The sequence below is a fragment of the Pinus tabuliformis genome, chromosome 6 (genome assembly GCF_031772625.1).
Source record: "Pinus tabuliformis cultivar Carrire ecotype Pingquan chromosome 6, CPIR1, whole genome shotgun sequence".
Taxonomy (NCBI): domain Eukaryota; kingdom Viridiplantae; phylum Streptophyta; class Pinopsida; order Pinales; family Pinaceae; genus Pinus; species Pinus tabuliformis.
Window position 1 is genome coordinate 1059440417 of NC_142292.1, and position 72089 is coordinate 1059512505.

Here is a 72089-nt window from a genome sequence, read left to right on the forward strand (position 1 = left end):
ATATAGATCAGCACTATCACAGGGCAGAGAGCCCTTGATCACTTGGTTATTTATGTCTATTACTGAGAATTGTAAATTTTGACTTTGTATATAGTTTTCATATTCAAGACATATATGTGGTTTTTTAAATGCCTTGCATGGCATATGTATAGGCTTATAACAGAGTGCTCTCACAGATTTTTTGGCAGATCACCTTGCATGGTGAATTTGAAAAGTATGTTAGGATATTTCGACACATAGGAAATAGTTAAGTACAACTTGGTCTAGTATAGAGTTAGGTATAGAGTTAGGTAAAGCGTGTTTCTTTACTATGTACATTTTGTAACTTACAATCCGATGGTCACGATATGTAGTGATCTGACGGTTCATTCTCTCCTCGGTATTACCGACACTTGATCCGTGGCTTAACACCCGATTGGTCCATGATCTCTATTTAAAGAGCATGGAGGGTCATTTGTAGGGTAATCCGTCTATGAGAGAAGCATATGTAAATTTTCATTCTTTTATTAATAAATTGCCTGAAGTGGCCGCGTTGGCTCAGGCCGTGCACTGTTTCCCTCTTTGAGGGTTTTAACCACGTCAAAATACTAGTGTATTACTCTGTGATCTGTTTGTGAGCAGTGTCCTTTGGTATTCTGTCTGAGGAACTTACCTTGTAAATTCCTACAGCCATCCAGATTGGGAAGCAGCTATGAATGAAGAATATCGTTCATTATTGGCAAATGATACATGGGATCTTGTTCCTCTACCAAAGGGACGAAAACTTGTTAGATGCAAATGGGTTTACAGAACCAAGTATGGACCAGATGGGAAAGTTGATAAACATAAAGCTCGTCTTGTTGCTAAGGGTTTTTCACAAGTTGAAGGCATTGACTACACTGAAACCTTCTCCCCTGTTGCCAAAATGAACTCTATCCACCTTGTTCTTTCCCTTGCTGCTTCTTTCAAATGGGAAGTCCATCAGATGGATGTTAAATCCGCCTTCTTGCATGGGGACTTGCATGAAGAAATCTATATGGAACAACCTATTGGCTTTATACAAACAGACTTTAGCCTTGTATGTCGGCTTAAGAAATCCCTTTATGGTCTCAAGCAAGCTCCTCGAGCTTGGTATGCCAAAATGGATAACTTTCTTTTAGAATCTGGCTTCTCTAGGTGTCATTCTGACAATACTGTCTACACTAAGAAAATGGGCAAGTCTCTTATCATTCTTGTTCTTTATGTTGATGATCTTATCCTGACTGGTAGTGATCCCAACCTTATAAACCATGTGAAGTCTAGCCTTAAAAGGAAGTTTGAAATGATAGACTTAGGACACTTACATTATTTTCTCGGTCTTCAAGTCTTGCAATCCAAGGAAGGTATTTCCCTTTCTCAGTCCAAGTATGCCTGTGATATTCTACGCCATTTTCACATGGAAGACTGTAAGCCAGCCCCTTCTCCCTTTCAGTCTGGAGTCAAACTTTCAGTCACTTCTACTTCTTCTGAAGTTGATGCTACCTTATACCGTCAACTTGTAGGAAAAATTTTGTATCTAACCCATACTCGTCCTGACCTTTCCTTTGTCGTTGGCCTTGTTGCTCGGTTTATGCAAAACCCACATGAAAGTCATTGGAAAGCAGCTAAAAGAATATTTCGTTATGTTCGAGATACAGTTCAGTTTGGGATTCATTACAGTGCCGAAGCAGCTCCTCTATTGGTTGGTTTCACTGATTCTGATTGGGCTGGTGACCCTGATGATCGAAAGTCTACTGCAGGTTATGTGTTCACTCTTGGTTCAGGACCTATTACATGGGCTTGCAAGAAACAAGGTGCCATTTCTCTTTCTTCAGCAGAAGCAGAGTATCGTGGTGCCGTAGAAGCTAGTAAGGAAGCCTTGTGGCTTCGTCAGATCCTGTCAGAGTTTGGCTTTCAGCAGCAGCATCCGACTACACTTTGGTGTGATAATCAAAGTGCCATTCAGCTATGCAAAGATCCAGTCCAACATCAGCGCAACAAACACATTAAACTGCACATGCACTTCATCAGAAAGCTCATTCACGACCATGTACATGTAGTGCAATATTGTTCAACAGATGATCAAGTTGCAAATATCTTTACAAAGGCTCTCACAGAGGCGAAGTTCACTAAACTTCGATTTATGGTTGGAGTTCAGGAAGTTGTCACTAAGGGGGGATAGGCTCTAGTGCCTCCTTCCTTCTCCTATTGTGTCATATTTGTAAACCCTTCAATCCTATCCCAAGTTGTTCTTAAGGGGGGATGTTAGGATATTCCGACACATAGGAAATAGTTAAGTATAACTTGGTCTAGTATAGAGTTAGGTAAAGTGTGTTTCTTTACCATGTATATTTTGTAACTTACAATCCGACGGTCACGATATGTAATGATCCGAAGGTTCATTCTCTCATCAATATTACCGACACTTGATCCGTGGCTTAACACCCGATTGGTCCATGATCTCTATTTAAAGAGCATGGAGGGTCATTTGTAGGGTAATCCGTCTATAAGAGAAGCATATGTAAATTTTCATTCTTTTATTAATAAATTGCCTGAAGTGGCCGCGTTGGCTCAGGCCGTGGACTGTTTCCCTTTTGAGGGTTTTGACCACGTCAAAACACTGGTGTATTGATCTTTGATCTGTTTGTGAGCGGTATCCTTTGGTGTTCTGTCTGAGGAACTTACCCTGTAAATTCCTACAAAATACATATATTTTTTGTGTATTTTTTTTTTAATCAAGTCCTCGAAGACTAGAAAAGATACAACATATGCAATCGCATCTACAGTGTGTAATTTTTCTATAATTAATAAAAAGTTACGATTTTTGCAATGAAAAAAAAAATAAAAAAAATAACCATCGATAGTTCAACTTTTACAACTGATCTATTGATTTTTAATCATAAGAATCACCCCATTTTTATCAAGACTCAAGTATGAATGCGTTGAAAATCAACCACAGACACGTTGGAATAAAGTCCCATTACCTTGCCACCAATAAACCACAGACGCAAAGCCCAACGGACAGCTTGCCACTAATAAAAACTATAAACCCAAAGCCCAATGGACCGCTGATTTATGTTTATTTGTATTCGGATTCTTGCTTTCTGAAATTGTTGATCATTATTACTATTTCTAAAACTTCTTATTATTATATTGAAAGCAGTCAGCGCCTTTTTCCACGAAGTTGGTGGGTGTTTTATCAGAAATACTTTCATATTATATTAAAAATATTGTTGAATTAAATTTCTATGATCTATATTAAGTTTTTTAGGATATTTTTTGGAGATCACATTATAATACTTTTGTCAACGTGTTTCAAACTGACAAGTGTGATTCGTGATGAAGACAAGTTGAAGAATCAGATCATCGCTGCATGATAAATAGAGAGAGCAGATCTTCCAATGGCTAAATTTGACTAGGAAACGGCCACATTGGACAAGGGAATTTGACTCAAAAACAATTAAATTTAACAGGCCAATCAGATTGATTTAAAGTTTTTGATCTTACAATTATATATATAATTAAATTCATAATATACATATATAATTATTTATTATTCCATAATATGATTTCAATTATCAAAGAAAACGTTTTATATGGTTTTTTAATATTAGATTAGTAATTAATGTTTGTTTGATTGGTTTTGGTAGTTATTTCAAACAATTACATTTTTTGGAAATAAATATAACAAAAACTAACTTACATATTAATTAACTAACCATTTATTTATATAATTATAATTAGGGAAATAGGCCTATTAATAACTAATTGATTCATACTCTTGATTATTAAATACAAACTTTACCTTTATTCAAACTTCAGTAATAAATATAACAAAATTTTGGTAATAATTATAACAAAAAATTACTTTTCATGTCCCTTTCTTTCGTTCAATTACATTGGCCTATCAAATTTAATTGTTTCTCAATCAAATTACCCAATCCAATGTAGCATTTTCCTAGTCAAATTTAGTCGTTGGAAGATTTGCTTTCCCTATTTAACATGCAGCCATGATCTAGTTGGTTCGAAACGCTTCGACAAAAGTATTATAATGTGATCTCCGCAAAAGAAATCTTCTTAAAAAATAAAAAATAAAAAATGTTTAGAAATTTTTAAGAAAATGTCTATTAATTTATTTTTAGTTAGTGTAAATTTATTTTAATTTTAGATTTAAAAGTAAAAAAATGATTATTTTTTTAAAATGTAAATTTTTTAAAATATTTGTATTTCAAAAAATAATCCTATAAATAAATCCAAAATTAATATAAACCTAAGTTAGTTTTTAATAATATTATTTATATTTATATAAATTCCACATTTAATTTTATTAAAACTTTAATTTTATATATATAAGGCATATACATATATATATTTTATTAAAACCCAAATTTTATATATGATGCATTTTATATATATGGTACATTTTTGTTGTAGATGTATTAAAGTTTTTAATTATATACATATATAAATACAAATCATTATTTTAATTTGTATGGTCAATAATTTACAAGTAATCGTGTATATTTTAATTTTTATATTTAAAAATATTTTTATTTTAATTATATATTTATTAATTAAATTTATAAAGTTTTTATATATTTATTAGTTATATGTTCTAAAATATCATGATTTAAATTATTATTATTAAATTATTTTAATGTGATATACACTGAAATAATAATAATAATAATGTTTATAATTTTATTAATAAAAATAAATTTATAATATAATAAATTGATATATTTATTATTTTTTACTTATTACTTTTTAATTTATTCAGCATTATATTTATTATTATTATTTAATGTTCTATTTTAAAAATATAATATTTCACATTAAAGTTTTTAAAATTTTTAAATCTAAATATAATCAAACAAAAAAAATATTGGGAATGCACACATTTATCTTACTAATCATGGATAAAAGGTTATGGGTCAAAAAAAAAAAATTACACATCTTATTGTAAAAAGGACCATTTTGCTAAATAAAATTTGCTTATATATGATTGAATGTTATAAATAATACTGAAAAACTTATTTGGAGGAACTTATTAGCATTGGAGTAATCTCAAATCCCTAGGAAATTGGTGGGTAGAGAGCACGAATCTAATTTTTTTAATTTATGAAAATTCAATTCAACCATTAATAAGCATTAAGACAAAGCATATGCTGAGCATATTCCCTTGAGAACCAATCTAAGCCCTCAATTAAAAAAAAATAACAAATAACAAATCCTCATCTAGCTTAAGTTGAAACAAGACAATTATTTTAAAATTTTATAAATCAATATAATTAGTTTTAGCCCTAGATTTATCAAATACAAATGGATCAAATTTCTTAAAATATAATTTTTTTAATCATTTAATACGAATGAATTAACAAATAAAATTAAATAATAATAAAAATTACACCTATCAAAATTTGATCATTTAAAACACTTAATAATTTCGAAATTAAAATAAATCTATAATAATATAACATATATTACAATAAATAATAAATATCACCAGCTTGATAGATCGAAAATTTAGATACATTGGTTTATAACATTATTAAAATATAGCATTTGAGAAATTAATTCTAATTTATGAAACTCACAATAATATAATATTGAGAAAATAAATCTTAATATTTAAAATTTTAGCAATAAGTAAAATATAATTTTTTTATAATCTACTTTATTAAGAATAGATTTACATGTATACAATGTCTATCTACTTTAATGGAAAGTAAATATTCTTTATGAACCTAATATTTAAGAATGAATATTTACTAAAAATAGTGTAACAATAATTTTGAAGTTCTAATTAAAAAATAAAATAAAATTTATAAAGTTGGACACCCTATTTACAAATTATTTATCCCTAAATAAGATTAAACGAAGAAATGAAATCCAAATCCACAAAAATAAATTAAATCATAATCAATCACATTCTAGCTATGATGATTGAATAGAGACTTACCTTTTAAATTAAATGAATACTATTTCCTTCAAAGAATGCATTGTTTTATTGGTTGCACCTAATCAAATTTACTTTGGTAATTTGAAAGATTCAATTTGATTAAATCCCTAAATAAGATAGGCAAAATAGAGAAATAGTGAATTAAATCCTCTTAAAATTCATTTTGCTTACATCACTAATTGGAGTACTCTTTAAATTAAAGTCATAAGATTTCTTTAAAATAAAGAATATTGTGAATGATTTTGTTTCTGTTAGAAATGTAAAAATCATAAATCAATGGCTCATTCAGTTCTGCAAATTTGTATGCTATCATTTCAATTCGTCTATTTCATATGAATACTATGGGTCAATTCCATGGATTATCAATCTCATGGGTGATATACATTACACCATCTCTATCATGGAAAGCAATTATTTAACAAGCTTATTATTATTATTTTTATTTTTATTTTTATTTTTCCTATTCAAAATGTTTTATTAATAATTATAATTATTATTTTTTCTATTTTTAATTTCAATTATTATTATTTCTATTTTTTAATTTTAATTATTTTTATTATCTATAGAGAGCAATTACTTATTTTTATTTTATTTTCCTCTCTACCATTCTCAACTAGGGAGCTTATTATTTTTATTTTTTTTCCCATTTAAAATGTTTTATTAGTAATTATAACTATTATTATCTCTATTTTTAATTTTAATTATTTTTATTTTTATTTTTTATGTAATTTGACCAAGTCAAAATGTTTAACAAGACAGACATTACAACATCTCTTCCATACTAGGTTGGAGAGCACCTCTAAGTGCAACAAGCACCTAATCCACAGTAACACCTACTCCATGCATCCCATAATTACACTCGAAATATTCATATAAATTGTTGCTTAGAGAAATTTGGATATTCATATAAATTGTTGAAGATTCTGAATGATGTAGTTTACACAAGGGTTTTGATAATGGTTTCTCTTTAGCAGTGTTGACAATGGTTGCTGCTAAATTTGTTCGTTTAGGAGATGTTTCCCTGCTTCTCTCAATGAATACAATAAATTATGGGAAAGATGTTTTAGTCAACAACGGATCCACATTCATAGTTGAAAATGCGAGGAGATCTTAGCAAACGGAGGAGGTCATGACATCAAAACCCTGTTTAGATGTTGTGATTTAAAAGACCCCTTCGAAGATACTGCTAATGGGTGTCGACATTACAGGGTTTATAACGAGATCACATAGACAGCATACAGTGAATCACAATACAAAATTTCATAACAGTAGCATCTGAATCTTGATCAGGTTCAAGAGTGGTTTTCTTTGAGTTCAGTGGGGTAATCTCGAATTATTGACCATCAAAAATGGGCTCTAAAATACTGGAATGGGAAAGGTTTTTCCTGGGTTTTAGAAAAAAATAGGGATTGTCCAAAGGAGAGTTTGGGTTTGAGGGAGGCACTATTCGAAGTTGGGTGGAGGAATTAGGAGTTTGGCACTGCAACAGTAAAAGGGTTGGAGGTTTAACATATACAATTGCTTGCATCATAAATGCATTCAAACATGACAACGAGACAATAAAATTTTAGAACCTATGGAAATAATTGATCCAGGGCAAGTGAAAATTGTCTCATCAGCCAAAGCTGAGAAGTGGGTTTGGGTCAATGCCAAACAAAATTGGGGCATTTTAAAACAAATACTAGCCCGTCTAAAATGGAAGCAAACAAGGAAAAACGGTCTCAAAGGGAAAGTACTCGAGCCCTTCGTAATAAGCAATATTCAAACAAATCCCCTTTGCAAGCATGTGGCAACAACAGGCCCAAAAAAGTCATTAATGAATTTGTCTTCTATAGTCCCACATCCACACCTCTCACTTGGTCATCTAATCTTTATGTGAAAGAATTGTTAAGTGCAAAAAAGAGGTTGGAGGTTTTAGAAGCTAAAGAGCAGGTAATAACAATTGAAAACCAAGCTTTACCAAAAAGCAATAAAGTTTTGAAGGAGCAAGTGGCATTGTTACAAGAAGCTCACCTGATAGGGAAGACAGAATGGAAACGCGTGAAGGTTGTTGTGCAAAACATGAAGAAATTTGTAGTGGAGAGTACAGAGGTGATGAATGTGAAACCATCCCAAGATAAAGGGAAAATGGTTGCCCAAATAGGCAACCATGAAGAGACAGCAAGAGGAGAAAGTAAAGGAGGTTCCACAAAAGTCTCCAAAACCTGGGCTCAAATTATTAGCAATTATGCTAATAGGGAAGGAGAAGCAAACCTCTGGGTTGGCAACATGCAAGATAGAGAAAGCAAGGAAAGTCAAGATAAAGCAGCAAACATAATTATTAAAGGGGTGAAAGACTATGGGAAAAATGAATGTACTCTTGAGCTTGCAAGAGATTTCTTGAAAGACAAATTGCTATGTCAAAGACAAATATGCCAAGCATGGAGAGTAGGTAAGTTTAACCGTGAGAGAGTGGGGCCCATAAAATTCATCATGCCTAGCTTACGTGATAAATAGATCATTATAAGCAAGAAGCAGCTCTTGAGGGGTTCTTGCTCTTTTCTAGAAGAAGATTTAATTATAAGACAACATGAGGAAAGGAGGGAGGGAATGTCAAAAGTTAGGGCAGCGAGAGATTAGAGAAAGAAAGCATGGATTTATAAAGGTAAAGTTGTGATAGCGCGATTTGGACCTCCTTCCAAAACAAGGCAGCAAGACGATGACAAAGAAGAGGCAACAAATTATTTAGCAAGAAATCGAAAAGCAAGGTCAATATGAACAAGCAGGGACAAAGACTCAACTATGACTCTTGCATGTCAAAACAAATAGCAATCAAGTCATACCCAAGTTTCCTTAAGATTAGTTTGTTGGAACTGCAAGGATTACCCATGGGTACGAGGACCTGGGTTAGGGCCTATTGCGGATGATAGAGACATAATTTGCCTTATAGAAACACATGAGCATGAAAGGTGCAAAACACCTTTGTTGCAGGGTACTGGAAGATGGCAGTGTGGAACAAGGCAGTGAGGAATGGCAAAGGACACGGGAGTGTCCTGGTATTAGTGAGAGAAATAAAAGGTTATTTCATTCAGCTAGAAAAATAAGACTCAAATAAACAATTCATTTGGTTTAAAATATCATAAAATGGAAATCACATTAAAATTGCAACATATTATTTTGTGTCGCAAGTTTCAAAAATCAATAAAAATAGAGGGCTTGACCACAAAGATATCTTTGCAGCCCTAAAAGCAAATATTGCAACATATTCTCAGCTAGGTGAAGTCCTTATAATGGGTGATTTCAATGCTAGGACTGCAAGTGAGCAAGCAAACATTCTTTGTTGTAATTTCACTTGCAATACTTACAATGGAGCAAGTGTAGTAGATTATGTAATTTGTTCGCATAGTTTGTGTGAGAAAATGGAAGAAGTTTTGATTGAAAATCAAATTTGAGACTTAAAATCAAATCACAAACCAATTTATTTAAGTTCCTCTTGGACCGACAAGACACAGTTAAGGTCAAAAACATTGTTTAAACAAAGTCTCCCAAGGCGCAAAATTCTTTTGGCTCCAGAAAATTGTAATACCTTCAACATAATGCTAGAGAGGCTCTTCGAGAAGGAGAAAATCTCATTTCACAGTGTTCATAGTCACGAATTAACACATTTAATTCAAAGCGCACTTGCAGAGTGCAAAAGAGCAAAAATTAAGAAGTCTCAAACAAATTGCTTTCAAATCAATGCTCGTTTGACGAGGAATGCAAAAAGGCAAGGAGAATGTGGAAAGAGTTAAACAAGGATAACATAAAGCCCAAAGCTTACACGCAGATATTAAGAAAGAAAAATGTTGATTTCATTATTTCTTGGAGAGAACTAATCTTCGTTTGGAAAAATGACCCCAAATTATTTTGGAAGGAGCTCCAACCAAAAAAGGTGCAAACTCAAAACAACATTACAGCGTCTAAATGATTCGACTATGCAAGACAACTTTACGAGCAAGTTCACAAGGTTGACCCTCCTCCCTTGGTCAACATTGATACAAAACTCTTCACAATGCAAGAGGTGGTGATGGGTATCAAGAAGTTGGGTGTTGGAAAAGCAAAAGACTTAGTTGAACTCCAAACAGAGCATCCAAAGTGGGGCTTAAAAATTCTTGCACCTCACATCACAAAAAATTTCAACATCATACAACAAGGGTTCTCCACAGATTGGACAACTACTCTAGCAAAAAACATTTTCAAGAGTGGTAATGTCAAGAATCCCTCCAATTATAGGACCATAATGATAAACCCCTTGTTTGCAAAGTTATTTGGAAACATGTTAGAAAATAAAATCAGCAAGTGGACAAAAGAAAGAGATAAACGTGCTAAAGGGCAAGCAGGTTTTAGACCTAAACATTCCACATTTGATCATGGTATAACTTTAAGGCACATCATTGAAAAAGTTTGGGAGAAAAACGAAGTATTTTGTTGCTTTGTTGATTTCAAAAAAGCCTTTGACACGGTTCCTACGGATAAGCTTTGTCACAGAATGGAGGAACTCGAGGTTCCCGGGCATTTGAGAGCAATTGTGCATACGTTGTATGAAGAGGTGAAAGTCAAAATTAACAATTCAGCAAGAAATTTTGAAAGTTTTAAAAGCGATATTGAGGTAAAGCAAGGTTGTCCATTGTCTCCTACCCTTCTTGGTTTATATATCGACAAGCTTGAAGAGTGTCTAAATTCACAAGGGGTGACAATATCCATTTGGGCAAGTTTGTTATAAGGCTTCTTTTGTACGCAGATGACCTTATTCTGATTGTCAAAATTGCGCTTGGTTTGCAAAAGCACTTACTTTCCCTTGAGCATTTTTGTAGAAAGGTGAAGATGCAAGTCAATATTAGTAAAACGAAAGTAGTGGGGTGACAATATCCATTTGGTTTGTTATAAGGCTTCTTTTGTACGCAGATGACCTTATTCTGATTGTTGAAATTGAACTTGGTTTGCAAGAGCATTTACTTTCCCTTGAGCATTTTTGTAGAAGGTTGAGGATGCAAGTCAATATTAGCAAAACAAAAGTAGTGGTTTTCTCTAACAAAAGAAAGCATAACTAGCATAAGTTTTACTTTGAATATAACATTCTGGAAAAAGTTGTGGATTACCAATACCTCGGAATTGACTTCAACAAAAATATAAGCTATGATGGGTGTAGAAATAAAAGAAATTTAAGAGGTTGGAAAGCATTTTATGCTTTTCAAAACAGGTGTATAGAGGCAGAGTTATGGCACTAGAAAAACACTTTAACTCTTTTTGGGCTTTTAGTGATTCAAGTGATTCTTTACAGTTGTGAATTGTGGGCCAGCGGTACATCCAAAATGTAGTGAAAACAAATTGAGAAAATTCGTAAGAGTTTGATTACAAACAAATTCAAAATTAAAAGTGCAATTCCTTGTGCTATCTTGTTAAGTGAAATAGGGGCTGCTCCTATTGAAGCAATTGCTATGGCACGAGCCATAAAGTACTTAAAAAAAAATGAGCAAATGGAAAAGAGGGCATATGGTCTAAGATTATGTTTAATGAAATATTGTGTAAAATAAATATGACTTAGATGTGGCAAAATAACAAATGGTTAGTAAATTAGGTATTTGCTTGAACATGTGTCCCACAAGCAATGAAGAGATAAAAACTTTTGTTATGGATAAGTTCCACAAATGTAGTTAGGAGCTAAGAAGAAAGAAGGAAGTATTATATTGAAGAGTTTAATCCCACTCATAATCATCAACAAAAAGCATACATAGAGGCCAATATTTCTTGGAGAGACAAAATTCTTATTGCTCAATTAAGAATTAATTCTCATCAACTCCGTTGTGAAACAGGGCGCTGGAAAAAGCCAAAAGAAACGTGGGAGGAAAGAGTGTATTTTTTGCTCTTCCGGAAAAGTGGAAATAGAAAAACATTTCATTTTAGAATGTGAGACCTTCAAAAACAAGAAGGAAAGTTATGCAGATATTTTGGCCGCTAGCTCTTGGGATAATCTATTCAGCGAAGGGTTTGTTGAGAAGCTGGGAGCATTTATTGTGAGACTTCACAAGAAAGGGTCAAATACAAGAACCAGATGAAGAAGCAATCTATCCCATAGGCTATTTTTAGTCTCATGGACGTTAAAATAATTTCATTTCATTTCATTTCAAGGATAATAATAAATTGCTTATTGTCCATCACATACTTGCCCTCAAATATTCATATAAATTGTTGCTTGGAGGAATTCCGAACCATTTTGGAAACAGTAATAGATTGCTTATTGCCTATCAAAACCAACCACCAATGGCTCATGTACAAGCTTATAAAAATTGTTGCTTGGAGGAATTCCGAACCATTTTGGAAACAATAATATATTGCTTATTGCCTGTCATAACCAACCACCAATGGCTCATGTACAAGCTTATAGTGACCAAAAGAAGACCAAGTGGCTGGTATACAACAATATTTCTTTGTTACCCATTTTCATAGATCTATACTGTAAGAACAGCCAACTGAAAAGGGGCATTCCTCGAGGCTCGGTGCAACGTCCTAAAGGCAGAGTTATATGAATAAATATCTGAGAAATGTGAACTCAAAACAAAACCAACATTCAGAGATTCTAGGCAACACCCTCACCGAAATCAGACTTGACCAAGTAATTATGAGATAAAAAAAATTAAAACTTGCTCATTTCTATTGGAATACCACATGAATTCTAGAAAATTTGGATCTTCGATCCAAGTGAGAACAGAATAAGAATAAATTCAAAGGTCAACTAATGGAAATATAATTCAGGAAGGTGAGCTCTGAGAAAGACCTTCCCGGCAACTCAAGGGGGTGCAGGCAATCAGGCATGTAGTGCAGGTGACAAATAACTAATTGGTGGGAAGTGGAATATACCCAACAACATCCAGGGATAATAAAGTGCAGATCCTCCACCACCAGACACGGATAATCACAACAATTCCAGCGGGGATGGTCACTCACTGTTTGGTCATAAAGTGTTGAAACCAGCGGGTGACCTTATTACTTGCAGGAGGCAAAGTGTACTTGCCCATTTACCTCTGCTGTTAATGGCAAACCCCCCTTACTCAGCAGATCAGGTCTAAAAACCAAAGCCAGCAACCCGCTCACTCCATATGGGATGGTTATCTTTTCGAAATGGTTGAAGAGAGCCCCACTCCTGTCAAGCACCTTCTCTGTGCTACAGAAAAAGTATTATGCATAGCTCAGGGAAGGTTAAAGCATATTGAAGTAAGGTCCCTAACTCGAAGGCAAACTGAGTTACCCAGACAAAATCTTATTTTATAGTCTCCAAATCAAGATGTTAAAAGCCACATTGAACAGTTTAAACTTTACACACTACAAATTCAGAACATAGCAACCAATCCATGGAAAGCAAAAAGAACAAAAGAGGACAGTCACTTTTGCTGTCCAATGATTTTTAAACAAAATATAGTATCAAATTGAAATCATCTTATAAGGGAGTGCAAATCAGCTGACTCTTTACTAGTGCGAGAGCTCAATTAACATAAACATTAAAAGATCTCATGGAATTAGAAGAGGAATGACACCAAACTGGACACCAGCAAAATGCACATTCAGAATCCAATCAAAAAGAACGCAACTTTGAAGAGATATGTACTAATACTTTAAATAAGAAACCATGCTATATAATTTGAGGTAACAAACTGTTGCTTGATTTCAGAGCACCGAAGTTTATAAGATCATCTTGGCTTAAAAGACTCCACGTGATGAAAATTGATAATGATGGCTATTGCAAAAATCTTATTTGCTTCTTTCAGTCGTATGGTTTGTAAGATAATTAACTACCGGCTGCACCAAGTTCCAACGCACTTCACACTAAAAGGGGAACCTTTGGCATAAAAAATACGAGCCATAACAGGCTTGAGCAGGACTGAATATCTGTAATATTAAATTTTAATTGTTGCTTAATAACAGAATCTCAGTACCACTAAAAGAAGCACTCATATAAGTCTCCATAAACTCCAATAATAACTGTGAATCTGGATTGTGATACAATACCAGATGAATCTACCAGATGGAGAAATTGTGATTAATGCAGATAAAACATTGATAAGCCAATAATGCCCACCAGCAGCTCAGATCCTGAATTCCAACAGCTGGACCAAAACACTAATGCACCATTAGTAAACCCAAATTGGGCATAAGCTCACGAAATTGCATTCGATATCTATATAATCAAAATTACTAAGGCAACGAATTGATCAGAAATTCATATTCTTTTGATGAACACTGCATTGACTGAAACCTTGCATAAGAACCTATGCTTCTGTGATACCCGTGAACAAAGAAAAAAAACAATGCACCAAGCATTCCCAACTTTGTTCACTGAATTTTTATTATACTAAAAGCATATTAGTCCACAAGTTAAGCAAAACTCCACATGACATCTGACTCAAAATAATTTAACTAAAAATCCCAGGGCATTTAGATAACGAGTAATACTGACCCTATGCTTCTGAAGCTCAAAAGAGAAGCAACAGGATAACCCAATCCCAACTCCGAGCTGCAGTCAGCATCCTTGAGATGACGAAAAATTGATTGCTAGTCTGAATCTTCGTAAACACCTCCATCATCAGACAACTCGTCAAAAGTCCTCATATCTAGCTGGTATCGAAGGATTCCACCGATACCACCAAAGCCCCTACAAAATTGTGAACCCTCCTGGGATTTGTTAGTAACAAACTCAAGACTGCAGCCGAAGCGCTTGTACTCATTTGCAAACCATTCCAGTAGGGATGTTTTCTCCTGAACTTCCAACTCAGCAGGTGAAGCTGAATCCCTAAAATTGCTCGGATCCGCCTCTTGGTCTTTATTCAAGTGCTTTATAATTATTTCCCCCGTCACTGAATGCTTCAATACATATCTGCTAATATCCAAATTCTCCCATACTATCAAGGTTTCAACGGCACCCATCTCCAGTGCCTTGAGAGTGTCTTCAACCCCAAAAACATATTTTCCCGTATCCTGGCTTATCTCCTCAAAATATTTTCCTATTAGACGTTTCTCTTGTATGAATTTTACATTTGATAGTATCTCTGATGATAGTTCAATCGCTTGATTGAAACCGTTCTCTCCCCCATAGGATACATCCACCACATTTAGAATCTTAGCTTGTAGCCTGGGATCAAACATGTCAGACTGGCTCAATTCTGTTTTAAAATCTGCGGATCCAGCTAAAATTAATCCCGAAACATTGGGCTGGCTAGTAGCAGGATTTATGAAAAATTGAGTTGCTAGCTCTGCTGTCTTCCTTACATAATTATGACGCTTTTCCATTCGAAGACGTGCAAAACGCAAGGCTGACTGTCCTCCTCTTCCATGCTTTTTTGGAAGATCAACAGTGAATTTGTGAAGCACTTCACGAGTGTTACCACTCAGGGTACCAAACAGTGTACCATTACCATCCATGACTATAAATCCAAACTTATCATCAGATTCGAGGAGTTCATTAAGTGCCTCGGTATGGAACTTGTTATCACAAAGATACAGAGATGCATTAATAGGCTTGAACGGCTCAAAATCAAATGTAACTTTCTTTTCTTTCCCCTCATCATTGACAATGGTTCCAGTATAAAGCACCAAACCATTTGGAGGAACCCTATTGTAGAGTTTCAGCCTTTGCTGTGCAGATGTGATGGCACCTAGAACTGATTGTCGGTTTACCCTACTCTTGATGTTGGATGCTGTTCCAAATTCATCACCGAGCATTTTTGTGACACGCGAGATTTGATCCCTTGGAGGCATGATTAAAGATATCATACTTGTACCATTACCCCTAGCAGATTCCAGGCCTTTTATCAATTTCTTGATCTTCCATATCTCGATATTCTTATCAGTCTCCTGTCCATCTGCCATCTTTGCCCAAAATAAATAATCGGGGAGTGTGGATAAGTAAACCCTTTCAAACTCCTCTGGTTAGACTGTTTTCAGATACACAAGCACGCTGTAACCGCCTGTGCTGATTAAGAAATCAGCGAGGCAAATCTTACAGCTTCGCGGCAAAAAGTATATCCTGACACATGAATAAAAGTGGGGGGATCAAAATTTACACCAGAGATTGTAGTATCGATGCCAGTAAGAACACAAAATATTTAATTAAAAACCCATATTCAATCATCAATCAGGCCAAGAACAAACCCAGTCAAGAACTACCAACAACTAGGAGTCTAACATAGATAAGCTACAAATGAATCTAAACAGCAAAAGTACTGCACAAGAAAGAGAAACATAACCTCAAAGAAACGAATAATAACAATTATAAAAAGCATGGATCAAATAGTCTCAAGGTCCAACTGGCTGTGGTCTGGCAGCAGCAACTTGGAGCACTTGACACGTTTTCAAAATCAGGCATGTCTGCTCCTTGTGTCAAGCGGTTGGTTGAGTCCCCCCGAGGTGTGGATCATGTTAATTCACAAAATGGCTACATGTTTAGTGTGACAAAGCTGTTAATGGTGGTCCACTTGCTAATACAGTCTTTGTGGATAAGACAAGATGCAAGTACTGGATGACTTTGACGGAACAGCTACCCCGGTGTCATGGCTTCGTAGCCAAAGGTCTTCTGGTTGTAAAGCTGATATTGTAAAAAGTTATGTACCATCTCCAGTCAAAAGGGGGGCTTCCCTTAACAAACAAAAATACGAAAGTCTCAACAGATAAAAGGGAAGCACTGTAAAAGTTCGGCTTTCAATGTGATTGATGCTTACCCTCCTCCCTTCCTCTGATGCTAACACGGTTGGCATCCTTGTCTGCTTTGCAGAGTGCACTGTACCAGTTTTTCCTTTTATGGAAGGGCTGCTGATGTGATACATGTTTATTAATACAAACCGTTGTTATATAAAGCAGAAAAGACCTGAACTACCAAATGAAGTTCAAAATCTGCCAGAGGCCCTGCGAGGGCTCACAAAATAGAGTATATGGTGGACTTATACAAGCGGATTTCCCAGAAACAAAATCAATCCACATGGTACAATCAAAGCCACTAGACCAAACCCGCTTTGCCTCAAACCCAAATCAACAGACAATGAGAACAAAGACCAAGTGAAGGAAATCCTACAATAGACCATGTCAAGCATGCAAGACCTGTCAATTTTTAATAAAAAGTAAAATTGTAGAGCAGCTCAATAACAAAGCAAGGTCATAATCATAAGACAGAGGCAGGATGCAAGCGAATGCGCGAATCGAACCTCGATCTATGCAATATATTGATTTATACAACAGAGTTAAACCTAAACCATCGATCGAAATCCAATAACTCCAAAACACAGGCAAATAGAACATAGAATCAGTGCAATGAAAACATGAAAGGAGATCCAGCTAAAATCCTCTGAAACTGCTGAGAATCTCAATCCAAATTCCAATTTCAATATCAACATAAAGAAGGAAGGCGGACGGGCACTTACCCGAGGAAACGATGCGTTATAACGCTGTATATGTCTGTAGGCGAGTGCACAAGCTCCACCCAGCAGCCCTCGTTTGCGGAAGGAGAAAGAGAAACGAGATTATGCCAAAAGGGTTGATATAAATCGAAACTCCGGACTTGGACTCCCCTGAAGTCGATCACTAACAATTTTGAAGTCCGCCACACAATAAAAACCTAAAAGAATCTAAAAAAGCAACCTACAAAGGATGTGAGAATAAATTAAAGCCAAGATGACCCATTGGTTTGTGAAGTCGGTATAAAACCTCGGCAACAACATGACGATTCTCAAAGTCTTCAATTCTGCAAATAAAAAAAGGAAGTTGTGAAGTCGGTATAAAACCACGACAACAACATGAAGATTCTCAAAGTCTTCAATTTCTGCAAATAAAAAAAGAAAGTTGTGAAGTCGGTATAAAACCGCGGCAACAACATGAAGAGTCTCAAAGTCTTCAATTTCTGCAAATAAAAAAAGAAAGAAAGAAAATAGTGATGAACGGAACAGACTTCTTCAGAGAAGCTTCTATGGCATATGAAGTAAACTTTTTAATTAATCTCAGCGATTCACCTTTGGTAAACTCCAATTTAAATCTTACATATTAATGGATGAGATAAACACTGAGATTCTTGCAGGAGACCTTTTAGGAAAAAGGTTTTGCTACTCATCTTAACCCTGAGATAAACTCTCAGATTCTTTGGGGAGACCTTTTAAGAAAAAGCTTTTGCTACTCATCTTTACCTTGAGGTAGGTTAGCAACTCTGAATGCGTGTTTCCATAGCAATCTGTCCCTTTCAGTTATTATCTCTGAGGTTTTTCCTGGCATTGAAATACTCAATTTTTCTGATGTGATTGTATGTTTTGTATTTGATTATGAAGTGTGGTTACGTTGATAGGTGTGTTTATGTAGTAGAAAGGTATTTATATAAAAAAATTAAATGAAAAATATTTTGCAGTTTTTAAATTTTTATAAGAATTAATATATTTTTTTGAAAGGTTTGGTTTAAATGGAGATTTATAATTTTTATTTTATTAAAAAGTTTGGTTTGTTATTTGATGAAATGTTTTGCTTAAATTTATTAAGTTATTTGTGTTAGGAGACTTATAATTATTTATATTGTTAAAAGGTTTATTAGTCGTATTCTTGATTTTTAATCTAATTGTCTTTTTTATTTGTGTGGATGTTAACTTAGTTGTCTTTCTTATTTGCATCAATGTTTTAAGTCTATCAACATTCATCAACCATTTAATTTATATGGTTGGAGGTTTAGTGTATATGTCATCTTAATGTCAAATCTAATCAATCATATTCTCTCAATAATCATTGACTCTTAACTCAACTGTCTTTTTTATTTACATCAATGTTTTAATATGACTTGAAGTATAGTGTATACATCTTCTTAATGTCAAATATCATTGACTTTTAACCGAGTTGTCTTTTTTATTTGCGTCAATGTTTTAAGTGTATCCACATTAATCAACCTTTTAATTTATATGGCTCGAAGTATAGCTTATACATCCTCTTAATGTCAAATCTAACAAATCATATTCTCTGAGTGAGCTCCCTCCATCTACAATTCTCACCTCCCAATTTGTGTAAACATGTCTCTAATTAAATTAATATTTGCTTATCTCTTGATTGTACTTATATTTGAAATTTTTTAATACAATTCTCCCCTCCTAATTTGCCTAAACTTGTCTTTAATTAAATTAAAATGTGTATATCTCTTAATTGTACTTATAATTGATTTTGTTTGAAAGATTAAATTTTATTATGTAATAATGTTGTTTTTCCTTTATGAGAAAGGTATATGTTGTCTTTAATTAAATAAATATTTGTTTATCTCTTGATTGTACTTATAATTGATTTTGTTTGAAAGATAAAATTTTATTATGTAATAATGTTGTTTTTTCTTTATGAGAAAGTTATATGTTGTTTTATGAGAAAGTGTGTTGTGAATGCTCAAATATAACTAAATCTATTTAAATTTTGTTATAAAAATAGCTAAGAAAAATTAGAAGTCACCATTTACATATAATATATGTGACCCTAACCTTATTATTAACTTCGCAATGTTCAAGTTGCACTCTTTTTCCTTGTTAAACTTTGTTTGTCTCCTCCCTAATGATTGACTTCAGTATTGAATATTCTACATAGTTAATTTTAAAAAAATGGTCATAATATATATTTTTTCTTTCATATTTAAAAAATTGAAAGTCAGTCTTAACCATTTTACGAAAGAGGAAAAACATGGAAAAAATTAAGCTACACGGAAGGCTTGGGGTGATCTAGAGTAGTGTCCAAAGCATCCAAATAGGATCCATTAGGACTTACAAGATAAAGCTTAGGAAAATTAAGGGCCTCACTAAGTATCAACTCCTCAAGTATTATGTGTATGTAGTATGTGTATCATATACATCTATTTATATGTTAGTTCTTGAACTCAAGTATAGATTATATGACATTGTCAAGGATTTTTCATTACATTATCACTCTTGACACAAGTATTATAGTAAACAATGGTGACAAGGTTATGTTTCAGTAGTGTCTACCAACCAATAATGTAAGTAGGGAAACCAAAAAGATGCATGTACTAAAATGAAAAGGGAAAGGAGAAGCTATGTCTAATCTTACATAAAATGGGACCTCTTGTTCATATTGTTAATGGTACATGAGGATCTTTTTAGGCTAAGTGTGGAAAGGGAGAATTAAGAACTTATGGTAAATGAACGCCATGACCTAGGTTGTTTTGATGATAGTAGGAGGTCCTACAATATAGGCTTGTAATGTTGATTGGGATACTCCCTATGGTTATAATAGGGACTTGTGGATCCATTAAAGTTAAGAATAGGATAAGCATGGTGGTCATTTAATGTAATGTGGATTAGATCCACAATGTTGGTTATTATTAAATAAAGCGTGTAAGGTAGTTAGCATTGAATAAAAGTAATGTGGTCTCACTAAAGAAGGTTTATTGGATAGTTTCCATTTGGGAGTTCTAAAGAAATATGGATTTCTCATTTTCTCATCATGTTTTGGAATAATATTGTATTGGAGTGTAGCTCATTGGGAGGTTACCCCCTTGAAGGGGCAAGTGAATAAGAGTTGATCCTTCCAAGAAAGTATCATTGTAAAATGTTGCCCTATGTCAAAGGATATTTTGATGTATTTTGATTAATGAAGTAAAATAGAATTTTAATTAGATTCTTGGTTATATTGATTGTTATTTATCTCTAATATTAAAGAGCACTACAAGGGGTATAAGCGTTCTTTGGTATAAGCGTTCTTTCTTAGGAAAATGTGGTCTAACGCCCCCTCCCATTTACCCACTTTAACTGGCCTATTGGGTTAAACATGAGCTGAGGGTTACTATGACATGACCTAACCTCCTAAGTATAGTTAAGGAAGTGGATTAACAAACTAGAACTTTATTGACCTTCCTCATGAGTTATAGGACACCCACAAGCTAAACAACCACTCCAAGTGTCCAAACCCTAAGTTGGATTGCTTTTTAGTGACCTGGGGCCACAACCGCATGCATGACAAGGCCTCCATGCAGTTATAGGCCTCCAACCACATGCATAATCCTGTGAGGGTGCGGTTATAGCCCAAAACTTCCAGTTCAGAGGATGCGGTCCCAGATTCTAAGACACCATTTCAGGCTAGGCTCGAAACCACTACCAAACACTCAATGAGACTTTCTAGAATGATAAATAACATCATGACAAAGTTATTCATTATAACAACCTGGGTTAAAATTTCATGTAATAAAGTTAATAAAGGCAAAATAAGACCAAGGTCATGTTGGGAAAAACATCCTAGTGGATGTTCATTTGATTTATTATGGCTAAGGAAATTGGCAAAGGCATTGAAAAGTCAAAGAGGCAATAATTGGCATTTATTTATGAAAATAAACGAAAATAGGAGAAAAGGGAGGTGAAAGGTCATAGGTTGCATGTGAGGAGGAAATTGAAGGAAAAATAGAGGAAAATGAAAAAATTAGAGGCCTCAATAATAAAAAGGCTCATGAGGATCAGTTCACAACATTTTGTCAGTTCAATTTAGGAGCTCTCTCTATTCTCTCTCTCTGATATTATTGCACACTTAGAGCATTCTTGGAGCACTCTAGCATTGGAAAAAGGAACGCAAGGGAAGGATGTTGAAAATAGCAACAAGAAATGTTAAAAATAGCATCTAGAAATTCTAATTTAATTTGTTCTTGAATTAAATTGTGAATTAAATTGTAATTCTATTCTCATAGCAACTTGTAATAGTTAATTAAGTTAAACTGACTTAATTGACTTAGGAAATTCGAGTTGGAAGTCTATCTAGAGTCATGTAGAGTGATCCCTAAATTTTAGGGGCCCAGGTTGAGTTCTTTTGAGTTAAATTCAGTGAAACTAGTTCTAACTGTTGGAGGAACTAGTGAGTGGTCAAGTGAATTAAATCGGATTTAATTCACATGCAATGATCAATCAGATCACTGATAATTCACTCAAAAACAACTCATGCATGTCAGTTCAGAGGAAGACCCAGTTGAGATTAGAGTTCAGGGACAGTGTACTATCAGTTGTATAATTTTATGGTTGTACAGATGGTGCATGCAATCAGTAGAAGGCCTATGGATGGATTGCACAATCATGGGTGGAGAATTTGCACATTCAATGGAGGCTAATTATCTCAAGAATTGCACAAGGAAGTAGGAGCTTGGCAGGAAACTGAATTGGCTAAGTGTTGGCTTGAGCTAGCTTGTGAGGCAGAGAGTTAGATTGTACTAGTGCAGGAATTGTTCGGGTTGAACAAGCATTGTATTTTCTTCTCAGATCTTCTGGTTAATGCAATATAGATAGTCAGGGTTTTTAACAGTTGCTTTCCCTAGAAAAATATTGTGTTATGTGCGATTGAAATTCTTCATTTTCTGCTTATTGTTTTCATCGATCAATTTTGGTTTCCGCTGAAGAGTAGAGTAGATTCTTGTCTTATGTTTTAGCATATCACATAAGTTGTTGAATCTACAGTAAAAATCTACATGGTATCAGAGCTGAAGACAATATAGAAGAGGAGAATTCGAGTTTGTTGTGCAGGTGAAAATTGAATTTGCAAGTTCATACTTCAAAGCAGCAATATGTCATTCTACGATTTGTGACGTGAGTATGCCTTAGAGGGCAACTCGAATTACATAACTTGGAAGGACAGGATGGAGGCAATGCTAGAAAACAATGGCCTCAAGGAATTCATAGATCATGAAATTCCTAAGCCTCCAGCGTCTTATGCTAAAGATCTAGCTGAATGGAGAAAGTGTGTGGCAAAAGCGAGAATGATTATCCTGGAAGGAGTTTGAGATCACATTGTCTCGAGTCTCCATGGTAAGGATACTTCACATGAAATGTGGAAGGTATTGAAGGACCTGTTTTAGAATAGCATTGACCATAGGAAGTTTGAACTGAAGGAAAAACTCAGAAAGATCAAGACGGAGAAGGGCGACTCAATTCAGAATTACTTGACCAAGTTCACCCATTGTCAGGATGAGCTTGGAAGTGTCGGGATTACTATTTCTGAAGACGATATGGTAAGTCTAGCTCTTCTAGGACTTCATACGAACTAGCATAGTTACTAGGACTTTGTTAATGGGAGGGGGAAGCTACCAGATTGGGAGCGGTTGTTGTTAAATTTGGTACAGGAAGAGATTCAACAAAACACCAGAGATGGGACGTCTTCCAAAGAAGTGGAAGAGAAATTTGCATTAGTGATCAAAGAAAATAAAGTTAAGGGAAAGAAGTCCCAAGGTGAGGCAGGTAGCAAGAGGGAGGACTTGTCAAAAGTCAAGTGTTTTAATTGTCATGAGTACGGGCACTATGCCATGAATTGCCCACAAAAGAAAGCAAGCAAGAAGGAGCCAACAATAGCGACAGCAAGTGAAGCTATAGCTTCACAATTCAAACTTGATTTCACTCCCATTGCATGCATGGACAGCACTGTAATGAGAACCGTGTGGTATCTCAATAGCAGTGCCTCGTTCCATATGACATGGAATAGAGATATCTTCAGTGACTTCGAGGAGAAAGACCTCAAGCAGAACATGGAGTTTGGAGATGATGGGAGGTATAGCGCAACTGACATCGGTATAGTTACCTTTTAGAGGGAGTATGGCTCCCCTGTCATAATCACAGATGTGATGTATGTTCCAGGACTAAAGAATAATCTTGTTTCCGTCGCGGTATTGGAAGACTATGGCTACGATGTGATTTTTAGCAAGGGAAAGCTTTTCCTTAGACACATCGTTGTGGGACAGGTGAAACAGATCGGTGTGCGAGTCAAGAACCTGTATACACTTGAGGTACAAGATGCATGCAAAGCCCTAAGGATCAAGGTAAAGGTTAGAGACTTGATGGTTGAGAGGGAGAGTGAATTACCTCTCAACATGCAACCCCAGAAGAAGCCTCAGAAGCAGCCTCATAAAGTTGTGGAGCAGCCACAATTGGAGAAGCAAAGAAGAGACCAAGTGGAGACATCCACTCAAGCAGAGACCTCCAATAGGGGTAAATTTCGATCCAAGTGGGCAGAGGGAGCACATGCATCCATACCTCCAGGTGAGAGGTGGGTCGATTTGAAGTAATAGTCCCAAGAGTATAGAGTCCATTGAGATGTTTGTCTCATGGATCATTACCTTGCTACGGGAGCCCACAGTACATAGTAGCGGGATGGATTAGTGGCAGTTGATGTAGTAAGATGTCAGAGTAACAGAGGCGGAGATTAGCAATAGATAAATATTGGGGAGCACAGAGCAGAGTTGGCAGAAGTGCAGATGGCACAATGTAGAGGTAGCAAAAGTGCAGAGTTTTTAGTAGACAGTGCAGGAGCTAGTAGCAGTCACAGACTCTGGTGACAGATGTATCATACTGATTCAGGTTGGATGCTTTTTCAGTTTCAGAAGTTGCAGCAGCAACAACACTAGAGAGAAGTGTTGCATGCAAAACATTCCAAAGGTATCAGATCGAGATAGAGTTGAATTCATTTCTTGTTGAGAGGGAGTGTTGAAAATAGCAACAAGAAATGTTAAAAATAACATCTAGAAATTCTAATTTAATTTGTCCTTGAATTAAATTGTAATTTTTTTCTAATAACAACTTGTAATAGTTAATTAAGTTAAATTGACTTAAATGACTTAGGAAATTCGAGTTGGAAGTCTATCTAGAGTCATGTAGAGTGATCCCTAAATTTTAGGGGCCCAGGTTGAGTTCTTTTGAGTTAAATACAGTTAAACTAGTTCTACTGTTGGAGGAACTAGTGAGTGGTCAAGTGAATTAAATTGGATTTAATTCGCATGCAGTGATCAATCAGATAACTGATAATTCACTCAAAAATAACTCATGCATGTCAGTTCAGAGGAAGACCTAGTTGAGATTAGAGTTCAGGGACAGTGTACAATCGGTTGTATAATTTTCCGAGTTGTACAGATGGTGCATGCAATCAGTAGAAGGCTTATGGATGGATTGTGCAATCATGGGTTGAGAATTTCCACATTAAATAGAGGCTAATTCTCTCAGCAATTGCGCAAGGAAGTAGGGCCTTAACAGGCAGCAAAATTGGCTAAGTGTTGGCTTGAGCTGGCTTGTGAGGTAGAGAGTTAGATTGTACTAGTGCGGGAATTGTTCGGGTTGAACAAGCATTGTATTTTCTTCTCAAATCTTCTAGTTAATGCAATATAGATATTCGGCGTTTTTAACAGTTGCTTTCCCCAGAAAAATATTGTGTTATGTGCTATTGGAATTCTTCCTTTTCTGCGTATTGTTTTCATCAATCAATTTTGGTTTTCGCTGATGAGTAGAGTAGATTCTTGTCTTATATTTTAGCATATCACATAAGTTGTTGAATCTACAGTAAAATTTTACAAAGGACAAGAAAGCAAAGGAGAGCAAGGATCAAGGAAGCAAGAGTTGGATCAAGTGGCTACAGCGGGATTACTTGCAGGTATCGAATTGCATGTATGATTTCCTTGTTAGTTTTGCCATGCATGGTACATTCATGTGTGTATTTGGTTCTCTTGTTGTTGTTTTCATGGGTTTTGGTTCTCACAGGGAAGTGGACTTTTCTATTAAGTTGGTACCAGGAGAAACTCTTATAGGTCGTTTTGTCGCATCTAGTCAATAGGCCTTTAAACAAGACCAATTCACATCCTTAAACATATTGTTGTCATCCCTACACAAATCCCTAAGCATGACTTTGTTGAATCCCTGAATTTCTGCTCTTAATTATTGAGTTTCCAAACTTTTAAGGCCCAACGCACCCTGGCCCTTTAGGGACCAGCGTTGACTACCAAGTTGACCCTCTTTGCACCATCGTTGATCATCAGTGAGTTGCTCAGTCTTGGGGGTGCGCTAATTCAAAAAAATTTGGAAAAATAAAAAGAATCTTGAAGCTTCCTCTTCCAGAAGCTCCCTGAGGTTGTTTCAACCATTTATCTTGGATAAGAATCTTGAATCTTGTCTGATCCTGCCTTGGATTTTTCACCTCTTATCACTTGAGCTCATCCTCCCATCTCAACTAGATCTCAAACCTAGATTGGTAAATGGATAGGAATTCATGAACTACCTACCTCATCTATATGTTTACAATCATCCATAGGCAAGGGGTTGGCTTTTGGAGATTAATTCTACCCTCGTGTTGTTTCTTTGGGAGTCATTATTCCATGCATTAGGGTTACATAGAGTCATACTCTGTTGCAAGGAAAGGACAAGTCAATTTAGGGAGCTCTTCTACAAGATCAACTCCTATTTTTTGTTGTAACTCTCTCCATTTCTATTAATACAAAGAGTAGATTGTTTTCCTATATGTGATGTTAGGATTTCATGTATTTCAATACCAATTTGATCTATTTAATGAAGTGATTGGATTATGCGACATAGATGTCATAGATCTTTGGCTTGTCTTGTGTGATTGTGCAGGTTCTAATTATAGTTATCAGAGCTAGGATTGGAGCGTACAAGTCGAGGAAGGAGCAAAGCTTGCGACAGATTCTAGGTAGGCCTCATCCCATCATTCAGTTACTTTAAGGAAAACATTTTGCCCTTTGCTTTGTATTGTTCTAGGTCAGTCCACCAAGCCTAGGGAAGACACTTTTGTCTGCAGTCATAGATTTCATATAACAAATTGGCGACCACATTGGGGATGGATTTCAATCCCTTGGTGGTTTTCTTTGCCCTTAGTGTTTATTTTGCCTCTTGTTTTGATCCTTATAGTTTCACTCAGTCCTGGTTAGAGTTAGGAAGACATTTCATTGAGTTTTAATTACAATTTTTGTGTCGGAATTTGGTATTCCCTTATCAGCGCACCCCTTGGTCTAGAGACAGTGCGTTGTAGTGCACCCTATCCTTCTTTGCACCTATGTTGCAGTGCATCCTATCCCTTTCAGCACTTGCACTGATCCCTATTTGATGCAAAAAATTTCCTTTTTATGATTCTCTCTCTGATTAACTTTGGTCTAATTGGTCCTCCTTGTGTCCCTGAGTGTGTTTTGGTATCTCAGTAGCCTTCACTTGCTTTGATTTTAGTTTTTATAGCCTTTGATGAGAATTTGTTTAGATTTTTCTTTTTTCTTGTCAATTAGGTCATTAATAAATTGATTGCTTGATTGTTGAATTGCTTGAAGGAATTGGTGTTCTAGTAATCATTCTAAATAGTTTCTTTTATCAATGATTAGGAAAATATCTTTGTTTTCATCTAAAAAGTAAGTGGAATCCAAAAGAAAAATCTTATGCATCATGCATTTCATATAGGGCTTTGATTTTGATTGGAATAGTAAAGTTGAGGAGATTTATTGTTGTATCACTTGTCTGTTGCATTGTTGATTGATTTCTTCTTCCCCTACTTAGTTTGGCCTTTTAATGTTAAAAGGAAAATGAAAAGAGTTGTTTTTATGATATTCGTTGTGTTATAGGTGTGTTCAGGTGATATCGAGTTTTGATCCTTGAAATCGAAACCTAATTCAAGATAAACTCTAAAATTCACCTCAATTAACCTAAGGATCATTTGAAACTTAACGACACACATAGAGGTCTAGGCTAGAGATGTGTTTCGACGTCTTTAAATGTAGGAGATGTCATTTTATGTCAGCATTACATTACGGGGGTGATATCTCATTCCACATACTTAAGTGTATCAGATCTTTCTCCACGTACCTTTGGGTATATTGGATGGCGCTCCATGCATGATAAGTATATGGGAACACTCTCATCGAACGATTACGCATTAGACAACACTACTACAGATATCACTTCCACGTACCGTCGAGTATATTTTGGAAGTCCACCATAGGTTACTATCCTCACCATTGGTAACCGAGTCAGCCACCTTGTACACTATGATACATTGAACAGAACATTCGGGGAGATTTCCTACATGTACGTTAAATCCCTTGTTCTCCAAGGTGTATATTGTAGTTCACGGTTGCTTGGTAAACCCTTTTGCCTAGTTTACCCCTTTGTTTTATTTTGTGTCTTTAATTTCTAAAATCAATTAATTGACCGTGGAATAACTCCTTAGTAGATCTTAGGTTGAGACTAATGGAAACAATTCCTAAGTCCACCAGTCAAGGAAACCCTTCTCATGGGAATCCTAGTCCTTTTCCTTCTTTTGGAAATATTGGTGCTCCTTATATGGCAACGTTGTTCCTTCCCGAATTTACCATTGGTTTTCCAGTTTGTTTATTTTCGACCTCTTTGGTTCTGAATGTCGAAATTGCTTCTCAACCAAAGTATCCTCCACCTGAACAATATAAACCTCAAGTTGATCCTAAAGTTGACCCTTTGCCTTATTTTCCTGTTCAGTTTTCTTCCTCTTCATTTGGTGAAAGACTCCAAGTTCGTAACCAGTTGGATAAGAAGAAGAAGAAAAGTAAGATTAAGAAGAAGCAAAATAAGCAGGGGGCAACCAAGAAATCATTGCTACATATACAACTAGTATGGAGGAACCTTCCAATCAGCCCTGCAAAGTTAAATTCCCTTGCATGATTTGTAAGGGTGATCACCTTCTTAGAGATTGTCCTGGCATTCGCAGGGTATTAGAAGTGTTGTCCACGAGCTCACATCAACCCTTGTCATTAGCCTCTAGAGATATAAACCATCAACTAGTGATAGTAAAATTCCGTGGAATAGGGAAAAAGTCAAATTTCCCTGTAAGTTATGTGAAGGTAAGCATCCTATTCACCTTTGTCCTTATATGGATGAAGCCTCAAAAATGTTGGAAAACCTTATAGCTTCTCAGCCTCGTCTTCCAATTGGTTATCGAAAGATTTCCCCTAACCTTGCACTAGTTGATGAAGTGATTAACCAGAATTCGTCTTTAGTCAATCCCAGTCTCTCTGAACGTGAATCCCATGAGTCCATTCCTGACCAACCATTGGCTGAGAAAATGGTCGACTCGATTCCACCTTCAGTTGATCGTACCTTTCCCGTCGCAAGTGAACTTCATACCGCTCAGGTTCTTCTCGTTTCTTTAGATTCCAATGAACTAGGGGGCAATCTTCATGTTCCCATGGCACAGGGGGGGAATCCTCCCATTCCCTCAGCACTGGAGAGTAGTACTCCCATTCCCATAGCATAGAGGGGTAGTTCTCTCATTCCCATGGCACCCCCTCCAAGTAGTATGGTCACTTCCTTTGATTAGAGTCAACTGGCAAGATATCATCTTCCTCCTTACATGCCCTTCCATATCATAGTACATGCTTATAATATGCCCATACCTGGCATAGTCATAGATGAAGGCACATCTATTAGTATTTTGTCCTCAACTGCTTGGAAAGCTTTAGGTTCTCCATAGCTTGTGCCTATTATCCATAATTTATTGGCTTTTAATAGAGGAACTAGTCAACCGTTAGGGATCCTTCCCCAGTTACCTATTACTTTGGTAGGAAAGATTATCTATATCGATGTGATGGTAGTCCAAGGCCCTTTGGATTTTAATTTACTCCTTGGGCGTGACTATGTTTATGTCATGGGAGATCTTGTCTCTTCACTCTTTCGTGTGATTTGTTTCCAGCATGAAGGAAGAATCGTGGCTATTGATCAACTTTCATTTGTTGGTCCTAATTTGACTTTCAATCAACCATTATGATCCTATCTCTTGTGATTGTCATTTTTATCAACCTATTTTTACAATATGAGCCTTCATTTTTTCATTCCATCGTCACCATCTACTTGGTCGATCATACGCTTTCACTTGGTTTTTTTACCCTTTCCTGAGGAACTACTACGATGAGTGGTCTTATTAGCCAACCTCTTGAACTTTGTGTGTTTTTAGTAGTTCCATCATGTAACACCCTCCACCCACATCTGCCCAAGCAATCGACTTGTCGGGGTAAACATGCGACAAGAGGCCACTATGATATGATTTGACCTCCTAAGTCACATTAAGGAAGTGGAACTGATCGAAACACACCATACATACATCCAACATCATCAACAGAACCTTTAGAAGACAAGTCAGCCACTCAGACAGCCTATCCCTGGGTCCCACTATTGTTTTAGGTCTCTTGGGCCGTAGTCACTCTCATGCTATGGGTAAGGGAGTAACCAACAACCTAAAGTCGCTCTCACAGGCCTGCCTGCCAATGACTATGGACCAGAATTGTCAATGTTGTGCCAACGACTCTATGATTTGAGCCACTTTTTTGGGCTGAGAACCTAGGACACAGCCCATAACTGATCCATCTCTTCAAATCAGTAAAGTAACATGGAAATGAAAGTACTAAATAAAATACTTTTTTCAAGACCTTGACTGGATCCTTACTAGCCATGACAGGCATTTCGTCAAACATATCATCGACATGTAATCTACAGGTGTAAATAACAGAGTTAAGTGTAGGGATCTCATACTGATCTAAGAATCGTTGTGAACCATTGTTCCCTCATTCCATTTGTTGCATTATCATCTATTGGGTCATAGACACCTTATCCATTCACATACAAGTAAAAACATGCTGAGAGCCATACATAATTGTTTCCATAAAATGTGCATATAACCAGCATAATAGGAACATAAATACAATAAACATGACAACCATCAAATCCATAAATACATTAGTACCTTTACATATGGAAATCAAGGGAAAGGATTTATCATTAATGAATGCAATGAACCAACCAGAGATGGGACTACCACATTCCACCTGACTGTAGAATGGTTGAGCCAAATCTCTCTTCAGCCACTCACCCTCGTGCCATATTCCAAGCATGAATGTGGGATTTCATAAAACACATCAATCAAAACTCATCAAGGGCTTCCAGAGGCCATCCACCTCAACCCATCAAAAAGTGATTCCACCTCACGGTTGGACATCACAAAACTGTCATCAGATCAGTCTCTATCCAAGCCTTCCAGGGCTCCAGAGTGTTTGTCCAACCAAGGCTTCCAGAACTAGTAACTCAACCCATAGCTTATACAGGGCTTCCAGAGCGTTTGTCCAACCAAGGCTTCTAGGACTAGTAACTCAACCCACCAAGGGCTTCTAGAGCGTTTGTCCAACCAGGGCTTCCAGGACTAGTAACTCAACCCAAGTTGTTACGAGCCTTCCAAAGCGTTTGTTCAACCAGGGCTTCCAAGACTAATAACTCAAAGTAGGAAACATGAGAACCAACCAAATCAAAACAATGAAAGTAAACCCACAATCACCATGGCTATCCAGGAAATGGAAATGCTAGGCAATCCACTGTCGATCCAAGCAATCCTCCATGCCAATGACAGATCATGACCAAGAAACCACATGCATATGCAATGCATGCCAAAACTAGTGAAGAAATCATACATGCAACTTGGTAACTGCAAGAAAAATTGATGTAGCTACTGATTTCGATGCCTTCTTCCACTTTCCTGCTCTTCCTTTGCCTTCTTGCTCCAAAATCAAAGTATGCCACACCCTCTAAGAGTGCTCCAAGAAAACTCTAATTATCCAAGAGTATGAGAGAGAGAGAGATCCAAAACTAAACTGACAAAAGCTTACCCACTAATCCTCAAAATCCTTTTTACGAATGAGGCCTCTATTTTCTTCATTTTCCTCCTCACATGCAACCTGTGACCTTTCACCTCCTTTTTCTCCTAATTTCCATTATTTTCATAAATAAATGTGTAAAAATGCCTTTTAATGCCTTAGTCGTTGCCTTTGCCAATTTCCTTAGCCATAAACAACCAAACGAACACCCCCTAGGATGTCTTGCCCAACATTCAGCTTGGAATAAGTGTCCCATTCATCTATGGTTATTGTTTTTAACTTTATTAGATGGAATTTTCACCAGAGTTGTTACACATCATGACCGGAACCAGTTGGTACCCCTTTATATCACTCGTTCCTCCAGGAGGAGTTCTCTTTCAGCGCTTTTTAGACTCACAAAATATGAAAAGATTGTCGAGCACTTGTCTTTTTGAACCCGTTAAAGTAAATGAAAATACGTCTAATCAATATAAGTTTAACCCTTTTTCGGACTAAGATAGACTATTTACGAAAAATGAATACCTTAGTCGAACATGGCTAAGAGGTTCTCCTGAGTATCATTTTCTGCTTTTTCGGACTCAAGATATTATCTATGAAAAGGAACCTTTGGAATTTTCCTTTTCGCCTCTTTTTCAAACTCTCTAAACACGAAAAATATGTCGAGTTTTCACCTTTGTTGGACCTATAAAAACATAAAACAATGATGGACTTGTCGATCATGATGAGACCGAACCAATTCTTATTTGTGTTCGTTAAATATTCTCAAAGGGATTCATCCAAAGGATGAACTTACAAATCAAGCATATGTTATCCTCATCAATCTTGACAAAAGTAAATAGGTATTAACCAATAATGGTTGGACAAATTGGGAAAACGGGATACTCCATTTGTTAATGACAGCGAGTCGCTCTTGAATGCAACACTCTTCCAATTCATCTTCATGGTTGTTGGGTTGGGAAATTTGCTTGTATTTTGGTTTATCATACCTTTTCAAGGCCTCTATTTTGGTTTTGGGTCAATGTTGCCAACTTCATTTCAACGTCGTTGTTGTGTTCAAGAGAAGTCATTCAGCCAATATCTGCTACAATACTCTTAAGCCTTCATTCCATGTCTATCATTCCTAATCCAATTCCATATCAACATCATTTTGATCATTCTATCTCAAATTATCATACATGTTTCGTGTCTTTGATGGGGGATATATCAAGGCCCTCCTGCGACGAGTCGCTTCCTATCGGCATTAACTCATTATCCAGGAAGTTGACTTAGAAACATCCCTTTGGTACCTTGGGGCTTGCACACATCAATGACAAGTTTCCTCGCTCTTGGCAACAAGTTTACATCATTGGCCTTCGACCGAAATATTTTGTGTGGTGTTCGAAATCAACTCATTCATTCACACCATATGGATTGTACTAGAGTACCTTGAGAGCCATTAACATCATCGATGGTTTCTCTCATGCCTATTAACGACTTACATCATTGGCCGATAATCAGATGGTGTCTATCATGTTTGACTTCAGCTCATTAATTCGCATGGTTAGACTCGTACATTGGTTGGTCATGTGAATGAGATACAAGACCCTAGATCTAGTTTCATCCATCTGGGTTGCAATTTCAGGATTAATACAAGATTACAATGTATGATGGCTATGATCATAGATACAATCATCTAGTCATGGTTCCACCATCAATCATCCGTGGACATGTCTTTTGGTCATTGTACATGTAATGTTAGCCTATGTGTTGAGCACGGGTATGCCTCCCTCAACAAAGATATCATGATGCAAATGTATAGTGACAGATGATGATCTCACTGGTTATTCTTGATCCTAACTTGTCACAAGGTAAAGCACTTCAGTCATCAGTTGTCATTGTTGACTTTTCACTTTAGGGGGCAATATGTTATAGGCCATTATGTCGCATCTAGTCAATAGGCCTTCAGACGGGACCAATTCACATCCTTCAACATATTTCCATCATCCCTACACAATGCCCTAAGCATGAATCTGTTGAATCCCTTAATGTCTTCTCTTGATTGCTGAGTTTCCAAACTTTTAAGGCCCAATGCACCCTGTCCCTTTAGGGACTAGCATTGACTACCAGGTTGACCCCCTATGGACCTGTGTTGATCACCAACAAGTTGCTCATTCTTGGGGGTGCGTTGATTCCAGAAATTCAGGAAAATAAAAATAATCTTGAATCTTCCTCTTCCAAAAGCTTCACAAGGTTGTTTCAACCATTTACCTTAGATAAGAGTCTCGAATCCTATTTGATCCTACCTTGGAGCTTTCACCTCTTATCCCTTGAGCTCATCCTCCCACCTCAAGTGGATCTCAAGCCTATATTGGTAAATTGATAAGAATTCATGAACTACCTCCATCATCTATATATTTACAATCATCCATAGGCAAGGGGTTGGCTTTTGGAGAATAATTCTACCCTCATGTTGTTGCTTTGGGAGTCATTATTCCATGCATTAGGGTGACATAGAGGCATACTTTACGGCAAGGAAAGGACAAGTCAACTTGGGGAGCTCTTCTACAAGATAAACTCCTATTTTTGGTTGTAACTCTCTCCATTTCTATTAATACAAGGAATAGGTTGTTTTCCTATATATGATGTTATGATTTCATGTATTTCAATACCATGTTAATATATTGAATGAAGTGATTGGATTATGCTACATAAATGTCATAGATGTTTGGCTTGTCTTGTTTGATTGTGCAAGTTCTAATTGTAGTGATCAAAGCTAGGATTGGAGCATAAAAGTCGAGGAAGGAGTGAAACTTGCGACAGATTCCAGGAAGGCCTCATCCCATCATTCAATAACTTTAAGGAAGACATTGTGCCATTTTCTTTCTATTGTTCTAGGTCAGTCCACCAGGCCTAGGGAAGACACTTTTGTCCGTAGTCCTAGATTATGTATAACAACAACACCAACATCAAAGGCACCTTATAGGATGAGCACTCCAAAGTTAGTGGAACTGAAGTTGTAATTGAAGGAAATGCTTGACAAGGGACACATTAGGCCAAGTGTGTCACCTTGGGGTGCACCAATATTGTTTGTGAAGAAGAAGGATGGTACTATCAGTTTGTGTACTGATTACAAGCCACTGAACAAGGTGACAATCAAGAATAGGCATCCATTGCCGAGGATTGATGACTTGTTTGATTAGTTGAAGGGAGCAGCAGTGTTCTTGAAGATTGATTTGAGATCAAGATATCATCAGGTACGCATCAAAGAAGAGGACAAATACAAGAATTCTTTTTCTGGACACTAGGTATGGGCATTATGAGTTTGTTGTGGTTCCTTTTCGTCTAACTAATGCTCCAGCTACTTTCATGTGTTTGATGAATGGTGTGTTGCATCCTTATCTGGAAAAGTTTGTAATTGTATTCATTAATGATATTGTTGGGCCGCCAAAAACAACATTCACTTTCATTCTATTTTTCACCTTTATCCTCATTTTGTCACCTCATTCCATCACATTATCATTACATAACCCCACTACATAAGTTCACATTTACATTTTCCAAAGTTATTAATTTCATGTATTTAGAGTGAATTTATGATTAAAAGTTAGAGAAATAACATGTTTTTGCTTATACCTAAAAGTGGCTTGAGTTTGATAACATGTGTAGATCATTTGGAAGCTTCCAAGGCACCCTTATTTGGCCTCCCAAGATCAAATTCGAATTTCAACTCAAGAGGTGGACCATATTCCAAGGAGAAATATCATGATGATCTTTATGAGTCATGGGATTTGTATCTAGTATTTAGGGATAAGTTGAGACAAGCATGGATCTAGTAGATATTTAAGGGATCTATATTTATTGAGTAGATATCCCTACTTCATGTATAAATAGGAGGAGCATCCTTCAAAGGAAGCTAACAGTTGTTAGTTATTCATTAGCATTAGATTTATCATTCAACATGAATAATATCATTTTCTTTCAATTATGAGTTATGAGTGTTGTGTGATTCTTAAGAGGTGGTATTTGTTCATGTGTGCTCATTGAGGAATGGAAGGATCCCCATTAACCACAATCTGTGTACAAGTGTAACGTAGTTTTATTTTGTTATTTCCTTTCCTGCAAGTGTGTTTTTACTTTCATGCAAGTGTGATTTCATTTCCTAGATTGTCATTAAACTGCTTGCTTTCTAGATTATCATAGTTTACTTGCTTTCCAGTTATTTTATATTTGCTTCTTATAATTGTTCATAGATTAGTTTAATGCAATTTTCTTTGATTATAGTTGTAACATGCATTTCCATTCTAAACAAACCTCCTACAACAGTCTCATTTGAGGTCCCATATATTTTGGTTTGCTTCTAACATTACAAAACCCTCGGGTTGACAATTAAATAGGGATTTAACAGACAATTAAGTCACCCTACATTTTGGCATCGTTGCCGAGGAAGCATACTTAGATGTAACTAGTTAGGAAGATTGTGTAGAAAGAATTTTCATTAGGGTTATTTGCATTTAAATGAAAATTAGAAAAAATCAAATATTCGTAAAATAATAATAGGGATTTAACAGATAATTAAGTCACCCTACATTTTGGCGTCGTTGCCGGGGAAGCATACTTAGATGTAACTAGTTAGGAAGATTGTTTAGAAAGCATTTTCATTAGGGTTATTTGCATTTAGATGAAAATTAGAAAAGATAAAACATTCATAAAACAAAACCCCCATTCACTAAAAAAAAAAAAAAAAAAAAAAAAAAAAAAAAAAAACCATCCACATCATGAATTCCTAGTTTTGCAGGTAGAAGAAATGGCTGGAGATCGTGAAGATGAGGAAGATCCTTTTGGATTTCCCGTTCAAGAAATTGATATTAATTTTCATATGAAGAATATCTCTCCATTTATACTTCCTATCTTCAATGGTATGAGATCAGAAGACCAAGAAACTTTTCTATTTGAATTTGAAATAATTTGTAGATCTTATGGCTACTTATTACACATTCAAAAGTTGGATCTGTTTTCGGCAATATTGAAGGATAGAGCTCTTAAATGGTTCATGACTTTAGGAACAAATTCTATAAGGACATGGGATGGTATGAAAAGAGTATTTTTGGAAAAATACAAAGATTATTGTATAAACCATGACCTTAGAAATCAAGTCTTTAAGATGAACCAAAAAGAGGATGAAAGCTTAGAAGATTTAGTGAGAGGTTTACATATCATGACAAAAGAGATAAATTGCATAATTTAGGATCAGACACATTAAAAACTCTCGTACTAAATGCCATAAGGGATGAATGGATTGATCTTCTTAACCTAGTGGGAAAAGGAAATGTTTCATAATTGTCATTTCAAAATATTTGTTAATTGTGTAAGAACATATCAAGAGGAAAAGAAAAGTATGCAAGATCCCCTCAAGATTCTGTTATGGAAAAAGCAAGTAAGTCGACATCAGTATTGGTAAGTCAAATTGAACTTAACAATTTGCTAGACATTTTTGGTAATGTAAAAGAACAAATTGATATGATAAGAATGCAAAACAAACAAATAGTTGAGAATGGTGCTTCATTTATGTTTTGCCCTAAATGCAAAAAGAAACATTCTTTGCATGAATGTCCACTTGATAACATTAAAATGTATGAAATTTGTGCAGGATCACATACTACTAAAGCTTGTCCATCATTACCAGGGTTAAAGGCAATTTACCAAGGAGCAAATCAATCATTTGAACAATCTAGCTATGAAGCTCCAAAAAGATCATGGCAACCTCATCAACCTGGTATGATGCAAGATCTTACTTCTCAATTTCAAAGTTATGCACAACAATCTCAAAGTAATTGGCAAACACCGTTGCCTTGGAAACCTTGGCCATCTCAATCCCAACCTCAAAACCAATCTTGGAAACAAGGTTGGCAAGGGCCTTACAGAAGAAATCCACCGTATCCTCAATCTTTTCCTCACTATCCTCAATGCCAAGCTCAATGCTATTCATACTATTCACCTCCACCACAACATCCATTTCACGCTCAATTGACCTCAATTCAACCATTACCATCCGCACAAGTACCCCAAAGATCCATTTCCACTCCACTACCTGCACAACCATTTGGAATCCCCAACAATAAAACACCTCAATCCACTCATAATGTTGAGGTACTGCAAAATAAAGCACCAATTGCCATTGAAAAACAACAATCAGAAGAGGAAAAATATTTAGGTAACTTCCAAGAATCATGGATGCATGTTAAAGAAGAGAAGTTGTTGAAACCTGAGTTTCATGCAGGTCTATCACCTGATTCTATGAATGAAGATCACATCTCTGAAGACTTGCATGGCATGATATCAGAAAACCAAGGAAGACAAGATTACATTGAATCTTGGTTTAAGACAGTTATCGGATCTCAAGATTCTATTCTGCAGTATCTTCTGACATTACTCAAATCAAGGCAGTTGACCTCTCATATACCGATACATATCAAAGAGTATATTTTAAACATGAATATGAGTTTACTCATGATCTTGTTACGCAAATGGATGCATTGGAAATTCTCTTATACTTAAGAGAATGTTTCATTTATTTTTCAATATAATAGGACTAACAAATAAAAACAAGTTTTTGCGAGATTTTAAGATAAAATTTGCGATTTTATGGTGCAGTAAGGGCCACACATCTACTAACGCTTTGCAGGAAAATTGCAATAAAACAAGCGATTATGAACAAGGAGCACAAGCAAAGATCAGGAGCAATAATTTCAAGTATGAGATCGATTCTTTTCATGTTATTCTTTGCATCCAAATTTTTAAAGAGAGGAATCGACTAACGAAATCTTGAGTATACTCTCTTCCTGGGCTTCATGCAACCTAGAAGATCAGAAAAATCAAACTTAACAAGTTAGCTTTCGAATTTCAAAATAAGATGAAAAAAATTGACAGAAATTTAAATTCAAGATTGAAAAGAATTTATTTTTTTTAGAGTTTCAAAACTATCTTTTCAAAAACGTTTCAAAACTTGTCAAAATTATGCTCCATTTAAAACAAACGTACACATAAATGAATGAGTTTGAAAATCATGGGTGTCTGTTTGAAAATCATAAAGAATAACAAGGAGTTTTTTTTATCAAAGCCTTGATGAAATTAAACTTCTTAAATTTGTAAACATGTATGACCCTGCTGATAAGTACCACATATTATGCCTCTACAACTACTTCTACTATCATGAACACTTGTCCATTGCTTGTGAACTTTTGAAGGTAAACTTATACAAGTTCAAAAAGTTTAATATAAAGTTTAGAGGAGAGGTTTATTTTACTATGACAAGAATACAATCAATTGTTATTCAGTGTTTGGAGGCATTACAGTTCTTACATAATCTTGGTCTTATTCATTGTGATCTGAAGCCTAAGAACATTCTTGTGAAAAGCTACAGTAGGTGTGAGGTGAAGGTTAAAGATCTTGGTAGTAGCTGTTACGAAACAGATCATCTTTGCACATATGTGCAATCTCGATCCTATCGAGCACCAGAGGTTATACTTGGGCTTCCATATGATAAGAGGATAGATATATGGTCCCTCAGCTGCATCCTTGCCGAGCTTTGTTCATGCAATGTTCTTTTTCAAAATGAATCATCAACAACCCTATTAGTTAGGATAATTGGAATAATTGGGCCAATAGAGGCGGAGATGCTTGATATGGGGAAGGATACACAAATATTTCACAAAAGACTTGATTTTCGAAGGATTTATTGATTTTGTTTCATATCTTCTTGAAATAAATCCAAAAAAAGGGCCAACAACAAGAGAGGCATTACAACATCCATGACTTTCCTATCCTTACGAGCCCATCTCATCATAAGCCTATATTCATGATTTGAATCTCTTCCTCAAGATATTTTTAAAGATTCTTTAGCGGTGGCATCTACCTGAATTTCTCTGAAAGTGCTTGCTACATTGAGAAGATTTCTTCCAACCAAAATATTGATTTTGTTCCCTGAGCATTTGCACGAATGCGTAACATCTCTAAAACGTCATTTTTAAAACGCATTTTGTGACCAAATGAAAACGAATCTCAGAAAAATAAAACATGGGTTTTTCTCATAATGGGGTGAATTATGTTTTCCATGGGTGATTTCCTCAAATTCGTAACTGTTTGAGATATTTGTTGGGTTCTTTGGAGCCTTATTTGCTAGGTTGCATGAGAAAAACGGTTTTCAATTAAATGCAGAGATAGTTGCGGCCATGATGGAAGGAGAAAATTCGGTTTTCTCCTACAAACAATCTGCCAAGAATCTAATCTCCCTAATCTACAGGAGGGATATCCACCACGAAGATGGGTATCAAATCTCATTTTTATTGATCCTGCTTCGGCACTTACCTGCAAACAAAAACATGTAATGTGAAAAAATTCCAAACGTTTTTTATGAAAATCAAAATATGTTGGGAAGATCCGTTTTTCAAGTGAAGAAAACGATTTCAAGTTGAAATAAAACATTGCATATGGTTTACAATAAGCAACACGTGTTTGCAATGTGTTTATCGATTCGAAGAAAGACGAAGATCTCGCAGTCCATTTGTTGATTAACTTTTGGATAAATTAACTTCGCCACTTTATAACACATGTGAAACCTTTGGCATAATGGTAATGTCTTGAGTTTGAAAGAGGTGAGTCAAGAGTTCAAATCAAGTGGAGCAACTTAGTTTTTCATTTAACATTTTGACAACCATACACTAATCTTTCGGCAAAATGGTTGGATTAGTTAAAATTATTGTCGGAAATCCTAGAACGCAACTTGTTGGTTTAAATGAGTTTTGATATTTACAATTGTGTGAACTAATGCTTATATTTTCAAGTATCATGCATGAAGAGGAACTATGAGAGTGCTTGATTTAATAAATTTGATTTTAGCTACAGAAACTGCGCAATTCTGCAACTGAATAACAATCCTGTCACTGAAAAATACCATGACAATTTTCATTGTTTCACCCAAATTTCAAATCAACCTAACTTTCTCATATGACATTGTATTTCAACGATTCAAACGTTGTTGGGAAGATCTCGACGAGATCTACAAAATGAGAAAGCTATCATCAAATATTGAAATAGTAAAGAATGAAGAAATTTCCGAAGGACACAACAGGTAACTTGAGGCACTAATTTTGAGACAAGTAAAAATTCTTTTGGTTTTCCTTCGTGAATTTGTTTTTTTAGTACCAATTCTCAGTTTTTTGTGTTAATTTCATAAATAAAGAGATTGATCACCTATCTCTTATGATAAACTTACATTTCATTGCAGAAAAAGTACTAAGTTTTTGCAGGTTCCAGGAAAATAAACAAATGACCACAAGCAAACAGTGTCTTTTAAAGACCAAAATTCAAAAATACACCCTCGGAGCGACATCAAAGATCAGACTTCAAGCATGAGTACATGCTTTTGGGTAAGCCAAGGGGGAGAATGTCATCATATCCATCACATCATTGAAAAGCCTCTCAGGGACCACATTTCTTTCACAAGAAAATGATCAAAGCAGCAATAAATATGAAACATCAATGCATGAGCACATGATGTCAGACTAGATTCATCACTTGAAAGATTTCAGATGCCAGTCTCACCATTGAATTCCTCCTTTTTCAGTAAATAAAACCTTCATTGCATTCCCACTTCTTCAGTCAATAAATTCTTCATTCCATTTTCCTTTTCATGTTTTCAAATAAAACCTTGATCCACTATCCATTTTCCTTCACAGTCATTATACTTTCCCGCCTCTCTTTCACTAACCTGTAAACTAACAATAAAACATTTAGCTCCTCAACAAAGCTAATTCATTACATTTGCTTTCCATTTTTCAAATAAACCTTGATCCACTGCAAAAAAAAATTCATTCATAGTCCCTCAAAATCATTGTTTCATGCTCTCATTAGATGATGGAGGATTCCTTATGGCCTCCCTTCTAACAAGTCTTGGCCTATCGACATCAACATATTATCTAGGTTCAAGGCTAGTGTCATTAGTAGTATCTTGAGGCTTGTATGCCTTAATGACAGGCTCTCTCGCCAACAATCATGGGAATACACCAATGTCCCTTAATCGTTGGATCTTGCAAGTGGCTCAACATTAGCTTATCTATTCGCCCTTCACAAGATGTACTTAGGTACCTTGGCACTCATTGACATTACTGGTGATTTGCCTCGCATTGGTTAACGACATTCATCAATGGTCGGTAATCCAATGACTTCTCTTCATGCTTGGCATCGACACATTTATTTGCATGACTAGAATTGTACTATTGGTTTTGTAACGATTGAAGACTACATCATTTCAGCAATTTGCAGCAGATCAATTTGTCATAACAACAATAAAGATTCAAACCTTGTCATCAATAAAGAGAACACAAAAGTAGATCCAAATTCCTTTGTTTACTTACTCCATGATCTGACAACATTAGCAACCACACTCTTCAGCATCCAAAACTTATGTACATTGACGGTAAGTGAAGGTATGTGGTTTTCTAATTTTTAGTCATGCAATTCCTTAAAATGCTAAAAATTGTAACTTTGGAAAGTCTTCACTTCCTTTTTCACATTGTCGTATCTCTAGTTGGAGATAGAATTCATGTTCATACTCATATTCACATTTCGTGATATATATCACATTCATATTCCATTATCACCTTTCATATGTCATGTATGTCCTTTATACACATGTCATCCTAACCAACATACTTTTCCAAACAACTACTATTGCATTATGATTCAAACGTTACATGTTTTGCAAATAATGATCGAAGAATGTGTTAGCACCTAAATCTACCTCAGGCTGAGAAAGGCAAGATCTAGGGTAACATCAAACCACGCTTAACCTGGTAGCTAGCCCTACCAGGTCGGGAGAGGGCTCTCTCCTTTTCAACCTCAGAAAAGATGGCCAATGAAGCTTGAGATGACTGATGTAATGACTAATTTTAGGCTAGGTATGTGTACAAAGGTGTTTGATTGAATGGCTCAATTGTGAAAGACAGATTTAGGTCCAGGGAATGGACACAGTCTTGTAGAGATCTCTATGGGGCGAGGTAGGCAAATGGTTTAGCACTTCAAATTGAATGATATGGAGTGGAGAGGGCATGAAAGACTCAGGGATCCCCTTCAATAGCTGAAAACATAAATAACTAAACAAAACCTTAGATAGAGGACTGCAATTTCAATGTATTCTACCTTTGTCCTTGTTTGTTTTAGTTAAGATGAAGCAAAGAGAGATAATCACATACATAAATCACATGTAAAACTTGCAATTACAGAAGAAAACACAATACCAAATCAAGATGCCACAAGAATCCCATAAAGTGCTGCAAACCCTGGTCAATTCCTTTGCCAAACTGCTGAAAATGAATGTACAATAATGCTCAAAGATTCACAAGAGTCAAACATTCTACCAAATTCCAACCCTTACACTATGAAATTCATAGAATATATACATTTTCTCATCCTTGTACTACGGGAATTGAGCTCAACCATTTTCTTTAAAATAGAATCAGTTACATTAAACTTGGGCCGAATTTCTGAAAATAGGTGTTGAAGATGAACTCGTATATCCTAAATCATAGCACCTATTACAAAAATGAGAGAGGTTTTTGTATATAAGGTCATGTTGGAGAAAAAACTCTCTCAAATTTGGGAAATTCATTTCCAGTTGCTCGCAATCTGTTCCACAGAATCATCTCTAAAACAGAAAATCATTACAAATTTAAATATGTGAAAATGAGCTGTAAAGATCTAGTTACATATCCCAATTCATGACACCTATGAATAAACTGAAAGAAATTTTTGTTATATGGCTCATGGTTAACAAAAACCTCCTTGGGTTTTGCAAAATTACTTTCCATCTGTTGTAAAATGGCCCCGCACTAAAATGACTAAAACAGTAAAAAATATGAAAATTTTGCTTTGTTTTAATGTAAGCTCCAAATATCACTGTATATCTCCCACATAGTAGCACCTGTACATAAACTGAAGGAGGTTTTTGTTATTTGGTATGTTATGAACAAAAACCTCTTTCACTTTTGAAAAATTCCTTACCATTATTTTAGAAACTGATTTTGTACTAAACTTGTCATTGTGTGCAGCAACTGACCTCAAAACATGCATAATCAATAATCACTCATTCATTTCGATCATACCTTCTAATCCGGAAGCCAGTTACGGGAGTGTGATATACTGTTGGAAATATTTTTCGAGCTTCTTCTGATGGACACACTTGTGACATGTTTTGTGCTGAACATCATGTGAAAAACATCTAACAAAACCAGACATAGTAAGAGCTCATGTTGATCCTTGGTGACATGTTGCGAAGACTAGAACTAACAGAATGAATGGCTGATTAAATGTTTTCAAAATCTTTTAATGCAACACAAAAACAACAAAATTATTGCTACACAAGAACCAATAATAATGAAACTTTGGTTGTTACACAAGAACCAACCAAAATAATATGTTGCAATAGAATGTTTCAAAAAGAATGCTTTGCAAAAAGAACAAAGTTGTGAAAAACTTATGCAAAGTTAAAAAAATCGATATCAACCAAAGTTCATATAAAAGCAAGACAATTCAAAAAGATTAAATCATGATTAAGTGAATCAATGTAATAGATTGCATGAGGACATGCAATAACTTAAGTTAGCAACATTAGCAACCACACTCTTCAGCATCCAAAACTTATGTACATTGACGGTAAGTGAAGGTATGTGGTTTTCTAATTTTTAGTCATGCAATTCCTTAAAATGCTAAAAATTGTAACTTTGGAAAGTTCTTCACTTCCTTTTTCACATTGTCGTATCTCTAGTTGGAGATAGAATTCATGTTCATACTCATATTCACATTTCGTGATATATATCACATTCATATTCCATTATCACCTTTCATATGTCATGTATGTCCTTTATACACATGTCATCCTAACCAACATACTTTTCCAAACAACTACTATTGCATTATGATTCAAACGTTACATGTTTTGCAAATAATGATCGAAGAATGTGTTAGCACCTAAATCTACCTCAGGCTGAGAAAGGCAAGATCTAGGGTAACATCAAACCACGCTTAACCTGGTAGCTAGCCCTACCAGGTCGGGAGAGGGCTCTCTCCTTTTCAATCTCAGAAAAGATGGTCAATGAAGCTTGAGATGACTAATGTAATGACTGATTTTAGGCTAGGTATGTGTACAGAGGTGTTTGATTGAATGGCTCAATTGTGAAAGACAGATTTAGGTCCAGGGAATGGACACAGTCTTGTAGAGATCTCTATGGGGCGAGGTAGGCAAATGGTTTAGCACTTCAAATTGAATGATATGGAGTGGAGAGGGCATGAAAGACTCAGGGATCCCCTTCAATAGCTGAAAACATAAATAACTAAACAAAACCTTAGATAGAGGACTGCAATTTCAATGTATTCTACCTTTGTCCTTGTTTGTTTTAGTTAAGATGAAGCAAAGAGAGATAATCACATACATAAATCACATGTAAAACTTGCAATTACAGAAGAAAACACAATACCAAATCAAGATGCCACAAGAATCCCATAAAGTGCTGCAAACCCTGGTCAATTCCTTTGCCAAACTGCTGAAAATGAATGTACAATAATGCTCAAAGCATTCACAAGAGTCAAACATTCTACCAAATTCCAACCCTTACACTATGAAATTCATAGAATATATACATTTTCTCATCCTTGTACTACGGGAATTGAGCTCAACCATTTTCTTTAAAATAGAATCAGTTACATTAAACTTGGGCCGAATTTCTGAAAATAGGTGTTGAAGATGAACTCGTATATCCTAAATCATAGAACCTATTACAAAAATGAGAGAGGTTTTTGTATATAAGGTCATGTTGGAGAAAAAAATCTCTCAAATTTGGGAAATTCATTTCCAGTTGCTCGCAATCTGTTCCACAAAATCATCTCTAAAACAGAAAATCATTAAAAATTTAAATATGTGAAAATGAGCTGTAAAGATCTAGTCACATATCCCAATTCATGACACCTATGAATAAACTGAAAGACATTTTTGTTATATGGCTCGTGGTTAACAAAAACCTCCTTTGGTTTTGCAAAATTACTTTCCATCTGTTGTAAAATGGCCCCGCACTAAAATGACTAAAACAGTAAAAAATATGAAAATTTTGCTTTGTTTTAATGTAAGCTCCAAATATCACTGTATATCTCCCACATAGTAGCACCTGTGCATAAACTGAAGGAGGTTTTTGTTATTTGGTATGTTATGAACAAAAACCTCTTTCACTTTTGAAAAATTCCTTACCATTATTTTAGAAACTGATTTTGTACTAAACTTGTCATTGTGTGCAGCAACTGACCTCAAAACATGCATAATCAATAATCACTCATTCATTTCGATCATACCTTCTAATCCGGAAGCCAGTTACGGGAGTGTGATATACTGTTGGAAATATTTTTCGAGCTTCTTCTGATGGACACACTTGTGACATGTTTTGTGCTGAACATCATGTGAAAAACATCTAACAAAACCAGACATAGTAAGAGCTCATGTTGATCCTTGGTGACATGTTGCGAAGACTAGAACTAACAGAATGAATGGCTGATTAAATGTTTTCAAAAATCTTTTAATGCAACACAAAAACAACAAAATTATTGCTACACAAGAACCAATAATAATGAAACTTTGGTTGTTACACAAGAACCAACCAAAACAATATGTTGCAATAGAATGTTTCAAAAAGAATGCTTTGCAAAAAGAACAAAGTTGTGAAAAACTTATGCAAAGTTAAAAAAATCGATATCAACCAAAGTTCATATAAAAGCAAGACAATTCAAAAAGATTAAATCATGATTAAGTGAATCAATGTAATAGATTGCATGAGGACATGCAATAACTTAAGTTGTGGGGGTGGGGGGGGGGGGTTATGTTGGGCCGCCAAAATTAATATTCACTTTCATTCTATTTTTCACCTTTGTCCTCATTTTGTCACCTCATTCCATCACATTATCATTACGTAACCCTAATACATAAGTTCACATTTAAATTTTCCAAAGTTATTAATTTCATGTATTTAGAGTGAATTTATGATTAAAAGTTAGAGAAATAACATGTATTTGCTTACACCTAAAAGTGGCTCGAGTTTGATGACATGTGTAGATCATTTGGAAGCTTCCAAGGCACCCTTATGTGGCCTCCCAAGATCAAATTCGAATTTCAACTCAAGAGGTGGACCATATTCCAAGGAGAACTATCATGGAGATCTTTATGAGTCATGGGATTTGTATCTAGTATTTAGGGATAAGTTGAGACAAGTATGGATCTAGTAGATATTTAAGGGATCTACATTTATTGAGTAGGTATCCCTAATTCATGTATAAATAGGAGGAGCATCCTTCAAAGGAAGCTAATAATTGTTAGTTTTTTTTTTTTTTCCGGGAAAATAGAGTTCGTAATTTCTATTAAAAAGAAGATAATAGAGATTACATGTTGTAGATGCCAAAGCATATGCAGTAGTGTGGTAAAAAACCACTTACAATAACCAATACTTCTGGGAAGTATGCAGATACAGCCCTCAGTCAGGGCCTCCAGAAACAAGGCAAGTAAAGCCCACAGGGGGCATCCAGAAACAGGGTATGTATCCCCAACAGGAGTATAACCTACCCAATAGCTAATAAAAACAGTAAATAAAAACAATAGCTCAGAAACCGGGTATGTAAACCCCAAACAGGAGTAAACTCCTACCCTAACAAGCTAATACAAACAGTAAATAAACGATAACTCCAGTGGGATGTGCAGAAAAGATGCCACCAGAGGGAAGAGGCACGAAATGGAGCCATACCCCCATCCCCTCAACTCTCCACCAATAACCAGCAGAAATCCACACATCTATCCAGTGAAGCCAGAAAGAAAACCAATCATAGACAGCCATAGAAGAGCGGCACGAATCGATGCCAGATCCCTCGACACTCTCCAAAGCTGCAATGGAAGGCAAGCAGAGGACCCAAAAAATGAACCCAGCAACAGCAATGGAGCCCGAACAGGTCCCAAAATGCAGAGGCGGGTCGGTTCGGGGGCAGAGGCGGCTAGGGCAGCCACCTCGCCCCCATGAAGGAGTCAGGCCCGAAACCCAAGTCCCCACACAGCACCGCAGCACTAAATTTCAGAGGCCAAAACCCCCCGCTTGAACCGCCAAGTCGAAGGTCTGTAGATGCGCAGTTGAAGCTCAAAGAATCAGAAAATAAAGCCGCCGCCTCTCAGCACAAAACCCCAGCCACCGAAGAGGAAGATACCGCTGGTAGCAGGTCCACAACGCCGATACCACCAGCTGCTGCAAGCTCCGGCGAAGGTCAGGTGATGGTAGCCTGGAGGGCGACCAGATCCCCCACCCGCGGAAGGTCCTGCCGCCGCAGGCTCAGGCAGCAGCCAGAGCCAAAGAAAAAACCCTAGGTTCGCCGCGCCGGAACCCCGAGCAGCTAATAATTGTTAGTTATTCATTAGCATTAGATTTATCATTCAACACGAATAATATCATTTTCTTTCAATTATGAGTTATGAGTGTTGTATGATTCTTAAGAGGTGGTAGTTGTTCATGTGTGCTCATTGAGGAATGGAAGGATCCCCATCAACCACAATCTGCATACAGCTGTAACATAGTTTTATTTTTGTTAGTTCCTTTCCTACAAGTGTGCTTTTACTTTCATGCAAGTGTGATTTCATTTCCTAGATTATCATTAAACTGCTTGATTTTTAGATTATCATAATTTACTTGCTTTCTAGTTATTTTATATTTGCTTCTTATAATTGTTCATAGATTAGTTTAATGCAGTTTTCTTTGATTCTAGTTGTAATATGCATTTCCATTCTTTATTTCCATTATAAACAAACCTCCTACAACAGTCTCATCTGAGGTCCCATATATTTTGGTTTGCTTCTAACTTTACAAAACCCCCGGGTTGACAATTAAATAATAGGGATTTAACAACAATTAACTCACTCTACAAATATATTGATATGTTATAAGAATGAGGAAGAGCATGCAAAACACTTAGCAACAGTATTGAGATTGCTAAGAGAGCATCAATTGTATGTCAAGCTTAGTAAATGCAGTTTCTTTTAGACAAAGGTACATTACTTGGGACATGTTGTTTCCAAGAAAGGCATAGCACTGGATCCAAAAAAGATGAGAGCTATCAGGGAATGGGTAGCTCTTAGAAATGTGGATGAGGTAAAATCATTCATGGGGTTAGTAGGTTACTACGAGAGGTTCATCAAGAACTTCCCATAGATTTTCTATCTTATTACATCACTGCAAAGGAAAGGAAAGAATTTGAATGAACAGAGGAATGTGCAGCAAGTTTTGAGCAGTGGTTGACAAATGCTCCAATTCTCAAGATTGTGTATCCGGATAAAGAATCGTGGTATGTACAGATGCTTGCAAGAGAGGACTTGGTGGAGTCCTGATGCAGGAGGGAGAAGTGGTATGCTACGAATGAATGAAATTGGATGAACACCAGTAGAAGTATGTTGCACATGATCTTGAGTTGGCAACGATCATTCATGCATTGAAGATATGGAGGCATTATCTTCTTGGCTGAAGGTTTGTGTTAATGAGTGATCACAGTGGGTTGAGGTACTTGTTCGGCCAACAAAATATGAATGTTAGGCAAGGTAGATGGTTTGCCTCGCTCAGTGAGTTTGAATTAGAGTTCAGATACATTAATGGAAAGAAGAACAGGGTTACAAATGCTCGTAGTAGAAGAGTGCAGGCAAATCACATAACAACCTTGAGCTCATATGGGACAGATTTACAGGATCAAATTTTACAGGCAAGACAATAGGATGACAAGTATAAGGAGCTTAGGCACAACTTACAGCAGCAAGGTACAGGTGATCGGGATTTGGATTATCATCTAATGGTGGATGGTTTGGTGAGATTTAGGGACATAATCTATGTGTTAGATAACAATGAACTCACGAGGCTTATCTTGAGGTAATTTCATGTTAAGTCATATTCAGGTCATCTGGGATATCAGAACACATTGATAATAGGTAAGAAGTTCTACTACTGGCCGAATTTGAACAAAGAGGTAGCTGAGTTTGTTGTAAGTTGCTTGGATTATCAACAGGTAAAGGCAGAGTGTAAGCATCCAGGTGGTCTACTACAACCAATTCTGATTCTAGAGTGGAAATGGGAGGTGATTTCCATGGATTTCATTATAGGTTTTTTTAGGACACCTAGACAACATGATTCCATCATGGTTGTGGTTGACATGTTAACAAAGGTAGCTCACTTCATAGTGGTTAAGTCTAGTTATTCAGCTAGTGAGGTAGTACAGGTATTTGTCGGGGAGATATTGAGGTTGCATGGTGTTCCGAAGAAAATTGTGTCCGACAGAGATGCCAAGATCACTTTTAGGTTTTGGAAGGAGTTATTTGCATGTTTAGGTATAGAGTTGGCCTTCATTACAACTTATCATCTGTAGACAAATGGACAGACGGAGAGGGTCAACAGGATTTTGGAGGACATTTTGAGAATGCATGTTATTCACAATCAGAGTAAGTGGGAAGAGTATCTACAACTAATTGAGTTTGCTTAAAACAATTGGTATTAGGAGTCACTGAGGATGAGTATGTTTGAGGCACTTTATAAGTGGAGTTGTAATACTCCCATCAGCTGGAGTGATCCAGTGAACAGGGTGTTGATGGGACTAGACATGTTGGCAGAGATGGAATGGGAAATGTAGTTTATCACGAAAAATCTAAAGGTAGCACAGGACAAACAAAAGAGATGAAAATCAACACAAGGAATTTAAGGAGATTTAGGTTGGGGAACATGTGTAATTTCTCATCAATTCAAAGAGGAGCTCCTTGTGGATTGGGTCACCTGTCAAGTTGATACCTCGGTATTGAGGGCCTTTCGAGATCATTGAGAGGATTGGAGCAGTGGCATACAAACTTGCATTGCCTCTGAGAGTGAAATTCCATGATGTTTTCCATGTTTCATTGCTTAAAATATATGTGAACAATTTTGATCATGTGATTGATTCGTCTATTTTGCAAGCAGAGCCAAAAGGTGAATTCCAGCCAGAACCTCAATGCATTTTGCAATGGAAACAACACATGCTCCAAAATCCAAGAAATCGAGCAAGTTAAAATGCAGTGGAAACACTTTGGGCCCGATGAAACTACATGGCAGATGGTTGATCAGATGCAGGCTATGCATCCTTAATTGTTTGTCCATTGAGGCAAAGGAGTTTTGGTATATGTACATATTTATGTATGGTTGCTATTGTAAATATTGCAACAAGTTGTGTTATAAATCTCCAATAAGCGGTGTTGTTGTCATGTTGGTTTTACTTTTCGGCAGGTTGTTCATTGTAAATATTTCATTGGGCTAAGTTATAAATCTCCATGGGAAATATGTTTTGGTCTTCAATGGTATTGCTAGTTGTAGGTGTCATAGAACACCGAGATCGGTGCTCCCCTAAGGGGGAGGGATCCGTAACAACGTCGGGTTAAAAGTTCATGTAATAAAGTTAATAAAGGCAAAATAATACCAAGGTCGGACATGTATTCCAAGCTAAATGTTGGGAAAAACATCCTAGTGGGTGTTCATTTTATTTATTATGGCTAAGGAAATTGGGAAAGGTATTGAAAAGGCAAAGAGGCATTAATAGGCATTTATTTATGAAAATAAAGGAAAATAAGAGAAAAGGGAGGTGAAAGGTCACAAGTTTCATGTGAGGAGGAAATTGAAGGAAAACTAGAGGGAAATGAATAAATTAGAGGCCTCAATAATAAAAAGGCTTATGAGGATCAGTTCACAACCTTTTGTGAGTTTAGTTTTGGAGCTCTCTCTCTATTCTCTCTGTCTCATACTATTGCACACTTAGAGCATTCTTGGAGCACTCTAGCATTGGAGAAAGGAAAGGAAGGGAAGGACAAGAATGCAATGGAAAACAAGGATCAATCAAGGAAGAGTTGGATCAAGTGGCCATAGCGAGATTACTTGCAGGTATCAAGTTGCATTTACGATTTCCTTGCTAGTTTTGGCATGCATGGTACATGCATGTGTGTATTTGGTTTTCTTGTTGTCATTGGCATGGGTTTTTCCAAGTGTGATAGTGGTTTCAACCTTGCCTTTCCATTTCCGGATAACAATGGTGTGATGGGGTTCTTTCATTGGGTTGAGCTTTGGATTGTTGGATGGTTTTGGAACCGGGTGAGGTGGTCTCAGGAAAATTCCCAAGGTCCTAGGAATCCATTGACTGGTTTTTGGCGAGATTGTAGTAAAGCCTGAGGGTGGATACGGGAAAATTCCTCAAGGTATTGGTGAAGAAATCTAGAGGCATCCAAGCTTGTTTAGGGCCTAGTGATCCCTTGACCAGTTTTGGAGGGATTGCGGTAAAGCCTATTAGTGTATGTTTTTTTAGGGGCCTAGGAATCCCTTGACCAGTAATGGTGGGATTGTGGTAAATCCTAGTTGTGTAGGCACTTGTTTCAGGCCCAGGAGTCCCTTGAATTGTTTTGGCGAGATTGCGGTAAAGCTTGATGAAGCCCTGGTTGTTTTGTTGTGAGTCCCACATTCATGCTTGGAATATGGAACGAGGGTGATTGGACGAAATAGAGACTTGGTTCAGCTCAATCTATTGTGGGGTGGAATCCATGGTAGTGTATGTTTTTTTGGGGGACTAGGAATCCTTTGATCGGTAATGGTGGGATTATAGTAAATCTTGGTTGTGTAGTTGCTTGTTTAAGGCCTAAGAGTCCCTTGACTGGCTTTGACGGGATTGTAATAAAGCCTGAGGAAGCCCTGGTTGTTTTTTTGTGAGTCACACATTCATGCTTGGAATATGGCATGGGGGTAATTGGTTTAATGAAGGACTTCGTTCAACCCAATCTATGGTCGGGTGGTAAACGGAAGTCCCTAACTTGGTTGGATTTTGCATATGTTAATAAGAGCTCTTTTTCTCTTGTATTTTATGAGTAAATGTACTTGCTATGACGTGGATTTGATGGTTGTTCTATCATTGTTAGTATTCTGGTTATATGTTGGTTATAAGCATGTTTTTATGACATACTCAAGTTATGGCTCTTATCATGTTTTTATTGGTAAATGAACGATTATTGAATGCATGACCTAATAAATGTTATTGCAACCATTGTGAGAGGGAATTAGACCTTCTTGATGAATCTCAGATAAGTATCAGACCCTTGTGTTCAAATATGCATTCATGACCTGTAAATTTCATGTTCATTATATGTTTGACGAAATGCATATCATGATTAGGCCTAGTTAGGTCAAGTTGTTGACTAAGTTTTGCATTAATGGCTTTGTCCTTATGTCATTCATCATTTTAGAAATTTTTATCAAGTTCTGAGCAGAGGTCTGGACACTAGCCCTTAAAAAGTGCCTCAAATTTTAGGGTTGCGTGCTCATAACTGGAAATCTAGACTGCAGTTGCTAGGAGCCAGGGTTTTCCATGTGACTAGAGGGTTGCAGTCATAGCTTGCCTTGTTATGCAAGCGAATGGGAGTCCAAATCACTAAAAAGGCAAGTTAGCTCATGGTTTGGGAACCTAGAATGGTTGTTTATCTCTTGTGGGTCATGTAGCTTCCGAGGAAGGTCAGTAAGGTTTCACCTTGTCGACTCCATTTCCTTAATTTGATCTAGGAAGTTGAGTCATGTCATAGTATTCCTCAGCTCATGTTTACCCTGGAAGGCTGTTGAAAGTGGGTAAATGTAGGAGGGGTGGTTACATTCATACAAAAATTGATCAAGGACTTGACCTAACCAAGCCTAACCATGACATTCATTTCGTCAAACATATGGTGAACATGTAATCTACAAGTCATGAATGCATATCTAAACATAGGGGTCTGAAACTTAACTGAGAATCACCAATAAGGTCTAATTCTCTCTCATAATAGTTGTAATAACATTTGTTAACATATGAAAAATCCAACCAAGTTAGGGCCTTTCACGTACCACCCAACCATAAATTGAGTTGAACCAAAACTTTCTTTCAGCCAATCACCCTTGTGCCATATTCCAAGCATGAATGTGGGACTCAAGACATAAACAACCAGGGTTTCTCACCCTTGTGCCATATTCCAAGCATGAATGTGGGACTCAAGACATAAACAACCAGGGTTTCCCAGAGATTAAACCACCTCCACCCTCATTCTCCTGTGATCTCACCAAAACCGGTCAAGGGATCACATAAGAAAACCAAAACATAAGCAACCACGGATTCCCAGAGATTAAACCACCTCCACCCTCAGGCCACCATGATCCTGCCAAAACAAGTCAAGAATCACTAAGCCCAAAAAAAGCATAGATGTCTCTGTAATTTTTCACCATTACCTTGAGGAATTTGCCTATCTCCACCCACATGTCGAGGACTTCCTGGAGATTAAACCACCTCCACCCCAACACTTGGGAATTTTCCTGAGACCACCTCACCTGGTTCCAAAATCTTTAGGAAATCCAAACCTTAACCAAATAATAGAACACCATCACACCATGGCTATCTAGAAATGGAAAGCCAAGGTTGAATCCACTGTCACACCCGACAAAACACATGTCAGTGACAACAAAAGAACCAAATACACAAATGTGTGTACCATGCATTCACAAACCAGTTAGGAAGTCACACATGTAACCTGTTACTTGCAAGCCTTCCTAATGAAGTTATTTGATCCAACCTTCCTTTCTTGTACTTTGATTTCCTTGTCTTTCCTTTGCCTTCCTTTACTTGCTTTCTTCAATTCTAGCGTGCTCCAAGAACACTCTAAGTGTGCAATAGTATAAGAGAATAGGGAGAGCTCCAAAAATGAATTGGCAAAAAGTTAGCTAGCAAAAGCTGTGAATTGATCCTCATAACCCTTTTTATTATTGAGGCCTCTATTTTCTTCAATTTCCTCTATTTTTCCTTCAATTTTGCTCACATGCAAATATGTGACCCTTCATCTCCCTTTTCTCCTATTTTCCTTTATTTCCATAAATAAATGTCCATTAATACCTCTTTTGCTTTACCAATGCCTTTTCCAATTTCCATAGCCATAAATAAACTGAAAGTGACACCCACTAAGATGTTTTTTCCCAACATTCAGCTTGGAATACACGTCCCATGACCTTGGGCTTTTATATTTTTACATGGAAATTCAACTAGGGGTTGTTACAAACCCCTCCCCCTTGGGGGAACACCATCCTCGATGTTATATGACACCTATGACCAACAAACCATTGAAAACAAAACATACTACCCATGGATCTTTATAACACAACTCGTTGTAGTATTTACAACGACCACTACTTAAAACATGACAACATACAATTTACTAGAGATTTCTAACATAACTCATTATGGTATTTACATAACAACCACATATATACTCACGCACATTTGCTTCAACCAACAAATAATCATACTATCTATGGAGCTTTATAAATCTAGCTCGATACAATATTCACAATAATACACACACACACACACACAGATATATATATATATATATATATATATATATATATATATATATATATATATATATATATATATATATGCACATTTTCTTTAACCAGCAAATAAAAGGATACGATGCCTTCATCCACAACAAGGGAATCTAGAGGCTTACACCTCTACCCTCAAAGTAATAACAGGATTCACCTCCTTCCTAGGAAGTCTAGAATCCACTACTAGAGTCAAACCTGCATCCAATTTCCAATGCTATGATCATTGCGCTACATGTTCCCTCAATGAACAATTATTAGCTCATTATTCCATGGCACACTCCCAATGTGCTTTTGATTTCATCTAGCAATGATAATGACCGAAACAAATCCATTCCCCAACCTTCCCTTCTGTGCTACGTAGTCCCCTGGGCAATCCAATCACCCCCTTTTGTGCAGTCACTCACCTTCCAAGTTTCTCGACATCCCCTTTCTCGGGTGATCCATCCCTTGGAAATGTTTCCTCGCAACAAAGGGTCTAAAAACCAAGGAATATGCTTGCCTCAAAACTATCATAACAGTCATACCATGCTCATGTAAATCAATGGACACTATTGGGTACCAGTGCCCCACAATGGCCCTTCTCCTGAAGTAATTTACCAACATATTGTTGCTTATTCCAATTCCTTTTGTCGCTGCTGCTAATTCTCGCAGTCAGTTTCAACCACCCAAACCGAGCATTTCCATGCTTTCCTGTACCAAGCACATAATTGCCATTAGACTAAAAAGGAATTGAAATTAATTCAAATCATTCCTCATTGGTGGCTCGTCAATAAGGTACACTTGCAATTTTGTTTAGTACCTGTCACAACAAGTCAAACTATCTCTTTTATCAAATCATCATGTATAAACATATCAATCCAGTTTTCTCAAAGCGCAACCATCATAAATCAAAATCATAGATCACATGCAACCATCATAAATCAAAGTCATAGATCACATGCAACCATCATAAAGTAAAATAATAGATCACACACAACCATCATAAATCAAAATCATAAATCGCATGCATAATTAAGACTGAAATAAAATAATGACACTTATCTTTCAAATGGTTCTTTGCTTATGCCTTTGTTCTTTGTCCTTTACGTACAGACACTGAATCGGTTTCCAGACCCAGCAAGCACCCAATGCCTTCTCTTCTCTTTAACCACGTATACACACTGGTTTGATTTGCCAAAATCAACGAGCACCCAATGTATTCTCTTCTCTTTAAGTAACAAGGGAATCTAGAGACTTGACCGCCTCCTCCCTCAATATCAGCAACAAGGGTATCCCGAGACTAAACCACCTCTACCCTCAATAGCAACAAGGGTATCTCGATACTAAACTGCCTCAACCCTCAATATCAGCAACAAGGGCATCCAAAGACTAAACTGACTCAACCCTAAATATCAACAACAAGGGCCCAGAAAGTCCCATACCTGTCTGTCCCATCACATTTTACAACACACACACATACATAGTGTACAACACAACACAACACATACACCCATACCTGGTATATAACACCACACATACACCTACACCTGGTGTATAACACAACACATACACCTACACCCGGTGTACAACACAACAATATACATACACATCGTACAATACAACGAATACACAATACTTGTAACGTAGTACCACATATACACAACATAACATGCACACAATACCACATGTACACAACACCATCTGCATAACGTGTACACAACACCGTATGCACAACGTGTACACAAAACCACATGTACCACATGTGCATAGCACCACATGTGCATAGCACCACATGTGCATAACACCACATGTGCATAGCACCACATGCACACAACACCACGTGTATGTGTACACAACACCATATGTGCACAACACTGCATATACAACATGTACACATCACCAACACTATGCATCCGGAGACCACATTGTCTCTACCAAGCAGCCTGCTTCTAGTGTCTTTCTACCATCCATGCTTGTCCTAGCATGCCGCAAATCACACTGCTTTCATTCCATTAATGTATCCCTCAGCATTACCTATCATAGCACAAACATAGGCATAATATAAGCACATAATATCAATTCATATCCACATGATACTAACCTCATAGATCTATCAAGGCTACTTTTTCCACTTGATTCCTCATAAACCGGGAACATCTTCATGGCATTCACCTTCATAAGCAATCATTCCTTCACAAGCATGATACTTGACCATCCTGTCATAAAGCAACATACATACACACATATATACATACAAACATTAACATAAGGCAATCATGATCCCTGACGACCCTGTTAAGCAACGACATACATACATACATATATACATATAAACATTAGCATAAAGAAATCATGATCCCTGACGAGCCTGTCAGACAACGACACACGTACATACATATATACATATATACATATATATACATCAACATAATCATAATCACAACACAATTACCAAATATAATAAGGTCAAGGTTAAGAGAACTCCCTTTATTCATGCACAACATTAAGAACAATAATTCCCAACATAGCCAAGGCATCTAACACCTCAAATCCATTTACTTTATTGTTTACCTTTCTCGTGTTTGCCTGCCACTGTCCATTTATCCAAATGGACCCAACCAATCCAACTAGTTGGCATATTCTTGCTTTAGTTGCGCTTATACATGCATTGAGCTTCATCCGGGTCTTACATTACCTGTTGGGTTTCATTCAACTTTCCTCGAGCCCCATTAGTTTTCCACTTTCTCCAACCAATTTCCAACACCCTCAAAACATAAAAGGCAAGAACAAGAAGCAAACAAGAAGCAAACAAGAGAAAACCATGAAAAAAAAATAACAATACGACACGAAAACAAAGTGGCATGGCCATGCACCAGACATAAACAAAACGACAAATCAAGCACAAACAAATCACAAAGCACCAAAAGCACAAAAATTTCCACAAACATTTTGACTCAATCCCCATGGGTTCCCAATGCTTACAAGGGTAAGCTCAACCCGAGCCTTCTTCAAAACTTCATGGTAGTCTCTTTTTCCATGCAATCCCCTGCATCATATTGTCATAAACACACAACCGTTAGTGCATAAATAAGCATAACAACATACTAGTTACCTTACCTTGTTGTGTCAAGCACGCTACCTTGTAACTGAACACATACACATATCACTTCTCAAGAGACTCCAATTCCTTAATGGATCTAGCCATAACTAGAAACTAATTATTATACCTGTCAAATACATGTTCATGAATATAGCACATATCCACATAATGTCAAACAAAATCAAGGTTAAGAAGACTTCTTGTACCCATGCAAAGCACTCATTTGTTTGGAATTAGGGTTTCCAAACATATCCAAAGGAATTATCACCCAATTCCTTTCTTTTACTTTTTTTCTTATTGCAGTTGAATTTTATTAGATGTTATCACATCACCCAACTGTTATTATATAGACCAATAAATTGTTACCTTGTCATGCTAATACCAAACATGTTATCCTGCAACTGTTCACACATGTTAGTTAGACATTCCAAAGATCAAGACATCATGTCTATTAATTTGAAATTGGTCTTTACCAAGACTAAGAACCATGTCATAATCAACAATCAACTCACAATCATTAATTATAATATTACAACTGGAACCCACGTGTGCTCAAGTACATATAAGTTGTCTCAACACATATTGTGTTAGTACGACCATATTAAAACGAGATCATTCCTTCATGCAATCTATAGACACATACTGATATCATGCAATTACTCAAACATTTAAACAATTTGTAAACATACCATGTTAGATAAACCAAATATATGACATAATCAACTCATACCTCAATGTATCTCAAGGGAAGCTACCACATATGCACAAGTCAGTCCAGGTTAGTACGATGCAATATCACAAATACATCGACTCATACCTGAATGCCATAACCCTAACCATCTTCATAGGCCAATCCATATTAGCACGATACATATAACATCAAGGTCATGAATGCAATAACCATAATCATCATGTGTATGACCACAATGCATATAACAACAAGTTACTACCATCTACGACTATCTGACGCATGTGCATATGACCGCTATGATCAACTAGCATCTATCATGCATGTAACCACAACAACAGTAGAATGACGTGCATGTATATAGGTATAATGCATATAACAACCATTAATCAACATACATGCATGCCCAACATACAAACTAATGTGACGATCTAGTCTTACCTCAAGGTCCAATGTTGCAACCTCACTCTAATTATTTGTGTCTCCTACTCCATCTCATCCAACACATTAGCATCATAACATACCAACAACATTATGATGACATAAAATGCATACAATGACCTCATGCACAATAACCATAAACATGAAAATGCATGCATATAGTCTATCTAGTACAAGTATTTGAACCATTCTCTAATACCAATCTGTAAAGCCCCCTCCCCATTTACCCATTTTAATTGGCCTGTCAGGGTAAACATGAGTTGAGGGCTACTATGACATGAACCAACCTCCTACGTACAGTTAAGGAACTAGAGTCGACAAATTGGAACTTTATTAACCTTCCTTAGGATATATGGGACACCCAAGAGCTAAACAACCACCCCAAGTGCCCAAACTCTGAGCTGGATTACTTTTTTAGTGATTTGGGCCCATAACCACATGCATGACAAGGCCTCCATTCAGTTATAGGCCTCCAAACATATGCATAATCCTATAAGGGTGTGGTTATAGCCCAAAACTTCCAGTTCAAAGGGTGCGGTCCCAGATTCTGAGCCACCATTTTAGGCTAGCCTTCAGACCACTGCCCAAAACTCAATGAGACTTTCTAGAATGATAAATAACATTAGGACAAAGACATTCATACAAAAATTGATCAAGGAATTGACCTAACCAGGCCTAACTATGATAGTCATTTCGTCAAACATATGGTGAACATGTAATCTACAAGTCATTAATGCATATCTAAACATAGGATCTGAAATTTATATGAGAATCACCAAGAAGGTCTAATGCCCTCTCATAATAGTTGCAATAACATTTTTTATCTCATGCATTCATTAACCATTCATCAACTAATCAAAACATATTAAGAGCCATAACTAGAACCTGTTATGGAACCATGCTTATAACCAACACATAACCATAATAATAACCACGATAGAAAAACCATCAAAGCCACATAATAAAAAGTACAAGTACTCATGAAATGCAATAGGAAATGAGATCTTGTTAACATATGCAAAAGCCAACCAAGTCAGGGACTTCCACGTACCACCCGACCATAGATTGAGCTGAATCAAATCTTTGTTTCATCCAATCACCCATGCGCCATATTCTAAGCATGAATGCGGGGCTCAAGACATAAACAATAGGGCTTTCCAGAGATTAAATCATCTCCACCCTCATGCTCCTGTGATCTCGCCAAAACCGATCAAGAGATCACATAAAGAAACCAAAACATACACACCATGGGCTTCCCGGAGATTAAACCACCTCCACCCTTAGGTTACCATGATCCTGCTAAAATAGGTCAAGATATTACTAAGCCCAAAACAAGCTTAGATGCCTCATAAAATTTTCACCATTGCCTTGAGGAATGTTCCTGTCTCCACCCACCTGTCGAGGGCTTCCTGGAGATTAAACCACCTCCACCCCCAACCCTTGGGAATTTTCCTGAGACCACCTCACTTGGTTCCAAAATCTTTCAGCAATCCAAAGCTCAACCAAATAACAAAACCCCATCAAACCATGGCTATCCATAAATGAAAAGGCAAGGTTGAATCCACTGTCACACCCGAAAAAGCCACACCAATGACAACAAAAGAACCAAATAAACAAATGCATGTACCATGCATTCACAAACCAGCTAGGAAATCACACAGGCAACATGTTACCTGCAAGTCTTCATGTTGAAACTGTTTGATCCAACCTTCCTTGCTTGTCCTTTTTTTCCCTGTCTTTCCTTTGCCTTCATATGCTTGCTTTCTCCAATTCTAGTGTGCTCCAAGAATGCTTTAAGTGTTCAATAGTATGAGAGAATAAGGAGAGCTACAAAACTGAATTGACAAAAGGTTAACCAATAAAAGCTATGAACTGATCCTCAGAACCTTTTTTATTTATTTATTGAGGCCTCTATTTTCTTCAATTTCCTCTATTTTTCCTTCAATTTTCCTCACATGAAAATTTGTGACCCTTCATCTCCCTTTTCTCCTATTTTCCTTATTTTCGTAAATAAATGTCAATTAATGTCTCTTTTCCTTTGCCAATTTTGATAACGAAAAACAAACGAAAAGTGACACCCGCTAAAATATTTTGCCGAACATTCAACGTGGAATACATGTCCCATGACCTTGGTATTTTATATTTTTACATGGAAATTCAATTAAGGGTTGTTACAAGTGGAATAAATATTTCATTTATTTTCTTTTTGCAAAATTTCAAAGGGGGAATAGGCCCATGGCATTCAAATAATTTTCTGAAGCTAAATAGAATTTTAATTAGATTCCTGGATATATTGATTGCTATTTATCTCTACTATTAAGGAACACTACAAGTGGTATAAAATTTCGGACAAGTCTACCGAGGCGGAGGAATTGCCCGGACGGTCAAAAGTGGCTGGAATTCGGGCCAAAAAAAATCAAGAAATCTTGCAGAAGCAGTGTTTAGATCATGTTTTTGATGGTGGAAATGGATTCAGCACCATTAAAAACATTTAGGGCACCCAAAATCTTGAAGTTTGATAGTTATAACCTGTATTTACAAAAATCTCTGCCGGAATTTATCAAAATATTGTCGAAATTTCCATGATTTTCAAGGCAAAAAAGCAGTCTCGTTAGAATACATCTAAAAGTTATTTCTTAGGAAAAAGTGGAATAAAATTTTCATTTATTTTCTTTTTGCAAAATTTCAAGGGGGGAAGAGGGCCATGGCATTCAGATCCTTTTTTGAAGCTTTCCATGTAAAACAATTACTTACACGAATTTCTCTCAAAGAGATACAAATCTTCAAAAAGAATAAATCCTAGATTTTAATTTTATTACTTCAAAAAGAATAAATAAATAAATTAAATTTTATTTTTCTTAATTCAAATTTTGAGAAGATATCCTTGGTTTAAAATCAACTACTTTCGAGGTTTTTTTTTTTTTGGTTGTGACTTTATTATGGGTATTACAATGCAACTAACTTTTGATCTCATGTGAGGGGTTAAATTTATTGATGTATTAGTGTTGCTTTTTAGAAGAGAGGTATATGTGTTGTAGAAACAATTCCAACATCCATATAAGTTTAGCATATTTGGCTTATTTTAACAAGCATTGCTGTGAAAGTCCAAATACTACTATATCTATTTAAATGTTAGGCAAAAAATAGCTAAAAAATTTAGAATCTTTAGATAATATACATGACCCTCACCTTATTATTAGCTTGGCAATGTTCACTTGTGTTCCTTTTCCTTGTTTAGCTTTGTTTGCCTACCTAATTAATGACTTGAGAATTGAATATTCTATGCAATTAATTTTGAAAAAATGGTATTCATAACATTCATTGTTTTTCTTGTTTAAGAAAAATAAAAGTTGGTTTATATCCATGTAACAGAAGAGGCAAAACATGGCAAAAGGGTTGATTAAACTATTAGAAGGGCATGATGTGACCTAGAAGGGTATCCAAAGCATCTAAAGAGGATCCATCAGGGGTTACAAGATGAAACTTAGGAAAATTAAGGATCACACTGAGGCATACAACATCCTGGACTAAGAATCAACTCCTTGAGTACTATGTGTATAATATACATCTATTTGTATGTTAGTCCTCGAACTCAAGTTTTAGATCATATGACACTGCCAAGGATTTATCATTAGATTAACCCCCTTGACACAAGAATTACAACAAGCAATTGTGACAAGGTTGTGTGTCAATAATGTCTACCAACTAGTAGTGTAAGTAGGGAAATAAATAAGATGCAAGTGGTAAAATTAAAAGAGAATGGAGAAGTTATGTCTAATCCTACATAAGATGGGGTTTCTCGCTCATGTTATTAATAGTACATGAGGAGCTTGTTAGGAAAATTAAGGATAACACTAAGGCATACAACATCCTGGACTAAGAATCAACTCCTTGAGTACTATGTGTATAATATACATCTATTTGTATGTTAGTCGTCGAACTCAAGTTTTAGATCATATGACACTGTCGAGGATTTATCATTACATTAACCCCCTTGACACAAGAATTAAGCAATTGTTACAAGGTTGTGTGTCAATAATGTCTACCAACTAGTAGTGTAAGTAGGGAAATAAATAAGATTCAAGTAGTAAAATTAAAAGAGAATGGAGAAGTTATGTCTAATATTACATAAGATGGGGTTTCTCGCTCATGTTATTAATAGTACATGAGGAGCTTGTTAGGCTAAGTGTGGAAAGGGAGAATTAAGAACTTATGGTAAATGAATTCCGTGACCTAAGTTTTTCCAATGACAAGAAGAGGTCAAGTTTAACTCACTATTACAATATAGGCTTCTACCATTAATTGTGATCCTCCCTCGCAATGTAATAAGAGCCTATGGATCCACTAGAGTTAAAAATATAATAACTATGGTGATCATGTAATGTAATGTGGACAAGGTCCACAATGTTACTTATTAGTACATAATGCCCATTAGGCAGACAACTTTGAATAAGTGTGATGTGGGTTAACCAAAGAATTCTCATTGGGTAGTTTGCATTTGGTAGCAATAAATAAATATGGAGTTTGCCATATCTCATAATCTATTGGAATAATATTACATCGGAGTGTAGCTCATTGGGAGGTTGCAACCTCAAAGAGGCAAGTGAATAAGAGTTGATCTTTCCATAAAAATATTATTATAAGATGTTACTCCACCTCAAGGGTATTTTGATTATTGAATTAAAAGGGACTTTTATGATATTCTTGCTTATATTGATCGTTATTCATCTTTAGCATTAAGGATCACTACAACCGATATCAAAGTTATTTCTTAGGAAAATAAGTGGAAGTAGTTGTTGTTTTTATGTTGTGGTTCATGGACACTTGGTGGCCATTACATCCACGAGAAAATTTGGGCAGATCAACCTCGAAGGGAATCTTTGAAAGCCCGTCGGCTAGACTAGTAGGGCCTAACCCCAAGGGTGTCGAGAAGAATTGACCCTGTGACCTCCCGATCGGTGAGCCACTTAACAATGAGGACTCAAGCAGTTGAGCTAACCCTTGGGGCTAGAAAGTAGTTGTTGTTGTTTTATATGTATGTATGTATATTCACAAAAAAATCAAGTGAAAAATAGGTCATAACATTATAATCCATTTCTAAATATTTTCATCCAAAACAATTGCTTCTATGAACTCTAAGAAAACACACACAATTTCAAAAGGAACTGTTTAAAACAGAGTCTGAGAAGTGAAGATATCATTGATTTGAAATCAACTACTTTATGGTTTTTAATGTTATAACTATGATTTTAAGTAACAAAAATAACTTTTGAAAAGTTACCTAGAATGAAGCTAGATCGAAGGCAAGAGAAAAGAGCAGTTCAACAATTTATTTTGACATACTATATGATGTGTTTATAAGCCATATTGAGGAAGTCGTGGGAATTCCATATTACCACTTCAAAATCACAGTTCATAAAGGAGATCCATTGGATGTAAGCTTCTTTGGCTTATATTTTAAAACCCTAGTTGTTGGGCATGGAATCCCCCCACAGCATGTTTTGGGGCTCAAAGCCCAAGTTTTGGTAAAATAATGTCGTAAGACTCCGCGAATTTTGGGCACGAAGCATGAAATGTATGTTGAGTCATAGGGTTGTCCGCCCTAAGTTTTGTAATGTACTGTCGACCTACCCATGGTCCATAGACCATGGGATTGTATAAATAGAGCGAGGCTCTAAGTTGTAAAAGGGAGATAGATGAACAGGAATGGAGTCTAGAAGATATTGAGCATAGAGAAGAAGTCTAAGTGCCCTTGGTCGTAGTAGTAGGAAGAGGCTCTGCAACTGAGTGCACAGAGGCCTAGTAGAGTCCGCAGCTGAGTGCGTGGACCTCTCCAGCTAAGTGCGCAGGGAGGAGTCGAGTCTGTAACCCAAGAAGAAGAATAATAAAGATAAGTTTGATTCCAATTACTGTGTATCTGCTTTTGTATTACTTTCTATTCATTTATACTGTTTTGTTTATCACGTGCACTTATATGGATACTGAACATGTTAAGTATAATTGGGCTCATACAAATAAGTTAAGTAATCGGATAATATCGGGTTAATAATAAGGAACTTGGGTAATAACACGGATCACACCTCGAGCAGGGCTGCGCGAAGGCAGCATTGTAGGCTGTGAGGTACTAATAGGTGCGCGTAGCGACGTACGCAGGGCGAATCTGCAGACCACTGAAAATCATCAGACATCTCTAGGGTGCAGAAACCTAGTTATAGCACCCCTCCCATACTACTTCGGGTGAGACTTCAATCCACGCTCCACGGACTGTTGCTGAAAGGGTTGGTAGTACCAGGATTTGTTTGGCTAATCACCTCTGAACCTAGGTCAGGCTCCTATAAGCCAACAAATAGTTCCGTTGCCGGACTGGGATCTGCATAAGGGATGTCTGATGTCATGTCACTGGAACCCAACAAAGGAATAAATTGAAGGGTGGTTGGACAAGAAGATTCACGAGTTCACGGTGCAGGAAAATAGGAATCCACGAGTATCCAAGGAACAATGGTTGGAGTGCTACTTATATACAAAAATCCACGAAATTTTCTTCGCATCCTTTTCTTCTGAGTTGTATGAGTGGATCGTGAAGCTAATAGATAGTCAGGGAAGGTGTAGGCTCGAAAAACCAATCGTGTGGACTCCGGAATTAGTGTGCAGACTAGAAGCATCAGGAGATAAGATCATACGAGTTGTGGACCATTGGCTCGATCGAATTATAGGGGGATTTATCATTGGGTTCGCAGTAGATACGACTGTCAGCCACAGTGAGGCAGAATGACGCTTCCTCAAAGGACCGCAAGTTAAGTATATTAAATCTTTGAACACTTGGATTAAGACGTTATTGTGTGAAAAGCGAGTTATGCGAATAAATTAATGTTTGGGACTAAACAAAGTGGGAAGATCTACAGAAGTGGAGGTAGTGAAGAATTAGAAACTAGTCCCTTAATTTCACCATCGCTGGAAAGCGACGAAGAGCTCGCGAGAGTTTCTCCGAGAAGCGCGGTCAATCTGATAAGGCAGTGAATTCCGTGCTTACCACCTCCACCTACACTACCACCCATCTCACCCTCCTTACCTCCATCTCCACCCACCCCACCTCTGCCACCACCATAGTTCAGTATGGCAAGTGCGACCAAACTACTGGTATTAAGAGGAGTAGGGAATGAAGATCCGAACCAATTCTGGTTTGTGGTAAGGGCGGTATGGGAAGCACAAGGAGTCGTGGATGACAATATCAAAAAGGTTACGCTGGTAAGCGCATTGTAGGATCACGCATAACATGGTACATCAAGCATTCCAATGACCATCCAAACGCAGGAATCGCAGAAATCCAGACCGTGTTGAACAGGGAATTTAGCAGGCCAAAGTCGGAGACACAATCAATTATTGGGTTTAAGGAGATTGCGATGCTCCCGGGCGAGACCGCCTAGGATCTAGACCAAAGACTGAAAAGTATGATTCACGAGGCCAACATGACTTTGACGAATGGACAACACCACGCATGGTTTGTAGTGTCACTAACACCGCATTTGAGGATGGCACTATCACAGCAAAAGCTTTCCACCTAAGCAGAAGCTTTGGAGATGGCAATGAGATTACATGAGACCCCTATACAAGACCTCGCTCTGGGAGTCCAACAAATCCACGCACAACTGCAAAATCTGTGTCTGGAGATGCAGAGTTTGAAACAGGATAGGACACCTCGGCTAGAGGCACGCGAGGAGGTATGGTGCATAAAATGCAAAGGCCAGGGGCATGACAAGGACCATTGTCCAGTGTTCACGAATTACTTGGCGGGAGGAGGGCCGATGCCGTTAAGACCTGAGGCACAAGTAGGACCAAGCACGACACCTGCACTATGGTGCGTGATCTGTCAGATAGGAGGAAAACACACTACGAATAATTGTCATCTATTGCAGAAGTATACGCATAAATCCCAACAACTGTTTTGTAATTTCTACAGGTCGGTAGGCTATGATGAACGTGCCTGTAGAAGCTATGAACTAATGATGGATCAGACTCCTGCCTATAGGGTGTAGACCAAAACACGAGCCCTCGACCCAAATACAAGAATGATGCGTGTGATGCAGGAAAGTGTTCCCTCTGCAGACAAAGGCAACCCCTCTAGCCCTATAGTGGGTCTAGTCACAAACAAGGACAGATCAACAATGGCTTTCCTTAAATAGTCATAGTTGGAGGCCTACCTCAACCGGTGGTCGATGGAGTTCTGTTGCACTGCTCCAGCTTCCGCTTCCTTCTCCTCATGAGTGGCCAACCTGAAACAATGCAAAGGAAACACAAAAAAGCACGTAACCAGAAAACAACAATGATCTATTTACTCACAAAGTCAAGAAGTCATGAGCTATCAAGTAAATTACATACAAGACATAGGAAAACATCATTGATTGTATTAATAATGAAATAAGAGTAAGCTTACAACCAAAGTCTTGACATCGCAAGCCTTCTCAAAGGGATCCAGCCAGCATGTTCCTCAAGCATTCACTCTATGAAGATGGATCTCCCAACATACAAGTCTCTCTCACTCATAATTTTTACACAATGTTAAGGGCACTTCACAACCTTCCACAAGCTATCAACAATCCAACACTTTTCACACTCACACCAGCTATCTAGCAAACTCACAAACACTAACAGCACTGCTCAACTAGCTAACTATCAGAAACTAGCAATGCATAGCAATGGTGAGATTTTAAATAGGAGGAGTCTCCATGAAAGGTGGAAGAGTGAGCTTATCCCAAAGGAAGGTAGCACAATTGATGGAACTGCCATGCCAGAGAAAGGAGGGCGATACAAACTATGCCAACAACCAAGTCTGGAGTCATCTGGAAGGCCGACTGTTGGAACGGACTCGCCCAATCTGGATCATCGGGGGGGGCATAACTGATCCTTAGCGCTGACATCGCTAGTGAGCAATGTAACTAGTCAGATCATCGCTAAAGATAACAAGCAACCTTGTGCTGGAGCATGAAATCGGACCATCACAGGAATCAGATGTACTTCCGCACTGGCAGCACAGATGGACTGTTTATGAGCGCCCTTCAGTGCGTATATTAAGTCCACAGTCGTGATGAGGTAGATAACTTAGGAAAAGTGGGTCATTTGGCAGCACAAGAGAGCATTTGTTTGATATGAGCATGTTTGACTTAGACACATGACATAATAGATGGACTGGAGTGAAGGCAGTGACAAATTACTGTGTAACAGATGCCCCCTAAAGTATGAAGCCCGAGAGAGTGGGAGGGGTGAAATGCTTTACGAAACTGACTGAGTTGGAATACCATCTGGAAGAACCTACACGCAAGTACAACTGATATCTCTGATAATGAAGTACATGTAGTCTAGGCATGGGCGCAGCCATCCAAAAGACATACGAACTAGGTCTGTGGTATGGACGCAACCATCCAGCTAATGAGACCATGATAATGATAAAGGTATGGTCGCAACCATCCATGAAGACTTAGGTATGGTCGCAGCCATCCATCAATGAGTCATGTAATCACGAACCAATCCACGCAGCCCGAACATGTGTAATCTGAGTTCGGGGTCTTGAACCCAACCGATCATAGTACAAATTCTAACATGCAAATAGATGTGCTGAGGTCGAGCATGATAGAAAGTCGCTTGATTACCGGTCAATGATGAAAACCGTTAACAAGCGCGAGAGAAACCACCAATAATCCCAATGGTTCTCAATGTACTAGCTAGCACAATCCACGAAGTGTGAAAAAGGAGCTGAAGTCGAACACTCGTGGAATCACCCAATCGACCACCAATGATGAACGTCGACCGTCAAGTGCGAAGAACTTGCCATTGAGGCATGCAAGCTATAAGGTACCAAAGGGGATCTCTAGATCAATCTCCTGGATAATGAGCTGATGTTGACAGGAGATGACCCATCGCAGGAGGGCCATAATGTTTCCCTCATCAATGACATGAGATAAGGAACAAGCGATAGATGGTGAAACAAAGTATTAGAGAGAAGGCAAGGGTGTAAATTGAAGAAGGATTATACTCTTGAACATGTCAGCGACACGACTCCGGAGGGTGGCAGCATTCAGGTACCAAGGGACCAGAGTGTTATAGACATTTTTGTGCCTTACAGCTCTAAGCATGAAATGTCCATAAACCAAGGGATCCTAAGTCCCTAAAAGTGTTGTTCCTGCCCCTAAAGGAACAAGGTCAACAAACTACAGCTTCTCCCAGAAGTTCTCCACCAGAAACTGCTCAGAATCAGTCAAATCAGGATCATTTCAGCTGCTCCACTAGCCAGCTGCGTTGCATAGCACCCCAGTACACTAGCTAGGTGCGTTGCAATGCACCTAAATGCACTACCAGGGTGCGCTGAGCGGGAAATGACAAATGACAGTGTCATTCCGCGAGGTGGACAGACAATGGAAGCTTCCAGAATCTTCCCCAATGACACTTGCCTCACTGAGTTTGACCAAGGATGAGTAAGAGGCTCTCAGTCTCCAAGTGGAAGCAAGAACTGACAAAGAGAAGCCACAAGTCAAATCATAAGCTGACTCATCCTCTTTGCATACATCTATATATGGATCCCTCATCCCAGAGATCCAGGAGGCTGGAATTTTGTACTTTGCAGAGAATTGCTGTTGGTTTTGAGATAGAGATCAGTGCATTGGGTGATTTATGCTTTGTTGGAGGTGAAGAGGGGATTCCTTTGCTGGGGGGTTGATGCTGGATCAGGAATCATCGGTTGTAACTCCTCCTGGACCTTCTTGTTATATCAATAAAACTATTTGAGTTTCTCCTACATGCTTGTGTATCAATGATGTTTTGTTATATCTGCATGTTTAGCTTAAATCTGATCCTAAGCTATTTATGAATGTGAATCCATGTCTTTGTGTAGTTTTCCTCTTCTGTGATCTTGCAGGAACTTGGTGAAGCTGGGCAAGTAAGGGAGCAGGTAGCTGGAAGCTATCAAAGAGGAGAGAGATTGGATCAAAGGACTAGCGCAAGACACAGGTTGGTTCATCCTATTCCTCTTCGTTTACAGTTCATAAAGAAGAATACGAAAGTAGTTTTCCTTGTTTGTTGCTAAGGCACTGTCACACCTTAGTGGGATAGGGGCGTTCTGAGTAGACACTTTTCCCACAACAAAATGGTGACTCCGCTAAGGATCGTGTCTAGTTAGTTTGTTTTTGTTTCCCTTGTTGTTTGTTTCATAAACACAGAAGTAGCAATCGAACTGCATTTGCCATTATCAAATGCAAAGTAGACACCTGCTATTTCAATCCACTCACTGGATTTGTTTATGATTTGAACAGCTGATTCACAAATGATCTGATTACCCTTTGTGATAGCTCTTAGTCCTTCTTTAAATCCACCCTCTGATTGTACCTTACTGATTGCTTTTACTCGGCCAAAAACCATAGATTAAACTGCAAACCGTTGCCCAGAACCCGGATAGAAGTCTCGTTTCTGCCCCAGCGCAGGCTCTGTGAAGAGGTTCTGCATTTCAACGCAGGTCCCGAGAGGGCTACCTGCGCTGCAATTCAGTTTCTCTGTGCAACAGGTGCGTTGATCAGCCTTTGCCCTGTGCAGCTGAGGTTCTTTGCTTCAGTTTGTCCAGTTTTGTCTCTGATTTTTGCAGCTTGTGATCAGCGTGTGTACCTATCTGAAAACTCCTTTTCTTTGCCTTAATTCCGCCTCCTTTGTACAAAAAGACTGTAGATGTTCTTTGTGTGTTTGTTACATCATTTACAGTTTTCCATTGAAAGAGTAGAATAGTCATACTGTCGTCCTTGGATTTAGATCTGTCGTAAGTGTCGATTTTGATCTTAGGAGAAAGTTTGTTTGCTGTTGACAATTGATTATGTTTTTACTTTTGCCTTTGGTTTGAATTTGTCACTTTCTAGTGTCGAAATGAGTGTTTATTTCAAAATCACAAAGTGTCGTAATCTTCTCTACCTTTTGATTTCGAAAAGAAGCTTGTTTGTGTTTTTCACTTGAAAGAAAATTCAGATTTTTACATCAACTTTCTTTTTAGGCATCAATATTAAGAAAGTGAAAACAAATACATGCATATGTGCATTTTCATATTGATAGTTTGTATGGCTTGATTTAGGAAAAGTGCATTTACAATGTGCTCTTTGCTCTTTGAGAAAAGATTGTGTCTTTCTTTTCCCCTTGTAGCTAGGATTTTCATTGCCGAAAAGAGATAAAAGCTTGCTTATCATCTTTAGATTGCATTTTAGGAATTACATCTACATCTCGTGGTGATCCCAAAAGGCAAACTTCTAAGAAAGATCAACTTAAAATAAATTGAATGAATCTAACAACGCTTTGGAACTTAACGCACAACATAGAGGTCTAGGCTAGAGACGTGTTCCGGCGTCGTAAAACCTGGTAACTGTTGTCCTCACTGATGGTTGGGTGATTCCTCCACTGTGAGACGATAAGTGCCAATACGGACTTGTGCTCCCACGTACCGTCGAGTGTATATTGGGAGACCCCTATAGGCTTAAAACCTTTTATCCATAGGAAGCCGTGTCGGCCGCCCTACTGATCGCAATGCACCGAACACAGCATTCGGGAAGATTGACTGCCGTACCGTAAAACGTATTCTACAGTTTTGTGATTGGTTTGGTACTCCCTCTACCTAGATCTCCAGAGCAGTCCCTTTCGTTCCTTTTCAGACTCCTTAACGGAAAAGGTCCATCTGAGCACTTGTCACTTCAGGCTCATTAAAAATCGAAGGAGACTAGAGTCATCTTTTGTTTTTTCTCGACTCTTAAAAACTGAAAAAACAAGTTGTGTCTAAAGCGTCTAAAATTCATTTAATTCGGAAACATACTTCCCCTTTTGTATTTTAGTTGATCGAGTAATCTGCAATCGTGGAAGAAAGTCAATTGAAACCCCGTCGTTCGTGGAGACTTACGAGTCAACCGTCTTTGTCTCCGGAATCGAAACCAGTACGGACAAAGCGAACTCGTTTAACCGGTTCCAAATCTCCTATTAAAGTTAGAACAAGTGTT

The 72089-nt window shown here is 37.0% G+C and overlaps 1 protein-coding gene and 1 pseudogene across 3 annotated transcripts; one reads left to right on the top strand and one right to left on the bottom strand.

The window, feature by feature from the left end:
* Positions 1-13577: 13577 nt before the first annotated feature.
* LOC149262604 (eukaryotic peptide chain release factor subunit 1-2) lies at positions 13578-17739 on the bottom strand. 3 transcript variants are annotated; one of them, XR_016259172.1, is made up of 4 exons: positions 17383-17734; positions 16687-16777; positions 14430-15995; positions 13578-14079 (listed from the first exon to the last, which is right to left on the bottom strand). XR_016259172.1 is itself a non-coding variant. In XM_089424944.1 (2 exons), the coding sequence occupies exon 2, from the start codon at positions 15836-15838 to the stop codon at positions 14525-14527; it is 1314 nt and encodes a 437-aa protein (XP_089281070.1). In that variant the 5' UTR covers positions 15839-15995; positions 17383-17739; the 3' UTR covers positions 14432-14524. The 3 variants fall into 3 exon arrangements, 1 of the variants encoding a protein (XP_089281070.1); XR_016259170.1 differs by lacking the exon at positions 16687-16777 and having other exon boundaries at positions 17383-17733; XM_089424944.1 differs by lacking the exons at positions 13578-14079; positions 16687-16777 and having other exon boundaries at positions 14432-15995; positions 17383-17739.
* A 20685-nt stretch (positions 17740-38424) lies between these two features.
* On the top strand, positions 38425-39206 carry LOC149262605 (serine/threonine-protein kinase ppk15-like; annotated as a pseudogene).
* Positions 39207-72089: the final 32883 nt, after the last annotated feature.

Coding starts and splice junctions, on each gene's coding strand:
- LOC149262604 (XM_089424944.1), bottom strand. CDS start 15,838: ATGGCAGATGGACAGGAGACTGATAAGAATATCGAGATATGGAAGATC.